The sequence below is a fragment of the Coptis chinensis genome, chromosome 6 (genome assembly GCF_015680905.1).
Source record: "Coptis chinensis isolate HL-2020 chromosome 6, ASM1568090v1, whole genome shotgun sequence".
NCBI lineage: Eukaryota > Viridiplantae > Streptophyta > Magnoliopsida > Ranunculales > Ranunculaceae > Coptis > Coptis chinensis.
The window spans coordinates 43,494,474-43,566,562 of NC_141461.1; the positions used below are offsets into that span (position 1 = coordinate 43,494,474).

The window sequence follows — 72,089 nt, forward strand, 5'->3', positions numbered from 1 at the left end:
TAATCAGTATTAACTCTTAATTATTACTCACATAATTGGTCTAAAAGTATGACTATTACAGGGTTAAAACTACAGTTTTGGGCTCTTATCAAACCACCCCCAAACAGCATTTTGCTTGTCCTCAAGCAAATATGAGAAATTAGAATAAGTAACCAAAAATGGAGTTCTAACTACTCTCGTTTCGCTGAGTGCGATTGTATTGACCATATGCAACAAGGCCTTAAACCACTAGGAATTCCCTAGTGGGCCGAAGTTATAGCCTCGTGAGAGTTTTCCAGTGAAGGTACTCACAAACTTCATCTATACTACAACGACTAAGAAATAAAACTATTGTTTCCTCATTCATGTCTCAACTATCTATACATCTCACTAGCAAATGAATAAGAATAACCAAGTCAAAAACCTAAACTAATATATGCATAATAATCAATCATCTATGATACAAATATATATACTATGAGTAATACTATGAAATGCCTAGCAAGTTCGTTTCTGAAAACTCGGAATAGCGTCCTTAAGTAGGTCCTCACATAAATGTCAAGACAAAAACCACTCTGATTTTTCCGCTCAAGTTTATTTACTCCGATTAATGCGGTGGGCACACTTTTACCTTACAATCTCAATGACAAACAAGGAAGCTGGAGTCGATCAAACACATCTGCCACTTACTATCATACTAACCTATTCCTAATTGAGCTAAAGGTCTTTATTAGGTGTTACGGGGATTAGGAGATGGTTTAAAAAGGAAGGAAATGGATATTCAAAAGGACAAGTCTGAGATAATAGAGTCTTCATATTATGTAACTTAGAGAAAACCTTGTTATTTTCTTTTTGCTTCTATACTTTGTTTCCATCTTTAGCCATATTTTTTTTTTCTTTTCTTTGGCTTTTTGACTCCCTTTTATTCTATTTTTGGAGTTTTTATTTATTTCTTTTTTTTTTTCTTTTCCTTGGATGGAAACTTCTTTTCTTTTTGAAGCAACTAACTATTTTTTTTGTTTACCACGTGTTTTTCTCTTCTTCTTTCTTCACTCATTCTATTCTCAGACTTATTCTAGATTGGGTAAGTTGAATTTTTTATTTTGTTTTGTGTTTGTAATAGGGTAAAGGAATTGTGGTTTATGGAAGGCTAAAAAAAGGCTCAAAGGGGCGACTAGCGGAAAATAATTCATAGGTTTGAATTCTGGCTATATCGATCCAAAGAGGGCCTAAATTCTCGCTTAGGATATGGCATAGTGATCAAGCAAGTGGACGTGTGATTTCTCTATCCGGATTTTACTTCTCCCTTGTGTCATTTCTCAAATGTTTCGCTCATATAAGGTTTTAGGCTATATTCTCACAGGATTTGTAGAATAAGTACTCTAGCCTAGATTTCAGAAACTTACTGCTAACAATCATAGATACTCATGTAATATATTTATAGATAGATGCAAAGATTATTACCTACATATTAACCTAAGTTTCTAACAATTATTCTAATGCAAAAGCTACGTGAGACTTCTAGATTGTTAAGAGCATAGAGAAATAAAACAATACCAATATTCCTAAGTGTATAGCATAAACTTATTTATTTATATTTTTGAAATTTTTAACTTGAAAACAAATGCATATTATACATATCTATATCCTAACAGATGCCTTAATTACACGTGTTTCTATGCCCCCCCCCCCAAACAAGAAGCATGTTTTGTCCTCAAAGCATTTAAATAAAGAGGGTAGAAAAATACCATGGAAACGCGTGAAATTCTGGAACATCTGCAAAACAAGGTTAGAACATACTAATATAGGAGATAAAATAAAATAAAACTAACGCAACTCTATAAGAGTTCCACCTATTATGGGGTTAACATAATTAAATTGCTTAGGACATAAACAGACAATAACAAAACTAAAAACTTACTTTATCTCCCGCTTAAGCATCCTCCTCTTCATCAAAGAGATGAGGTTCTTTCGCATCCTGCCAGGCCATTATAACTTGCCAAGCTTGCCACCATTTATCATCTACTAATGCTAACCTGTTAAGTGTTATTATGTCTGATGGGATGTACGGGGCGACCAAATGAGGCTGCACCTGCCATCCCGGCCAAGTCATAATTCGTAATGAGCGAACCACCCAATTGGTGGGTCTCATGACTTCAACCTTTTTCCAATCTGTGAATTATGCACGTAATACGAGGTAAACAACTACGCGTGATCGCGGCTTACCAAAACAGGCATAAGAAGATACTTACGCCTCATGCTTTGGGCTCTCTTAAGACTAGCGACTAAAAACTCGGGGAATGTCATATCGGCGACGCCCCACCATTAAAGCGAGGAAAATGTCACCAGCATAGTATTATTTGCAGAAGTGAACCGCCATTCCCCAAAATATTCATCGGGATGAATAACATAGTGGTGCCTACGTTTAGGGGATGGGCTACCAAAGGGCAATGCTATATAAGCCCTTGGTCCATTACTCGAAATACCCCTCCCCCATAATACTCATGGAAATATGTATAATCATAAAAGTATGCATTATCGGTCATATATCCCCATGTGTGAACAGGATCAGGTATTGGTAATCCCGAAACTAAAGCTACCACATATTTATTGAATTCTAATGTCGTGTCATCGACTACGACGGAGAATTCTTGGTCTCCATCCTGATTACAATAGAAACTAACGTGGTCATAGAAATAAGCAGTAAGCTATGCTGAATATGAATCGTCATCACTTACCAGTAGAAGGCACCATCCTAACTGCACAATCCGCTCACGGAACGATGCTCCATAGGTATCGGTTCCCATCAAGTCTTCGAACGACTGTTCAGGAATGACTATAGGAGATGTTATCTCAAAACTACTCTCTGGAACAGCTCCGAAAATCCTGGAAAAACCCTCAGAAAATTGGAAATTTTCGTGTTTATGGAGGCGGGGCAGAGCGCGCTCCACTTGAAGTAGCGAGATGCTTTCGGGTGTTTTTGGATTAACGGTGTTTTTGAAGTCGCATTTCAACTTGGGCGCAGGTGCGCTCGGTTGTTTTTGGATTTACAGTGTTTGGGCGCGAGTCGCACTCAACTTGGGCGTAGGTGCGCTCTGAGTAAACTTTCTGACAGTGTATAGGGCGCAGGTGCGCTCGTAAGTGCTGAAGTAGAAGTTTAAGAGGAAAAATAAGGAAAAGCTTGGAGTGAAAGGTGAGGGATGATGGTGGGGTGTAGTGTGGTTTGTGAGTGTAGAATGAAGGTAGTTTAAATAGGTTCTGAGCTTCCAAAACGAATCGGCAAGTTGCCAAATTGTTTTAAGGCAATTTCCGGAAATAGAAAAATTCCAAACCCGAAAACGAAAACAAACCATATTCTTGATTTTCTAACAACCCTGTTATCTTTTACACTAGATTTAGATAATAACTTCTAAACTCTCCTAGGTTTCATGCTACCACCACACATAATCATAGATATGCCGATATCGGCCAAATTCTCAACCGTTACTCCAAGACAACTTTACAGAAGATGATCATATAACGAATTATGCTCGGTATAAATATTACCACCCCCAAACAATTTAGGAAGGTGGGATTAATGATAAAAACACGCACAATTCGAAAATAACCAATTATATTAAAAATAAAATTTAAATCCAAACAACATAAAACAAACACATTAATATTTAAATTTAACAACGGAATTAAAATCCAACTAATAAAACAATAAAAACAATAAAATAACAGCGAACACAAACTGATGGTGAACACCTAGCCATATGATGAAGATGGACCCTGAGATGGAGATTGGTCCTGGGATGAAGAATAGCTTGAGCCATCTGTCCTTCGGCGACGACGCTCATGCCTCTCAGACTTGTCTGAGCCAGAATCCTCCAAGGTTGGCATGCGATGTAGCATCTCTATTTGAAGCAAGCGCTGTGCTTCCATCTCAGCCTTTAGTACTATATAGTGGTGTTGTTGCATAGTCTCCATGTTAGACAAGATATCTTCCTGACCCCTTTCGAGCATTTCAACTCTCGTCTGAAGGTTCGTTTGTTTATTTCGAACTACAATCTGTCTATCTCGGATATCTTCACAAATACCATAAACGCAACGCAAGCCAGTTTGCAACACTTGCATGCGTTCTAAATTAGAATTACAACTATCTAATGCATTTTCGTCCAGACATGTCATATCTTCCATTTCATCCGCCAACTCAACTACATTTCCTTCAAACAACAGCCAAGTCTCTTGGATGCAATCCGTATAAATACTTGCATTAGAATGCAATTTGATCTTAATAGGGGCAGATTTTGCGATAGCTCTAAATGAGAGCATGATCTTAGTGATCAATACGGGAAGAGGCGCAATGCTCTTTTCCACTCCTCTAATCACATTAAAAATTAAATCGATGATGCAGAAATTATACTTATTCGTTTGCAAAATCCAGAGAACGTGCAGACATTGCAGACCGATATCGCTGACTTTTTCTTTCCCGATGATGTTCCTACCAATCCACTGAGCTACAGCCAGTTGATTGGTTCTCAGGGTTGACTGGCAGATGCAATGAGAACTCGTATTGTATTCACCCTCCACGACAGTATCTTTCATCAAAGCAGGAACTCCAGTATACTGCGATTCCTGGATGGTGGCTTCTAGGTTGCTTCTAGACGTAACGCTAACAGCTCAGCCAACAACTGTCTCGTTACTTCCCTCCTCGTTCCTGCTACCTTAATAAAAATCCTATCACCTTCCAATTCTCGCTTCTTATAAAAATGTTCTACCAAATCGAAGTGGTAGAACTCCTCAGTCGAGTACCAGAGTCCATTCCAATTTCTCCTAATCATCTCCGCGTCGTAAAATGGCGCGAAGCGGTCGGGCCTAAATGCTTGTTCCGACAAAATCCGACGTCTTAAAATAACCATGGGAAATATTGAAACAATCTACGGGTTTGTATAATGGAGTGTGGGGATGCGATTTTAGACAACTTTACTAAAAAGAAGCCCGATGGTGGTGGTGGCGTCGATAAAAAGAGCCCCCCAAATTTTTAGATTTTTGGTGGTTTTCGGAGTTTTAAAATTGTTGGGGTTGGTGGTGGTAATGGTTTGGAGAAGATTTCAGATTGATTTAAATGCTTGGCGTGGGTGTAGTTAGGTTTTCTTTTCTCTTTTTTTTTTTTTATTTGGTTAGGTTGAAAACTTTGTTAATGGCGGTTCTGGGATTAGAAATCGCGATACTGTTTGTTTGGGAAGGAAGGGGCGCAGGTGCGCTGCCAGTGCGCGTGAGTTTGGGCCCAACCCCAATTTGAATTCCGAACTTTTTCGATATTTCGCACAATTTCAAATTCAATTTGCCGCTTCGTTACTGGTCCGATTTTGGCGAATGAGTTATGGAAATGATTAGTAGAGAATTTCCAATCCAATGATCCATAAAACACTCAATTCCAACCATGGGTGACGTATAAAAAGGTGAAAAAATGCCTCAAAGTGCGTGTGTGACGTAAGTTATGCGAACGAAGGAAATCTAAGTTTTAGATAACGTCAACCCAAATGAACTACAACTAATGGGCCTAAGCAACACAAATGGAAAGTTCAAGCAATCCGGATGGAAAGACCGACTGCCCACCCCAAACAAATTTTTAAACACAAAATTTGTTTTAAACGTGGGTCGTTTAAAGTCAGATTCCCAAGACTTATTGGATTGCTATTTCTATGATTTTAGAATTTTTATTCTTATTTTTATTTTTTTTATTTTTTTATTAGTGTATCATAAGAAACACGAAAAACAATAAATACATAATTCACCCCATAGAGGAACATGACTCAAAAACTGAGAAAACATGCAAAAGTGGAAAACGTGAATTATGCGAAACGTGGACTTAGGATCCGGTACTTACAGCCACACACTCCATAGGGAGGGCCCGGTTACCTGAATGGTGCACTTACCACTATATGGAAGTGAAAGGAAGTGCACCAAATGACAAAGGTCAATCCTCATAGACAGGGTCCTGTAAAAGGACTTCCTCTACATCCGGGGACAGAAGTTCATGAAAATGTTTTAACCGTTGACCATTAACTTGAAAGGTACTGTTGTCCTTGGGATTTACCAAGGTGATTGCCCGTAAGGGGTGACTTGAGAACGAGAAAAGGACCGGACCAACGGGTTTTAGTTTCCCGGGAAAATATGTAGGCGGGAGTTGTAAAGCAAGACCTTTTGACCGACCACAAACTCTTTGCGCAAGATTTGCTTATCATGAACACGTTTCATGTTAGCTTTATAATCCTTCGCGAGATCGTAAGAATCGCTACGGATTTCCTCAAGCTCATTCAATTGCAACTTGCGTTTGACACCTGCCTCATCAATATTGAAGTTAAGGCTTTTTATAGCCCACAGAGCACGGTGCTCTAATTCAACGGGCAAATAACAAGGTTTCCCAAATACAAGTCTAAAGGGAGACATACATATAGGAGTTTTGAAAGCCGTCCTATACGCCCATAAGGCATCCGATAGACGCTTCAACCAGTCTTTCCTATCAGGATTTACAGTTGTTTCTAAAATCTTTTTGATTTCCCTATTAGAAACTTCTACTTGTCCGCTAGTTTGTGGATGATAAGGAGTTGCTACTTTGTGTGTAAGTCCATACTTTTTCACTAGGGATGCAATAACTCTGTTGCAAAAATGTGTTCCACCATCACTAATGATGGCTTTAGGAATGCCAAAACGACAGAAAATATACTCCTTAATAAAAAATACCATTTGTCTTATGGTCATTGCTCACGGCAAGCCATGGCCTCTATCCATTTTTAGACCGTAGTCCACGGCAACTAGAATATAAATGAAACCGTGGGAAACAGGGAAGGGACCCATGAAATCAATGCCCCAAACGTAAAAAATTTCTACTATCAAGATTGGATTTAATGGCATCATATTACGCTTCGTGATTCGCCCAAGTTGTTGGCAACGAATACACGTCTTGCAATGCACTTGGGCATCCTTAAAAAGGGTAGGCCAATAAAATCCACATTGAAGAACTTTAGCGGCTGTTTTCATTCCACTAAAATGGCCACCACACTCTTTGTCATGGCAAAATGAAAGAACTTCATTATATTCCCACTGGGGAATGCAATGACGAATAATCTGATCCGCACAATACTTAAAAAGGTAGGGCTCATCCGGTGAGTATAACCTTTCGACCAAGAACTTCTTACGTTCATTTCTTGACCAATTATAAGGCATAACATCAGCCGCTAAATAATTTACAATGTCGAAGATACCATGGTCTTTGAAAAAATAGCATCTGGTCGGGAAAAGAGTCAGGTATGGACTCGGAATCACTATTATCGCCGTTTGTAAGTCTAGATAAGTGGTCGGCAACTACGTTTTCGACCCTCTTTTTGTCCTTGATTTCTAATGTGAACTCTTGCGGAGAAGAATCCATCGGATTAATCTCTGCTTAGCATCCTTCTTTGCAAGAAGGTACCTAAATGGTTGCATGGTCGTGTAAACTAAAGTTTTAGAACCAACCAAATAAGGGACGAAACTTATCTAAAGCATAAATGACGACTAAAATTTTTTCAGTAGTTGTACAATTCCGTTGAGCATCGTTTAAGGTTTTACTAGCATAATAAATAACAGTGGACTTATTATCTAGTTTACGTCCCCCAAGACACCAAGCTGCATAATCACTAGCATCACACAAGAGTTTGAAAGGTTTAGACCAATCGGGGAGGTCAGTATAATTGGTGCGAGAGGTTAGGGGACTTTTAAAGTTTCAAAAGCCTGCTTACAGTTAAAATTAAAATCAAAGATTGCATCCTTCAAAAGCATATTAGTTAAAGGCCTAGCTATTTTCGAGATTTTTTTAATAAAACTTATATAAACCACGCATGGCCTAGAAAGGCTCTAATATCACGGACAGTCCATGGTTTAGGTAGAGTCGCTATCTTATCTAGTTTTGCCTTATCTACTTCGATGCCATCACTAGATACAATGTGACCTAGTACTATGCCCTTTTTCACTATGAAATGACACTTTTCCTAGTTTAAAACGAGGCTCTTTTCTTCACACCGTGTCAAAACCTTAGACAGGTTAGACAAGCAGTCTATGAAAGAGTCTCCATAGATAGAAAAATCATCCATGAAAACTTCCATAAAGCGCTCTACCATGCCACTAAATATATGAAGCATACACCGCTGGAAAGTACCAGGAGCATTACAAAGGCCAAAAGGCATTCGTTTATAGGCATACGTTCCAAAGGGACATGTGAAGGTAGTCTTTTCTTGGTCATCAATATCAATAATAATCTGAAAATAGCCCGAGTAGCCATCCAGAAAACAATAAAAGCATGACCGACTAGGGCGTTCGAGCATCGATCTATAAAAGGTAAAAGAAAGTGATCCTTTCATGTCATAGCATTTAAACGTCTGTAATCAATACAGATTCTCTATTTCATAGGACCTTGTGTGACAACATAGTCACCCTTTCCGTTACGTACCATGGTAACTCCCGATTTCTTAGGAACTACATGAATGGGGATTACCCATTCGCTATCAGAGATTGGGTATATGATACCCGCATCGAGTAATCGTAAGACTTCTTCCCTAACTACCTCTTTCATGGAAGGGTTCAAGCGACGCTGAGGTTCGCGAGAAGTCGTCGCGTTATCCTCCAAATGGATACGATGAGTGCAAACATTAGGGTCAATTCCCTTAATGTCGGCTAGGGACCAACCAATCGCAGACCGATGTTTCCTAATCACCCTGATTAAATGTGTCTCTTCATCCTTAGTTAACTAAGAAGATATAATTACCGGATGACTACCATCCGGATCAAGTTGAATATATTTTAACTCCGGGGGAAGAGGTTTAAGCACTGGGGTGGAAGGAATGTCAATAGATGTTTCATTAGGGTCCCCATTTTGCATAATGAATACTTGCTTAGGTAGCAAGTCTTCATACTCAGTATATGGAGCAACCGGCGGGTTTACAATTGGTGTGGACTCAAGGATGGTGGTGACTTCCTCTAAGTACGAGTCATTTACAAAATCTGAAGTTCCAAAAGAAAGGAATTTGTACATATTGTTTTCGAGAAAAGTGTTGTTAAAATAATCTTGAGCTAAGCTCTCAATCATGCTAACCTCCCCATCTATAGACGATTCTGGTAACTGTTTCATCATTTTAAAAACATTTACCTCAACAGAAAGATGGCCAAAAGATAAGGACATCTTACCATCGCGGCAATTTATAAGTTCTTAGTAGACCTATTTGTTTATACAAATAATACCGGAGTAAGTTAACACTCGCCCCCAGGTCTAATAAAGTGGTCGTCGTGTGGGAATCTCCTAAAGTGCATTTTACAGTAGGACGACCAGGGTCCTTGTACTTAACAATTCCATTATTTTCGGATAAGGTTGGGAACTGTTCAGTTAGAAAGGCGTCTTTAGGTATGTTGGTCTTACACCTAGTAGTGCACAACTCCTTAAGAAACTTAACGTGGTTAGGTAGCTTTTTAATAGCTTCGAGAAAAGGAAGGTTTATCGTTAGATTTTTAAAAACGTTTCTAATCTCCTCAAAGTTTGTATCCCTGGTTAGCATGGCTAATTTCTGAGGGAACGGTGGTTTCGCTCTATATTTAGCGTATGGCTCGACTTGATGTGTAACCTTGGCTTTCTATTTCTTAGGTTGTGGTTTAACTGGTACCTCTACAGTGGTAGGCTCTTTAGTTTCTATTTCGGTATCTAGTTTGATATCCGGTGTAGGGAGTACTGATGGGGTAACTATAGGCATAGTTACTTTGTTATCAACCACTCTTCCAGAACCGGAGAGTGGTGATGGCATTTAGGTCACCTACAATTGTAGTTTCGTACTAGTATTACCGTTTACCTCAAAGGCTGTGTTTGCTATTTTAGGGTTTGGTATCGCTTGTCCTGGAAACACGCCTTTTGGTTGGGCTTTCTCTTGGGCTAACTGTTGTATGCCCTGATTTATGGATTGTAAGATCTGTTGGTTTGATTGAGTCACTGTTTGGAAAAGTTGTTGGGTAACCTGTATAAAGGTGTCGAAACGATCCGGTTGTGTAGGTGTAGTAGTCATAGGTGGTGCGGCTGGAACTATCTCACGTTGATTATTTATGGGTAGGTTGTGATAGTTACTATTGTTAACCGGAACGATACCTCTATTGGTATTATAACTATTATAATTACCCTGACCTTGTGCTATACCTTGTCGTGGTTGCGCTTGGTTGTTATAATTATTATAATTCCCCTGACCTTGTCCTTGTCTAGGTGGAGCTTGGTTATAATTGTTTGCTTGCCTAACATTTTGGTTATTAAACCCTGGAGGTGTAACTTGTTGATTGTTTCGCCAACTAAAGTTGGGATGTTGTCTCCATGGGGCATTAGGAATAGGATAGCTATTAATGGAGCAAACATTATCTTGATCTAATTGTTGTTGTTCATAGGCGAAAGGACAATAGGAGTCAGGGTGCTCAGGACTCAAACAGAAATTACATGGGTTGGAGTTGACTTTCATAATGGGGATAGGCTTTTGTTGAACAGAAATAGCCTCAACCTTTTTAGTTAGAGATTCGATTAAATTTTTAAGTTCTGGATCGGATTTCATCTCAAACATACCGGCGGCCTTAACTGTTGAAGAAGAACTAGCGAGGCGGGGATATCATCACTACCCCCAATTATTATTGCGTTTAGTTTGATCTTCTAAAAATTTGTAAGCCTCCGAGGCTCCTTTACTTAGGAAACTACCCCCATTCATTATGTCAAGGACTTCTTTATGGTGATGTAGAAGTCCTTTGAAAAAGGCACGAACTAACGTGTCTTTTGCTAGGTTATGGTGTGGACACTCTATAAGCAGATCGGTGAAACGATTCCAAGCCTCAGAAAATGATTCATGAGGATTCTGTTGAAAAAAATGAATCTTGGAAAGCATCTCATCCGTCTTTAGGGGTGGGTAAAAATGTTCCATAAACATTTGAACAAGTTTAGCCCACGAGTCCTTGAGAGTTAGCGCTTGGGCAAGTTAACCAAGATTTGCCTTATCGGCTAAGGTGAAGGAAAATACCCTCAGTTTAATTTGTTCCGCACCGACCGTAGGATGATGGAATGTTGTAAGGACTTGTTCAATCCTACGCATGTGTTGTAAGGATTTGTTACCATGAAAAACGGGTAACAAATTAAATATGTTTGGGGGGATTCGAAAATCCCCCACTGGGTCTGCTAGAACGATGCAAGATTTAGGGCTATCGCTCAAGGCTTTGTAAAATTCAGAGAGAGGAGTCTCTCTTTCTTCAACCATTATGTCAGGTGTGGTGGGTGGGATAGTAACTAGAGGTGTAGTGATTGGTATACTCAATAGACTTGTTTGTTGATGTTGACGGTTAATTACGTTCGGTATTTTTCTCCGACCAGACCTTAATCTCATGCAAGTCTAAGTCTAAACACGACAACACTCCAAACAATCTTGATATATTAGTATAAACCTCTAACTGGAGATGCGAGGTATGGAAGAAAGGAATACCTGATTGCGTCCTTGCTTCACTTATGAATAGCGTCTTGTTTACGCGTGTTCAGTGTATATAACAAGTTAGAACACTGAAAAACTTAAAAAAATCGAAGTTTGAAACAAACCTGTGGAAATCCGGCAAAATTCAACTTAGGGCGCGGGTGCGCTCACTTTCGGCGCAGGTGCGCTCCGTGTAACTTCAAGTTACAGTGTTTGAGCACGGGTCGCACTCGGTTTGAGCGCAGGTCGCGCTCAGGGTTCCAGGAGTTTGGGCGCAGGTCGCATTTCGGGGTTCCAGCGTTTGAAGCAGCAGTGCGCTCTGTTTGAAGCGCAGTCGCTTCGGGGGTTTTCAGCGTTTTGAAGCGAGCGCTCCGTGTAATTTTTCGAGGAACTTTTCAATGCTAAAACAGACAACCACAGTATGAATCAAACAAGGGTGGGTAGATTTAATGGGACTTAAAAATGACTAATTATACTATGAAAACAATACTAAAGGTAACTAAGATATAAATACGCCATTTGATAAACATAAAAAGATAAAAGTTTACCTACGAAATGAACGATAAAACTCAAAACGTAAGTAAACTAAAACTTTTACGAAGCCTAATTTATCAAGTTTTCTACTCTCAATTCTATCGAAATAGAGTGGAGTAACAAATTCGTTCCACTCCTAGTTCTTTAGCATGGAATGATTTCTTAGTTAACTAATCAGTCTTATGTCTAGTGAGAGATTTACGAGGGAATTCTATACTACGGGGTGGATTCAATTGACAAGTTACTTAATAACGAATGCTACGGAATATCTTGAAATGTGAATCTAGATAAGGAATTAGAGGGGAAGTGAATCCACCTCGAATCCAACCTAATCACCTAGCATAGACTGTTGTAATCCAATTCTTACGTTCTTACAGTAAGAATTGCTCGTTCTAATCCCTAATTAGCATGGCATTTCTGCCAATTATAACTAGCATGTGAGGTCGTCCACCCATTCTCATGGTGAAACACGACCTTCTAGAATGGAATAGACTCTACAACGACTTTACACCATACAACTAAGTTTTCATCAAGGCTCCATCAACCCCTCTAATGGAGGGTTTAGCCTTGATTCATCAAACCATTATTTCTCATGGAATTATAACTAAACATCATACCAAAATTCTAACTTGGCTAATTTAACTAACAATACTTCCATCTAATTTAACAACTCAGAAATGATACTCAACAAGAATTAAAATTAGATCTATAAATTGAAATGACAAAATCGAAATTGACAACCTAGCTATTTTATTTATCAAACTAATGAAGAACAATGATTCTAAAGATTAATCTAAAACAAGAATTGAAATGAACTAAACTTAATTTTATTTAATGAAAACTAGATCTAGAATTATCTATAGTTTTAGGTCTAAACTAGCTACCATTAACAAAGAGCTAAGCTTTTGTTTTTATATGTTCAGATCCAAAAATCGTGCATGGGCTTGGAGCCATGTTTTGGGCCAGAGAATCAGGCCCAAAACCCAATACTTTCAGTCCAAAAAGGCCTCTTCAGCTGCATTTGACTTCGACAGACTTTTCGTCCACTTCTGCTCCTCTGATTGGGCCAAGGCTTGGACCATTAGAAAGTTCTTTCCGAGACGGTCGTTTTAACATAAGGTAGACCCAATTCCGAGGTCTAAGTCCAAAGATCTGACGCCGGAAGTTTCTCACGACTTTGTGTCTTTGTTTTACGCCGCGTTAACCGGGCTTTAGAAAGGCTTTGTCTTCTTGAATCTTGGCCTTTAATCACAGAACTCCTTAGCAACCAACCATTGCTCCTTTATCTCATCAAAGTCGCACATTTCTGCACATAATTGACTTTGAAGCCTGAAACGCATAAAAACACGTAATCAGTATTAACTCTTAATTATTACTCACATAATTGGTCTAAAAGTATGACTGTTACAGGGTTAAAACTACAGTTTTGGGCTCTTATCACCCACCAACACATCCATTAGCAATATCAGAAAACCCTCCAGCTCTATTTCTCGCTCATTCTCAAGGTAAAACTTTTTATTTATTGTGAATTAGGGTTTTATCTTGTTAATTGAATTGCAATTTTCTAGGGTTTTATGTGGCAAGAACTAAGGATGTTATCGAAGGGGCGAAAGAGAAAAAGGGTTGTTGTATTGAGGAGATGAGTGATGTTGATGTACAAATTGGTAGAGTTCATATTGTAGTTGTGTCCAGAGATTGTTCGACATTGGTGGCTTGTGTTGGTGCGAAGATTTACTTTTTCGAGATTGAGTCGCTTTTGAATAAGGTATAATGTTGTTGAAATTTTGAATTTGATGTTGTTGTTTTGGATTTTGTGGTAATTATTTTCCTGTATTTGTGACAGATATTAGATTGAAAAATTGGGCAAATGCATACTTTTGTGGTGCTAGATACAGTGAGATGTGCTCGACACTAGTTGAATGTTTCAATGTATGGATCACTAAGGAGCGTTTTCTGCCTATTACTCCTATGTTTTTTGGAATTATGGAAAAATGATGGAAATGAGTTGGAACAGATTGGAGGAGTCTATGAAATGGAATTCCATTTTATGTCCAAAAATAGAGATAGTATTGGTTACCAAGGTTAAAGCTGCAAGGACTTTGAAGGTGGTTAGATCCAATGAAAATCAGTTTCTAGTTCATAGCGATGTTATTCATTCAGACTTGGGATATATTTTCTCTGCAATGACTTACGTGGTAGTGGAGCTTTTCAAAGTTCAGGGGGTGTGACCGCCCCCACACGCACCCCCCCTAGTTCCATCTATGCATTCAGTTGATTTGATGAATAGAACATGTACTTGTAACTATTAGCGTATCGATAATTTTCCTTGCATACATGTTATCGCCTGTATTGGTAGTAAAGGTGATGAAGGATATATGATGATCGCGTTTAGGCAATGTTATGGCTAAATTGATGAAAGATATACGGTGATCGTGTTTAGGCAATGTTACTCACATTCTATCAAGCCAGTTCCGAATGGTTCTATGTCAAGACGTATGTTTGATTTTCCTACGGTTTATTCGTGCAATCCGAAGATTGATCCTGGTAGACCCAAGAAGAAAAGAATTGAAAGCACCGGTGTGATTCGTTAGTCTGTGATCAGTTTTGATGTTCTCGTCAAACAATTTTTTTTTTTGGTTATCTTAATTCACATTTTTAAGTTTGGTCTTCTGACATTTGTTAATGAGAAATTGATACTCATTGTATACTTTTATTAAATGTTAATATACTCATTTGAGATTATTCGCTAGTCGGTTTGTTTTATTTTTAATTTGTTATAATGGAATTTCATAGTCTGTGAAATGATTCATGTTGCAGTCGTCATTGACAGTGCAACATTCATGTTGCGGTTGCAATTGAGAGTGCAAGATCCATGTTGCAGTCGTCATTGACAGTGCAACATTCATGTTGCAGTTGTAATTGAGAGTGCAAGATTCATGTTGCAGTCGTAATTGACAATGCAACATTCATCTTGCTGTAGGAGTTGAGAGTGCAACATCCATGTTGCAGTTGTCATTGACAGTGCAACATTATTCATAATGCAGTCTCAATTGACAGTGCAACATTCACGTTGCTATAGGAGTTAAGAGTGCAACATCCATATTGCAATCGTCATTGACAATGCAGTTGTAATTGACAGTGTAACATTCATGTTGCTATAAGAGTTGAGAGTGCAACATCTATCCATGTTGCAGTGGGATATTGCACAATAACCATGCGTGAGACTTACTTTTTTTGAACCCATCTCTTTTAAAGGAGACTTCTCCTTATAAACTAAGTGTTTTTATCTTTGGAATCATGTACTCATAATGTAGACAAAACTAAACCCATTTGTTGGAAACTTGGAATTTATGAAGCAATTGGCTGATGTATTTAACATGAACAAACATAGGATACTAACATTTAAGAACAAGTCACCACCAGCTGCTTGTGACCGTCGATAATTGTAAACGTCGACAATTGGAAGATTCTTTTAAAAACATGGATGTTACACAATTGTAAGCACACAGTACACCTGATAAACGATATTACAGAAAAAAAAATATTATATACATATGTAAAAGAATCTTGGTGCATTTGAACTACCATCCTCCTAGGATTCTTCTCCCAAGCGCTTTACCTTTTTGAACTAAAGATCCATTCTTTTTATGTTAACTTCATCACGACAATACTTATAGTACATTTGAATCAAAAGTAATAAGTGCACTTTCTATTGTGTATAGCCATTAAATTCTTTAACATTCGTATATGAGTGCACGTAATCTCAATTATTTGATGTTAATATAACAATGCAACATCTATATTGCAGTAGAGGTGACAGTGAAATATCTATATTTCAATGGTAATTAACAGTGCAACATTTATGTTGCAGTGGGAGTTGACAATGGTTGTTGCAGTAGCAATTGACTGTGCAACATCCATGTTGCAGAAGTAATTGACAGTGCAACATCCATATTGCAGTAGGAGTTGACAGTGGTTATTAGAATAGTAGTTGACTGTGCTACATCGATGTTGCAGTGATAATTGACAGTGCAACACCCATGTTGTAGTGGGAGTTGACAGTTGAAAACAACATATAAAATCAAACAATAAACATCAACAGTTAAGTTTCATATTCAGCTAAGCAAGAAACAAGTTCATTCAACTAAATCACAAAATAAAACTGAAATTAAACATATATATAGAGAGAGAGAAAGAGAGATTTTAAATTTAGTTTCTCACCTTTATAGTAGTTGGTTGTCTTTTGTTTTGAGTAGATATTGGTTTTTATTGCACAAAATCAACAGAATTGTCATTAATTTTTTCATTTCGGATTTCCATGTTACACATTTCAAACTTTCAATTCAATTTAGGGAAAGAGTTTGTTTTTTTTTTTTTTTTTTTTTTTGTTTTGTTTTTTTTTTTTTTTTTTTCAAACTATTTAGATTTATGTTTGGAGAAGATGGGGTGAGAGACAAATTTGTAGTATTGCCAATAAATTGACCGGATTGGTTTTTTATATAATTAGAAAAGACAGTGTCTTTTATCCGAAATTAAATTGGAACATTGGACTTCAAGCCCATTAAAAAAAAAAAAAAAAATGTGACTCTTGATCCCTTTTTGCTGGACAGTTTTACCCTTGTTTCTATTTTAAATTTCAATATTTACGTTGAAAAACAATTGAAATATTTTTGAGGTAGTTGGGGGCATAATTGTAACTACAAACATTTTTTTTTTTTGTTGTTTTGTGAGTGGAGAGTGGGTCCATGAGTTAGGTGTGTGTTACAGCACGTGCACCAAACTAGTTTCGCATGTAAAATTTCAAAAAATTTAGGCCCTGCAAAAGTCAGTGGAAGATATCAGAAATATCATATTTTTTTTTTCGATAATAAGAAATATCATATATGTACATTGGTGAACGGTGAACGTTTGTGGGTATGATTAGATCAGCAGATATCTCGGACCAAGAAAACCAATCTTCATGATTTATCTTAGTCTGAACGCTGAACTGCGGAAATTTGGCTACTACAAGTCTACAAGCTTCTCCCTATTCGAAACAGAGGACTAACAAGTAACTACCAGCAAAATATTATGATTGCGATGTGTGTCAGTGAAAGTCTATACGTAGTTTGACACTGTGGTCGTGTGGTTAACCAGTTGAAGCTAAAAGGTTGGACATTGCACTGCGTGCAACACATGGAATAAGCTATATAAGAGATGGTGGACCCTTTCCAAAGGCTGAGGGTTGCTCCACGTAAGTAGAAACATCAATTAGTGATGGACATGTTCCACAGAGAAAAATACGTGTCCCTGACAAAAAAACTTCTTGTCTAATAAATGTTGGAAAACATTCGCCGTCATAGACAGAGAAAATTCACATATAAAGATACCTTTAAATCTATAGCATTAAATGGCTGTTACATACTCATCATTAGAATTTTCCTTTATGTCTCGTCAATCTTTCTTTCTCTTTTTTCTTACAATTTTCCTAGAAAATAAGAAATAATTATTGATCCAATGTTTTAAAACTTCACGCCAGCTTTAACATACTCCCCAATCAATAGGTGTCCCCGGACGTTCACCGCAAGTTGATCATAACCATCTAATCAATAGACACGTGATGATTGAGGCTCTTCCTGTTCATCTACAACATTTTTGGTAAAATTCAACTAGCTTAAGCAAGGCTCCTAATTTTGATATGTTAGTTTCATATAGATTGAGATAAGAATATAACTAAGAATGGCAAGCAAAATTGTGGATGTAAAATACTTTATGCAACTTAATTAGTGGGTGCAATTGACAAAATGGTTATCCTCGTGTAATCCTGTTGCATCCAAATTAAGAAACAATTAGCTAGGTGCGCGCCTACTTATATGTATAAAGTAATCAAGGGAGATCAAAGAAAATAGGGGTCATCAGCCCAATTTCAGGGATTTAAAGAGCTCCGAAGTACAAAGAACTGGTGGAGTCTTAGACTACAGTATCATTGCGTATCTTGCTTACTATTTCAGAAAAAGAAAGATGTCAGCCCTCAGAACAGCGGTCACTTAGACTTTTATTATCCCTATAGGGGTACCCTATATATAGGTTCATTTGTTTTCTCTAGTCATCCCTCACTTAAGCTTGGTCTTTAAAACAGGAAAGAAGCAAGTTACATACTTCACTGGGAGGTTCACTGAGAGGAAACTGAGTTTTCATCATGGCTATTTTAAGTGCTGATGCTCCTGAATTTGTTGCTTATGGAGTACCAATCTCTCCTCATAACTATCAACCTTTATCTGTCTACAATCACTACTCCCCTTATTCCCATCCAATAACTTATAGTTACTGCCCTCCTTGTTGCCTCTCATCTAGTATTGTTACACTTACATATTCACCTTGCCCTCCATCTCTAACTTTGGACTATGATCCTTTTTATATGGAACCACAGTGGCCCTTTAACTTACTACCACTACAACCAGTATCACCTATGCTTGTATACAACTATGCCGATCAAAATACTGAAGTGCTAACTGGAGTGGTGGTGCCTGAGAATATTGTGACAGAGGAGGTCAGAAATTTCAGAGACAGTTATTTTTGTGGAAAAGAAAGACTTTGTAGACAAGGATATGAAGTCCAAGATCATCGTAGCATGAAGAAAAACAAGAAGAACTGGAAGTTAAAGGTGGTGGTGAAGAATAATGGGGAAACTCCATCATCTGGTAAGATTATTGTGAAAAATGAGCTGGCAAAGTCTGTTGAGAGTGGAGCAATTGAACGTTATGGTACCAAGACTACTGTGATGATAAAGAACATACCAAATAAGTTTAAGTATCATCTCTTTCCTTGCTCATATTTCCTTGTATGCGTATATTAGCCGAGTCATTTATTGTCATTCATTCTTTCAAAATGTTGTCTGATGATCTGATCCCCTATAATCCGTGAGCGTTAGAGAACTCTTGAGGTTTGTCTCCAAAAGCCTCGCTAATATTCACTTCGTTTCTGTCTGTCTGTATACTCCCCCCTCATCCTTTCTCTACTTCTTCACCATATCCAGCCTCTTCTCTTATCTCTCTGTCTCAGTCCTCTCTCTTCGCCACCTCCACTACGCTCACACCCACTGGATAGCAGTAAATCTAGTAAGTCTTTATAGTGCCTTGGTTGATGGTGTAATGGTAGTACTGTTTATTATTGCTCAAATTTGCATGAAAAGTCTGGCTTTTTATCACTTTTCTGGGGAGATGTTTGAACTAATTTAAGATGGATGGAAAGGGACATGATCCTGAATTTCCTTTTCCTTTTAGTTCAAGTCCATCAAGTACTCTAGCCATTTTTTTCTCGAAGTTCTTGTTATTACTCTACTGTTTTCAGTTGGTTGGTATAATTTTGGTAGTTAAAGATTTATTTTGGTGAGCTAATTGTGTGCTGTAAGTGTTGCAAAACATTGACGACCTTGTTTATTGTTTTATCAGTAGGGGGATGTTACTGGAATTCCTTGACAGACATTGCTGGGAAGAGAATCAGAAATGTTCTTCAGAAGTGAATAACTCACCGTCTGCTTATGACTTTGTTTACCTCCCCATTGATTTTGGGTATATATCATCAACATTTGCATTTTTTTATTGTTGACAATTTCTTAAAGAGATTAATTTTCTTCTTGTTTTGGATTAAATGAGTGCAGGAGCAAGGGCAACAAAGGTTATGCGTTTGTTAACTTCACTACACCAAGTGCAGTATGGAGACTGTACATCTCAATACACAATTTCAAGTGGGGTGTCCTTAACTCCAAGAAGATTTGTGAGATTAGTTATGCAAGAATTCAGGTAATCATATATAAGATAATCATATCGAGCTCCCAGTAACTATAACTTACAATGATCACGATGTGGGAGCGACATTTTTTTACATGGACTTGAGTGTACGTTTAAAGTCCACTTTGTAAAATTTTCTGAGTATGAGTGTGATTAATTATAAGTCGTGTTTTTATTTTCGTTTTATATTAAAATGAAGAAGCTGAAAATTACGTTTTCCATTTGTCTCCTGAATACCAGGGAAAAGAAGCACTTATAAAGCACTTTCAAGGATCAGCTTTTACCTGTGTGACTGATGACTATCTCCCGGTGTGCTTTGAGAAGTTTCGTGATGGTTCAAGTGAGTGGGTAAAACAGATCACAGTTGGTAAACGCATGGAACCGTTGGGTGCGACCTCATCTGAATCCAATCATGATGCCAACAGTAGTGATCACCTCCCGGGCAGTCCTTGGTAAATGCAGGCCGATTTGTGTCTTCGAAATGACATGAAACTGTTTAGTTTGCTTGCCTGCTTAGCTACTAGCTACATAGATGATATTCATCATTGCCCTTCATCATTAACTATCCTGCAAGGGTTAGGTTACCTTTGTGTGTGCTCGTGGCATTGTGTAGATCAATTAGTAAGTTTGAAGTTTGAACAATCTATTATGTGGAAAGCTTGCATGCATAATATCGTCATAATGTCCTTTAGGTGGAGAGTGGTGGACCATACCACCTGAACCTGACCAAAAAGGTTAGCAGGTTGTAGAGTCAACCTCAATTGGCTTACCCCTCTAGAAGCACTCCTAGCGATGTTATTGTGTTGTTATTTCCATGTTGTAATGAACTCCGGTTCTTCTTCATTAAGTATGTTCACTGAAGTTGCTAGACTTGATATTTAGATTGTTTTGTGTTGTGCTTTGCACGTTTTCATATGGTCTTACCAATGTGTTGCGCTGTTGAATTAATTGTTGGAATCTCTTGTGTATTTCTAAATACTAGTGTGTGTGTGCAAAGTGGAGGAGATGAACAAATGGTGTTCTCTCCACTTTAGTGCATAGTAGATAGTCCCACATTGGTTATCCACCACATCGGGTAGGGTTCGGGCCTGGGCTTGGGCTTACTGTTGTGGGTAGTGGTTTGACCAATAACCTAAACTTGTTTTGCCTTTTTCGAAAGCACAAGTTTGGTGTTCTATTATAGTCGAGTCCAATGGCTCTCTATCCCTTTAAAAGTAGTGTTAAAGTCGATAAAGTGAAGCTAAAGTCAATAAAGTAGAAGCTAAAATAGAATTTAAAGTAGAGCTAAAGTCAATAAACATATTAAAAGTTAACATATTTCATCTATATCTATTTTACTCTATTATAGAGAGTGAAATATGTTGACTTTAATTTCTACTTTATTGACTTTAGCTCTACTTTTTTAAATTTTTATTTTAGCTACTTTTTATCGACTTTAGCTCTACTTTATTGACTTTAACACTACTTTTAAAAGGGATAGAGAGCCATTGGACTCAAATTTTGGGAGTTGGTCTCTCTCTTTCTCTTAACCTCTATAAATGGGATTGTGAGTCCATAGAGAAAAGAGACTTGATCGGAAACTCAACTCGAGAAACGTAAAACTAAAACCGGTCCTTTTCTTCTTCTCTTCTTCTTGTCGGCCCTTGAGAGAGTTATATTGCCGTTCTAGAGGGTAGTCCGTTCTAGTGCAAAGTCAGTCTTTGTTAACCATTGAAATCTGTGAGGAAGGACGCTTTGTTGCCTTTCTCGCACCATTGGAAGGGCGAAATCTTTCCTTAAGGGATGACTAATCAGCGCCTTGGTTATTCCCGATTCTGCTGTCCTTGTTTCTTTATTGCTCTTTGTTCCTTACGTTTCTACTTTAGTTCTTTGTGTTCATACAACTATTCTAACAATCTTAAGGAAAGAGTTTTGTAGTAGAACAAAAGGAGAGTGCTTTAAATCGACAATCAAAAGATAAGTCTTTTACTTTGAGTTATTGTTTGTGTTATTGGGTTATGACTTTAAAAATTTTCTAATAATTTCGTTTTTGGTAGGGAAACCAATTAAAGATTGAATATTTATTGATCTTTTGTGGTTTATCAAACCCTATATGGTTGTAGACCTTTTTCCTACGTTTGTGGTAGTCAAATATGAGATTTCTATCAAGAAAAACGTCAAAGTTCGTCTTTTTGACAGCTGCGTCACTCATTACGGAAACTACTATAACTTTCAGCTCAGAACTCGGTTTTGCAATCCGCTTTTTGGGTTGAAAAGCTGATTCAAAGAGCTTTCCAGTGGTATAAGGCTTGATACCCAATTCTTCATGAGCTGGTTCAGAATTACAGTTCTTTTGAACTGTTTTTTCTAGGAGGAAAATATGGTAATCCGATTTTTCAATCGGTTAGGTATCGTATTCTTTCACTCTTTGCAATTCTTTTGGTTTGATTATATGGTGATATTCTTGCCTTGAGTTGCATGCTAGTTTTTCTTAGGAGGGAAATCTCTAAGCTTAAACTTCTTTAATAACCTAGTCAACAAATTATACGTGTTTATCACTGAGGAATTAATTAGTTTGACTAGAAGTAGTTTGATATTAATTTTCTTTGTACATATGTAGATGTATGTAGATGGTCTAAGAGAGACCTTAAGATAGTTAATATCAACCACACTCAAATCTTGGATAGTAATTATAATGTATTCAATGCATAATTGCTTATCTTTATTGAGTGAACGTGTTGTTAGACGATGGTTATAATTGTACTGTTGTGAAAATACATGTTAGATGAAGTAACTTGTAGCTTATATCCAATATAGCATATGTTAAAGTTGTGTAGCATGCTAGTTTTGGATATTAATCATCGTGGATTTACTTTAAACTTGATAATAGTTTATTGGTAAATTTTTCTAGTTGAAGACATTAATGGATTAAGCCATTAGATGTTGTGGTAGTACTTGAGGTCTTATTGATAGGGTATTCTATCTTACTTGAGCTCATATAAAAAGGGGAGGTGGAGTCCTCAGTTGTTTTGCATATTCAGTGGCTAGATTTGCTTAAATATTGTATACTTTTTTTGTTGTGGAGGGTAGTTAAAGTTTACTTTTCCGAACCTATGATATGATATTTACCATGTTTGGCATGAATGCATTATTTAACATTGACATGAAGTTTAACCATGTCATATATTATTAAGTAATGAGCATCGTTGTTCACGAGAGGAAACAATATGGGAAACAATCAATATCCTCTTAAACCTAAGTTAGTCAAGGAGATGTAAGGTAATGGTTTGTCTTCTTAGACAATATCCTCCAGTGACTATTTTAGACAAGGAGATGTAACGCTTGTAGATTGTCTTATTAGGCATTATCCTCCTATGACTATGGATAAATAGCCAAGGTGATGTACAAGTCGTGGATTGTCTCCCTATGACAGTTGGAATGTTGAATGATAAAAAGAAGGATGATAATGATATTATCTCGGGTAAAACCTTTTTCATCTAATTCTTCTATTCTTTAAAATTCATTTGAATCACTTGTGGATTTCCTTTCATATAGATATATGAACATGAACATAATATGACTATGTTTAATATGATCTAGAATCATAGACTTGAGTAAAAGTATATTCTTGTCATAAGAGTGCATTTTATTGTTGTTGTTTCTTTTAGTGTTTGTAAGCGGTATAATGTGTTTTGCATGTAAGTTTGATTAGGTTGAGTAACCATTGAACTGTGGGGGTAGTGACCCATATGCATGACAACTGTTTTACCATAGTTCATCTCACAAGATAATTGGAAAGACATTTGAACTACAAAGTATGGAAAGGTCCGGGGCCTATCCAAAAATGTTTCAAAATGTGGGGGTGTCTTGCCAAGGCTATTGTGAATGAATCTAAAAAGAAATATATATATATTTTTTTTGAGACCTAGAATTATCAAGTAGATGTTCATTGGTGAAACTCATAATAGTGATGTTTGTTTTAGGTTGTCATGAGTGATAACAATTTTGTAGATACCACACTATTATTGAATGTCTTATATGCTAATTTTATTTGAGGTTGTGCTTTTCGAGAAATTGGCATAGAGTGGTTGAATGTTCATAATGAACTACATAAGATAATCCCATTATTTCTACACAAGAAATTTGGAAGACTATCAATGAGTATTTCCACCATTAACTTGGTGATGATGTTTATATGTTTCTTAAGGAAGATTCATTAACCTATAAGGAAGTTGTCCGTCTATGAGAAGTGTCTTTTTGAAGGATACAACTCCTCTAAACTGGACTCTTGATTTATTGGGGGATCTATAGGTTGAATTGGATCTTCAAGAGAAAACTAAAAGCGTGATAGTTGTATTGCAAAATACAATGTTAATAATAATAGCCAAGGGGTTTCAATCGAGACAAAATTTATACTATTTTGAAACCTTGCTCATATAACTAGAATTTCTTCTACGAATTCTAAAGACTCTAGTTGAGTAGTTGTGCTTGGAACTACAATACCAAGTAGTACCGGTGATGAGTGAAGGTATACAATTTAGTTAAATCTTTGTATGAGTTGATTCAAGCCTATAAATGGCATGAGCAATTCAACAACATATTAGTGTCATATGGATGTCAAAGTACCGTTGTTGATAAAAAAAAAAAAAAAAAAAACTTTCTTTAGAGCAAAGCAAGACATATGTGTTAATCTCTCTTTGTTTAGATGATTTAATATCATGAGTGCTAGCATTGAGAATGTGTATGAGACAGAGAAATTCCTATTTGAAACACGTCATAAATCGTCATTGAAAATGATAGTTTATTATGTTGTTAAACTCATTTTCAGAATCGCTATATTAGGTTGTCAAGATGTTGACGTTTGAATATGGTTGAAGGCCTGGCAGCACTTTTAAACCGAGACCGGCCGGATGGTATAGGGGAATTTCGGGCACTACAGAATTGAATGACTGGTGAATATAGGAATTAAAACTCATGTTGGTCTCATTATATTGTTATAGCACTTAGTAGAAATATTTTTCATTGAAAAGTATGGGTATTATGATAGTAAGCATGTGTTAACACATTTTGTGGCAAATATCCATCTTATGAAAAATAATCTCCTTGTGTTTTCTCATACTAAATATGTCAATATCATTGGTAGCCAATTGTACTTGATGGATAATGTATGTGAGACATGACATTGCCTACATTAATGGCATACCGGTGATAACCCATTGTGTCCTTATAAGGAACTTTGATGTATATTGTCGATTATCCAAGTACTATAGCAGAGCCATTGATTATGGATGATATTTAGTAGATTTCCATCATTGTTAGAAGGGTAATATGTTATAAACTGGATCCAGTAATGTTTATGTGTTTACCTTTGGTGGAAATTGAGTGTCTTGGATATCATCCAAGCTAATCGCCTTAGAAAAGGCATGTGATGATGCTGAGTGGGTTAGCAACCTCTTGGCAAATCTTCCCATTGGCTCTACTTGACCTCCCGATATGTATATGCTTTGCAACTGTCTCATTTCAATAGCTAAGACATATTATCTTATGTGCAATGGGAAAAGAATACATGTAAGTTGAGATATAACTTAATCAAGCAGCTGCTAGAGATTATGTTAGGTTGGACTTAGTTTGGCCACATGTCTAACTGCACCACTTCTTTGGAGGCAAGTGGTTATCGTCGAGGGGATGGGACTTTTTTGCCTTAGATAGAGGCGACACCGACGGCGGCAACCCCACCTATGTGATTGGAGATCCCATGAATTAGGTTCAAAGGAAAAACAAGTCACCTCGTCGCTCTGGTATGCTATTGTCTTTCTTTGAGACGTCCCACCCTATGACTAGATAGCATTATTGTATACTTTGTATAACTTGAATAGCAATGAGAAAAGGCTGAGTTATTTTACTCTTAATGGAATCCATAGTCCATTATTTTTTATGAGATAGTGTATTCTAACTGCTATGTACACTTGATGGATATCCACCTACGTGAATGTAGAACTGGGTCGGTTCTTATGAGTATTCAGGCAAGTACGCTAGAGCATTCACATAACACAGTGTCAAAGGTAAGGGCCAAAAGCGCTAAACACCTTGCTAACGGCATATAATGAAAGAGCAATGTGGGTGCATGTCCTCTATTTTACTACAAGGGAATGTTGGTTCAAAGATTTTTTAATCCACCACTTTCACGTATTATAAGACATGTTACCCTATGACTGGTTCAAGCCCGAAAAGCACCAGTATCTTATGCATTGTTTTTTCGATTCTCTCTGGCATTTCGTTAACCCATTTTCTTTTGTAATATCCTATTCCAAAATAGTGGGGGACTATTAGTATTTTGAAATAGTGGGGGATTGTTGGAATCTCTTGTGTATTTCTAAATACTAGTGTGTGTGTGCAAAGTGGAGGAGATGAACAAATGGTGTTCTCTCCACTTTAGTGCATAGTAGATAGTCCCACATTGGTTATCCACCACATCGGGTAGGGTTCGGCTTTGGGCTTGGGCTTCTTGTTGTGGGTAGTGGTTTGACCAATAACCTAAACTTGTTTTGCCTTTTTCTTGAGCAGCAAGTTTCAGTGTTCTATTAGGAGTTGGTCTCTCTTTCTCTTAACCTCTATAAATAGGAATTTGTGAGTCCATAGAGAAAAGAGACTTGATCGAAACTCAACTCGAGAAACGAAAACTAAAAACCCTTTCCTTCTTCTTCTTTCTTCTTCCGTCCCGAGAGAGAGTTATATTGTTGTTCTAGAGGGTAGTCCGTTTCTAGTGCAAAGTCGACTGCTGTTAACCATTGAATCTGTGGGAGGAAGACGGCATGCTTTGTTGCCTTTACGCACCATTGGAAGGGCTTAAATCTTTCCTTAAGGACTACCCTAATCAGCGCCTTGGTTATTCCCGATTCGCCGTCCTTGTTTCTTTATTGCTCTTTTGTTCCTTACGTTTCTACTTTAGTTGCTGTGTTCATACAACTATTCTAACATTAATCACCCATTACAGCAGGGCTATCTCTTAATTTAATAAAGTCTGCATCACCTTGGCCGGGAGAATTCGATATGGTTTTTATTTTTATTTTTTATTTTTCTGGTTTTTGTATAAACGCCTATATACAAGTGGAAATTTAGTCGTGGAGGTTTTTTGAACGTGCGACTTTCTCTATTGTTAAGTGTTAGTTGTGCGTGTTAGAAACGTTATAAAACTTTTATACTACGAAATTCCCAACGGAAACAATACACGGATGAAGAAGAAAGGTAAGAACTAGAAATGATGAATTTGATTGAAAATGGTTGAGACTTGTGTTTAACAGTGTCCTTGGATTTCGCACCTGTTTGAGTACCACATTTTCTCCAGGATATAACAACCCAAAAAGTATCGATTGGGTACTACAACTGATAACTTCCTTCCACTGAATGCTTTCTCAAAACGTTTCTCAGAACGCTAAGATTCTTTGTTGAATACTATTGAAATATATAGTCTAGGATATATAGGTATAATTATCTGATTATCTTTCTATATTTATGTACTCGGTCATTCCTATTTAAACATTAGTTTTTCTCAATATAACAACTAAATATCACTAAATATATATTCAATATTTTCATCTATTCTTAATTTTAGTTGGTATTAGAAGCAAGGTTTTCTACAAAACCCTAAGAGCCTATTGCTCTACTCTCTAAACTAATATTACGAATTCTATTGTTTCATATCTCATACGATAGTGAACTCAGCAACATCTGATGTTCGTGTTGTCCCGCCAACGATGAACGTGTTGGTGGCATCAGAACTGATGTCAATTCCTGGTGGGATCAAGTTGAAAGGCCCTAATTTTGATGTCTGGTCGCAATTTGTGACTATGTTTGTTGTTGGCAGATGTAAGAAGGGATATCTTAATGGTACCACTCCGAAACCTGATATAGGTGCTGCCACTTACAATAAATGGGTTATGGATGATGCACTTGTGAAAGGATGGCTTATTAATTCTATGGAAGCGGAGGTAATATTATTATTCATTTGTCTATCTACTGCAAAATATATTTGGGATGTTGTTTCTCACACTTTCTATGAAGGTGCTGATAAATCAATACTTTATGATTTATCTTGTAAAGCTATGACAACAAAATAGGTGGGAAGGTCGGTATCAACATCTTTTTCAGATCTGAAGTTTATTTGGCAGGAACTTGATCATCGTAAACCTATCCCTTTTACGCAGGCAGATGTTATCAAGGTCGGACAGAAGAGATCGAAGAAGAACGAGTTTATTTGTTTCTTGCTCATCTAGATGATATATGCGATTCCATTCGAGAGGGGCTCATCTAGATGATATATGCGATTCCATTCGAGAGGAAGTTCTCCGCATTGATCCACTTCCTGGTACTGAAATCATTTTCTCAATCGTGCGACGTGAAGAGCAATGTCGAAATACTATATTGAATTAAGAAGATATATCCCAAATTGCTATGGCGGCTAAGAAATTTTTCCATCTTTTTTTCAACATAGTCCTGCAAAGACAGTTGGTGGACGGTGTTCTCATTACGGAAGTGACAAACACCTTGAGGAATTATGTTTCAAGAAAAATGGGTATCCGGAATGGTGGAATGATCATAAAGAACAATTAAAGGCAAGAAGCAAAGGCAAAGTTGTTGTGTGTACTTTGGTACCATCTTCTGTTTCGGTGCGAGACCCAATAGCACCCTCTCACTCTGTGGTAGACTCTATTCTTCTGCAATAGTCAGGTAATATCGGTAAAGCATTAATTGCTACTAATTCAACAAGGGATCATGGCTGGATTTTTTATTCCGGTGCCACAAATCATATATATGACTTTTGATGCATCAATTTTATGTGATCACTGCTTGCCTAAATGTTCTTCTATTGCCAATGCTAATGGTGTTTCATATCCCGTAACTAGAGCCAATCGAGTTGATATGACTCCATCTTTATCATTGGAACACACTTTGTTGATTCCTACCCTCTCGAATAATTTATTATTTGCACCGCAAATAACTTCACAATTAAATTGTTTAGTATTAATCTACTCCAATTTCTGTCTTCTTCAGAATATCAGCAATGGAGAGATAATTGGGCGTGGTACTAAGAGAGAGGGTTTGTACTATGTTGATGATGTTGGTGCAAGTCGTTCTCTATCTGCAAGAGGTGCGTCTAGTGTTGGACAAGATTAAGTTTGGTTGTGGCATCGACGATTGGGTCATGTCTCTTTTGGCTACTTAGCACATTTGTTTTTTGCTTTATTTTCCAAATGTAAACCCTCAGATTTTCAATGTGAAATTTGCATTTTAGCAAAAAGTCATCGTGTCCGCCTAGTTCTAGTAAAAAATTTGTCCCTTTCTCATTAATTCATTCATATGTTTGGGACCAGCCCTAATTGCAACTACTTCGGGTTTTTGATAGTTTGTTATATTTGTTGATAATTGCACCCGCATGACTTGACTTTATTTAATGAAACATAAGAGTGACGTAGCTGACTGTTTTCTCAATTTTCACAATATGATTAAGACACAATTTTCGGCTTCCTTATAAGTCTTTCGGTCTGATAATGGCGAAGAATTTGTTAACAAATATTTGTAGGGGTATTTTAAGGAGCATGACATTCTCCATGAGACTACTTGTGTTGATACTCTACAACAAAACGGTGTTGTCGAAAGGAAAAATAGACAGCTGCTTGAGATTATGCGTGCCAGTCTGATATATAGGTGCAAGTATGACGCCACATTGGTGGGAAGAAGTCATTACTACTGCTATTTATCTACTCAACCATGTGCCTACAAGTGTTCTGAAATTCCAAACACCTTTAGATAAACTTGTAGCGTATGTGGCTATTCCCTCTCATCTTACTATTCTTCCTCATGTTTTTGGATGTGTAGTATTTGTGAGCTTACAAAAACATTTGCATACTAAGCTTGATCCCTGTGCCTTGAAGTGTGTCTTTGTGGGCTATCATGCATTCTTTTCAGAAAGGATACCGTTGTTATCATCCTACTACCCGTAAATTTTATGTTTCCATGGATGTTACGTTTTCTGAACATGAGCTGTTTTATGCTCCCTCCATATCAAATTCACATCTTCCAGGGGAGAGTAATAGTGTTAAAGAAGTGAATTAGATTAAATTGTTTCCAGATAACGTAGTGGAGGAAATACTTCCAGTAGCATCTGAATCAATTACAAATTGTGGAGCCGAACCGGAATAGTGATGTTGATGTTACTGATGTTGTTGACAAACCCTTCCTCTCATCACCAATAGTTCCCATATCTAATTCTCCTCAAACTAATATTTCTGAAGTAGAGAATCTATGATTAATATGTACTAACAATATTTTTGAGTCTATTGATGATGACAGATATCAGCTACCACCACGGAGTAATCGTGGAGTACCAACGGAGAAATTTTCACTGGAACCTATAAAGAAACCTGTAAAGAAATCCACCTATCCAATTGCTCATTATGTGTCTACTCACAGACTATCAAAGTCTTCTAAAGTCTTTGTCAACAATATGTCTACAATGCATATTCCCAGTAAAGTAAGTGAGACATTGTTGGATGCGAAATGGGCTGCAGCTATGGAAGAAGAAATGGCAGCGCTTCAGAAGAATAAGACATGGGAACTAGTATCACTACTAGAAGGGAAGAAAATTGTAGGTTGTAGGTGGGTGTACACCATTAAACAAAAGCCAGATGGTTCGATCGATAGGTACAAAGCAAGACTTGTAGCTCGAGGGTTTACTCAGACGTATGGTGTTGATTATGCAGAGAACTTTGCTCCTGTGGCGAAAATCAATACTATACAAGTTCTATTATCATTGGCTGCCAATCTTGAGTGGCATTTACAGCAGTATGATGTGAAGAATGCTTTTCTTCATGGAGATCTAAAAGAAGAGGTATATATGTCATTACCACCAGGATATGATGCTTCTCATAATTCTGGTAGTATGGTGTGTAGATTGAAGAAGACCTTATATGGTTTGAAACAGTCTCCGCGAGCTTGGTTTGGTAGATTTCGATTTGCTATGAAAAAGTACGGGTACTCACAAAGCGATGCATATCACACTTTGTTTTTGAAGAAAGTGGGTGATAAAATTACAACTCTTATTATATATGTGGATGGTATGATAGTAACAGGGAATGATCTCACAGAGATGAGTAAATTGAAGGCTTATCTGTCTTCTGAGTTCGACATGAAGGATTTGGGTGGATTAAAGTACTTCTTAGGTATTGAGGTTAACCGTTCCAACCAAGGTATCTTTCTATCACAACGTAAATATGTGCTCGACTTACTAGAAGAGACGGGAATGCTTGGATGTGATCCAATCAAGTCCCCTATGGAGCAGAATCACGGCTTGGAGGAATGTCCTGACCAAACTCTAGCTAACAAAGGGCGATACTAGAGGTTAGTTGGACGCTTGATTTATTTGTCCCATACCAGACCTGATATTGCATATGCCGTAAGTATGGTAAACAGATTCATGCACAATTTGGGTAAGCAACATATGGATGCAGTTGTTCTAATCTTGAGGTATTTGAAGTTAGTACCAGGACAAGGTCTTTTGTTTTCAAAACATGGCAATACAGATATTCTTGGGTACTCAGACTCAGATTGGGCTGGCAAAGGAGATAGAAGATCAGCATCGGGTTATTTTACCTTTGTTGGAGGTAATCTTGTTACTTGGAAGAGCAAAAAGGTTGTTTCTTTGTCCAGTGCAGAGGCTGAGTATCGAGCAATAGTGAAAGACATTTGTGAATTACTCTGGTTAAAAAGGCTTATAGGGGAGTTGGGTTTCTCTTCTAGAGAGCCTATGAAGTTATTTTGTGATAACCAGTCTACAATTAAGATTGCAGAAAACCCAGTACAACATGATCGAACAAAGCATGTGAAAATAGACCGGAACTTTATCTATGAGAAGTTGGAGAACAAGGAAATTACAATGTCATTTGTTAATACTAAAGGTCAGCTTGCTGATATGTTAACAAAAGCTCTCTCGAACAGAATATTTGCCGATTCCCTTGTCAAGTTGGGCATATATGATATGTACGCTCCACCTTGAGGGGGAGTGTCCAATACTATTGGAATATATCGGCATAGTCTAGATATAGGTTAATATGATAAGATCTTATCTCTACTCTAGGATTTAGGTATAATTATCTGACTTATCTTTCTATATTTATGTACTCAGCCATTCCTATTTAAGCATTAGTTTTTCTCTCAATGTAACAACTAACTATCACCGAATATATATTCAATCTTTTCATCTACTCTTAATTCTATTCAATTTTTTCATCTACTCTTAATTCTAGTGAGATGTTTTGAGAGGGAAAGTACAAGAGTTAGTTTATAGAGATAAATGTGGGGAGGATAAATGGTGGCAGGATCCTGATACACATGAATATGCATAAAGATGGTCTCAATGGAGTTTCAAGTTTCAACGTCATCTGGTGCTTTAGAGTTTATGTAAGTTGTTGCAAACATGCAATGCATCCTTTAGTTACAGAAAAAAAAAAAAAAAAAAAAAAAAAGGCGTTCTGTCCTGTAACCTTGCTACAGGACAGTTGTTGCGTTGGTTATGATCTCGCACATCTGCTAAGGATGATGTTGATTGGAAAGTCCATTCATTCTACCAACTGGGCAAGACCGAGATCTACTCAAACAAATAGCACTTACCGTGAACACGGAACTTATACGAAATGGTAAAAGCCTACAGTGTCCCAATGAAAGAACTACTGTTTGATTAATTTACCATCTTCTTAATAATTTGCGGGAGTGTTATTAACTGTTAACAAATTGGAATATAGATGATTCCATTTAATTTCATAACGACTATAATTATTAGCCTGATCAAACCATCACATAAGATAATTAGTATCTTAGTTCCCTGAAAACATTATGACAGAATTGGTTTATGAGCATGCTGTACAAGTACAATGCTGGTGTTTGCCCAACAGGGTCTAACTTTTATGATCCACATACTTGCAACATGTACTACTGGATTCAATATTTGCACAATGTTAAAAACTAATGTTATCGGGTGAGTTTTGAATGCTCGAATGCAATTAAGGTACAAATAGAACTACAGTACTACACGCAGTATCCATAGCTAAGAATATACAAATCCCCTCTAACTGTACATAGTTATCATATCCGAGAATGTACATCTATTAGAGCTCAAGTGTATTCCAACCTTCTTCAGTTCTTCATACTTTCATATCTTCAAGCTGGTGCACCCTTCAATGCAAGTAATGCAGCTCCATATGCAGCCTCAGTCTGAAGTGCCTGACGTACAGGTAAATTGAGCACCCTCTCCCTTATCTTTGTCCATTTCTCATTTTTAGCTCCCCCTCCAGCAGTGAATACTTCTTCCACTGGAGTTGCACCTAGATCCTTTAACAATCCATAAGCCTTTGCCTGAATCACATGTAAATAGGCAATTTGAAATGATCTTGCAGATATGAGCATTGGCTGGTAAGACCTTGAAACCCAACATATATAAAAAAGTTGTTAGTAGCTATCAGAAACAAACTATTTAGAACAGTGTGTTTTCACCTCAATGCGAGCAATGGATTCTAGAATGCCGTGTAGGTACTCTGCATCATTTACTGGTCTTGGATGTAACCTAATAAAAAAAGCAACTGTTTACTTCCTGATGATAAAAGATCATAGAAACTAAGAGAATTTAGATCTTCATTCGTTTCGAGGACTGCCCTTGGCATGGACCACTTTGGGGTCTCGGTCCTTGTTTGCAACTGTGCTAGCACTTGGGGCTAAAACAATACTCAGAGCTTTATTACTGACCGCCAAAAGATTGCTAACTAGAACCTTAGCTGAAAAACTTCTCAACAAATCAGGAGGAGGGTAATACTTGGGTGCCATTTCAGGATCTGCCACAGGAAACCGTTCGCCAACTGCTGGGAGAGGGTAGTAGTCATGAGGAGAAGATCTCTTGGGATCTATTTGCTGACTCAATTTTCCCAACTGGTCATCTGTGAAAATCTGCCTAAGAACAGCTCCTCCAGTATTTGAGGCACCTCCAACAAGCCACCTATCATCGAGACGATGACTATACACCCCGTATCGTGAATCATCAACTCGTCTGGTGCTAAGGAGTTTAACCACAAGCGTTGAGCCTAACGATGTTACCTAGCAAAGTATACAGTAGTTCATTAGTAGCTACATACGTAAGGAAAAACCAAGCAGATGCAAGAGACTTAAGGGAAAGATACCCCACACTATTAAACGTTTATAGTATACAGAATGAATGTTCCTGAAAACTGCTCTATAAACAAAATTTGAATAGTTGGTCAAATATTTCAAAACATCCAAAATAATGAGATGGAATGGGCATTTGGTGTAATCTGTTGGTGCTATATCCGTGATGTTCTGCTGAAGAATACATTATAGTTTCTAGGAGGAATACAAAGAAAGATGAGTTTTGAAAATGTCTTACGGCTTTCCCAGGTTGTGTAGCACATGCTGCAAGAAAAGCAGCTATGCTATCTGTTGTCCCTGTACAGATAACACATTCTTTTGGAAAACCTGCCATGTTGGGTATGGAAAATCAGCTTAGGCAATAGTGAAAAGAACAGGACTCAGCGTGCAATGTTGATCACAGTTGCTAAACTTCTAAAGATGACTGGCTTCACAAAATTCACTTAAGAGAACCTAATAGCATCAAGAAAATTGGTTCAAATATGTTCACTATCTAATTTCGTGACTTTCAAAATGACAAGTAGCTTTCTCTATTAGAATATTGCAATATCATCGGCCTTCAAAACATATAACATACCAAACTGCACTCTAACATCCTCTTTCATCGAGCCAACTGAAGTTCCAGGAGCTATGACAGAAGGCAGCATGTGTGAATAAGGCTGAGAAACCAGCCACTTTGGGTAGGAGTTGATTTCAGGGTCATATCCAACCTGTGATACGTATATGACGTTACACAATCTCCCCTTGAATATAATCATAAAGTGATGGAGATGAACACGCCAGAGGTAAATAACACCAAATAATTTAAATAATACCTTCAAGGCATTGTTGTAATCTGATATTCCAAGCTTTCCATGAAGAAGCCACAACAACCAATCTGCTTGATGCAGCAATATAGCAGAATCTTTATCTGAGTGATGTAAATTCCACCATGAAACAAGTTTGCACAGGGTAGAGGAACCAGAGCAGACTGTATGGTTAGCCGGAGCAATGGAGTTAACCCTGGTTAAAGCATCAGGGAAGGTCTCATTGTAAATAAAAGGTCTGCACAAGGGATCTCCAGTGTTGCTGCAGTTTCATATTCGATTGCCAACTTCAGATAAAATCAGAATGTTGACATAAAAGCAACCGAACTACAAAGTATCCACCTGTCAATTATGATGGTAGTTGCAGAAGTCCCATCTATGGATATGGAAGAAACAAATCCACGAAGATTAACAGGGACATCTTCAAGTAGTGTGAAAAGTGTAATTTTCCAAGAACCCGCCCAATCCATGGTGTTTCCACTCTGTCTAGACAACCAAGAACAAGTTTTTGAATTTCAGAAAGTAACGTAGGAGAAAAACAAAAAATGTGAAGATCAAAAATAGAAAAAATTAAAAACTCCTTAAGAGCTGAGATACATGCTACTAAAAAATCACTGAGCAGCAGTTTTATTGTTGAAGTAACATAATAAATAGGTCATGATAAGTTTGGAGCATCCAACTCAAAACTAATTGGCTATGAGTGGAACGGCCTCAGGAAGTTGTATCTTACGAGTATACCACTATATGGTTAAAAGGAGCGAAGATGAATCTGAACCAGAGGGGGGAATAGTGAGAGAGAACAAGAAGATAGGCAAATATGGAAGGTGTTGGACGTTGTGGAGAAGGCAAGGCTTCAATTCTTCCATTCAGGACTATATATCTCAACAGTTCATAAAGGAGGAAACCGTACGAGAAAGAAAATTGGACTACTCAGCTGTTTGTGACACTCCTTGAGCTTCAAGTATGATAATTTACCAAAACCACGGAGACTGTTTAATCATTTTACAGAAGAAAATTGATAGATACTTTTCCTGCATTCACATCCTGTCAGTAATCCCAAATTTTGTTTCCCTACTGGGTCATTCAAATTCAAAGAAACAGAATGGTTCTCACTAGGAGAAAGCACATTGCAAACATAGGTTGGGCCTCACTTTGGGGTCTGAGACTGATAAAAATGTGGTTTTGACGAAGAAATTCACCAGAAGGCTTTCATATTTTTTACTCTATAGATTTATCTAATTTAACTAATCTCGCATGATCATGTATAGAAATCTTGATGAAGATGTTATCAAATGATCGACAAAATATTAAGTGCTAAACACTAATACAAAGAGTATCCACATAGTTCACTAAAACATAAATCCGTCATATTGATTAATTGGAGTAATCAATACACCTTAAAATATCTCACTGAATCTCTAACACCTTAATTGATCTTGGGTTAGACAACAATCTGGTTCAACCTGCCCAGTTTGTGTCTGTATCTGTGATGCAATGTCTTAAGGTGTAATCTTATAACCTAAAAGGTGCATTCCCTTTAGACATCAGCAGGCATATATTTCAGAAACAAATGCACACTTGTTTATGGTAAACTGAAGACCTTTTTCAGAACCAAACTTATAAGTGTTAAGACTGTAATACACAAAATGCAAATTTTCATTTCTTCCAAGAACTTAAAGAGCTTACACGTCCAGCTCATGTCCCTGCCCAATGTTTATCGCTTCTACGACATTGCTCCATCTACAATACTTGAACTATTATAAATTACAACTGTAAACTGTGTTTCCATAATTTCTTCCAAGAACTAATTAACTGCAAATTTCACGTGTTTTAAATTTTAATGTTGTGGAAGTCATTGCAATTAAGGAACATCCCGGCCATTTGTGTTCAACCAGTCCAAGCATTAAGCATATAGTCTCAAGTCAGTGCACAAATTACTCCCTTTAATTCTATACAGCTAAATTCTCTCTCAGATTAAAATCTTGCTATCCTATTACTTTTGTCCAACAAAAAATGATCAAATTGAGCAGCTGTTAGCTTAAATCTTCTCTTATAACAGTTCCAACATCTCTCTTCTTGGTCTAGTTAGAGAACGGTCGATCATTCTGCACAATCCTATATAACTAAAAACAGGATATACATACATTTGAATACAGAAGAAAAAGGGGCAAGTACCATTACCATATGTGGAGAGGGATATTCCCTTTTGCCTTGGGAGTGAATGTTTCCATGCTTGTCAATAAGAGCATAACGAGCTCCAGATGTCCCAAAGTCCATTCCCAAGTACAACTTCTCCTTCAATTGAGAGACACCATCTTCAGTTTTACCCAAGCTCATTATCACCTTCTTGTTCTTCCTTTTGTTTGTAAGTTTACAGACTTCAGTTCTTGCATTCAACTGAGGGAAGTGAAGTAAGGCGAGCATTTCTAACTGACTAACTGGCACTGTACTCTTTCTGACACTACGGATATAAAGTTCTCTAAAAACTTTGTTCTGGACCTTTGGAATTTGGATAGTCTAGGATGCGTTTCATTCGGTACTTTAACTCCGCATGAAAAGATTAAAAATTGCTCAACTGGAATGGCTATTGTTTTAAATTGGCCATGGGCCTTTTTCGACTCAATTGGTCTCTGAAACCAAGGCCCAAAATATCGATATCGGTTAATATATCGGTGTACCCAAAAACCGAGATATATCGGATATATCGGTTTTTTTGGTGACCAGTCCAAACTATTTAAAATATCAGAAATATCGGATATATCGAAAATATAATATCGGAAATATCGGAAATATATTGGAAATATTGGATTTATATTTAAAAATGGTCAAAAAGTCAACCGATATATATCGATTATATCAGCGATATAAAGTTTCATATCGGAAATTCCGATATATCTCGAAGAAAAAGGGGTTCAATATTCGGTGGATATATGTCGGAAATATCGATATCGGTGTACCAATTTACCGAGATATATCGGCGAGATATCGGATATCTCGGCGATATTTTGGGCCATGTCTGAAACAACTGCCCGTTATGACAAAAAACAATGAGGCTATGTCACGGTGGACGCTGTTGACTTTGGCCATTGGGACTAATTTAGTGAAAGACATAATGAACTAAAAATACAACATACTTTGCAGTTTTTTACATTAAATATAATATACTAGTACACTGTATAGCAGTGGGGGCGTAAGCGGAGAGGGAGAGGAAGAGGGAGGAGTGGAGAGAGGAAAGGGAGAGATTGAGAGGACGTGGAGAGGGAGAGAGACGAAGAGAAGAGATGAAGAATGAGGACAGATATAAGCCACCCAATTGACATTTTGTCCACATACCCCCCTTGGCCTAAAACATTCGCTCCGCTCACTTCATTATTTTTCTTGCCTACAAATATATAATACAAGATATTTTCATTTTTTTACAATTGGTACCATCCGTTAAGTTTGAATCGACGGAATACGATTTGGCCGTTTAAAATAGTCATGTGAGTTGCACGCACCACTTTTTTCAATTGTTTACAATGAGCACCTGTTGAGAAATAGGTTAAAATGGCATAATGGAAGTATGTCAAGATGATACACACAAAGTATCATCCTGTTGGGCACCGTTATGTCTTGGTTCGCACCATTGTTAATGGAATTTTTTATTATGATGATACATACATAATAATATCGTGTATGTCAAGATGATACATATAATATATCATTGACCTGTAAGTCAGTTTTGTAACCCACTATATAAGGGATCAAGAGACAGAATGAAATAACTTTTTATTTGTGAGAGAGTGAGATAACTTTTTTCTAGGGTTTCTAAAGAGTGACAAAAAACTAAAGACACCAAGACTAAATAAAGAGTAGTTCAACTACTTAAATTTCCCATTCAAAACAATGTACTTCAACACATGCATTCATAACAATCTTCATATCAAAAAGAAAATTAAAGCCAAAATAGTACTGACATGGTTAAAAGCAAAACCAAAAAAACATAATACTGACATATCCAAAAGCAAAAGCAAAAGAAAAAAAAAAAATACAAGACATAATGACCCTAGCAACAGTGAATGTCTCGGTGTATTGCAATTGACATATCCAAACCAAAAGACAAAACCAACAAGAAATCCCATTAAACAACCAAAATTGACCACATTGTTTAGAGTGCTCTTTTCAACCCTGTTTTGGTCCTTTTTGTTTTTGGTCTTGCTGCTTGCTCACTTGTCCATGTAGGTTGCTTACTTGTCTTTGTCACTTCTTCGATTCTCACTAGTGGTGCCTTTTCTGGTGAGAAGTCATCCATTAAAAGAGTTGGCAACCATCTAGCATTAGCTATACTCATTCTACAGGGTGTAGATGGACGTCATACTTGACTTGCAGCTGTAACTTGACTACCAACCTGATTTGATGCTTGAGATGGATTTTCCACTTCAGGTTCACCTGAAGGTTGAGCTTCACTTACAACTGTAGCTCGAGCTTTAGTTCTTCTAGCTGTAGGTTGAGTTTTTGTCCTTCTAGCTATAGGTTGAGCTTCACTTACAACTGGTATATGAGCTTCACTTACAACTGTAGGATGAGCTTGAGATGTCAGATTTGATTTTATGAAGGATTCTTCAGCAGCTTCATTAAAGTTGATTGGTCTATCTTGTCCTGGAGGCTAATGATATAAAAAAAGTCTTAATAAAAAAATTATAAGACATGTCAAAACATAAATAATTGTCTATTTGTCTAAATAATTCAAGAATTCTCACATTGATATAGTGCTCCATCCCCACTGTTAAGGTCTTGGTACACTCCAATTCCAACTGGTATATGAGGTGCTTTACCCCTACCCCTTTCCCTGCCTCTTGGTACTGCATTGGAATTCCTTGGAGGTAGTAGTGGGTTTTTCCTAGGCCTGGCCTTAGGTTTTCCAGACCTTGTCACCTACATGACAATAAACAAAAACATAGACAAAAAAAAAAAAAAAAAAAAAAAAAAAAAAACAATCAAAATTCTTAAAATTGGAAATGACTGTAATAAATAGATAAAAAAATGTGTATATGTTAAATTACAGGTTTATCAACTGCTGGTTGATTTATATTTGGACATGCTCTTATGTTGTGTCTAGAAATGTGACAATGTGTGCAGGTGATGACTATATTGTCTATGGTGACTTGAATTAATTTCTCACTAAATGTTCTCTTGGTCCTTCGTGCATTTCCTTTCTTCTACATTTCTTAGGCCTTCCTGGCATTTTTCTCTCCCTAGGTGGTAGACACTTTTTAGCTGTAGAGTGTGGGCAAAAGATCTCTCCGTTCAAAGGTTGCATGTAATGGTCATAAATCCTGATGTTGGTATGCTTCTTGTACCAGTGTGCCACATAGTGATCTAGGTTTTTGATAACCATGAATTTTCTAGACACAATATCAATGCGTGAACATTAATACCTAATCTAACAAACATGTGTTTATTGCTGGAGTAGAAAGTGGGGTTTTGGGGTTTTGAAGTTGTTCATCTTAGATCTAATGTGAGAAGAATCATATCGAGTCCATTCGCCAATAACAATGCCTATCAATCGCCATACCAACCAGAACCACTGACACACAATACACCTACTCAGTGGCACACACCATACAACCAACCCTCCACTCCACCACTTTCATTTGACCAACTTTCCCAACAAATGGCCGACTCAGCATAAACATTTAGGGAATAAATGGCTGACTCAGCAAAAACATTTTGGGAACAAAATGCCAACAACCAAACTATGCTTCAGAACATAGCACAGATAATTTCGTTGATCCCTTCACCTAACACAGAGCTTTCTATCTTGCCACAGAATGACCAACACCCCCCCCCCCTGAATTAACCATTGTGTTGACCCCACACCCCACCTGGATGAACAAATTCTTGGAGATGACTTTTTGAAGCTTTAGTATGAGTGGTAAGTTCAAAGTATTTGATTGAGGTTCACCATAAATTGTTTAGAATTTGAATAGAATGGGCTGTGGCTAGTTGTTGGGATATGGCTTGTGAGTGGCTTTAGATGATCTCGTATTGAAATGGACTAGGTTGAAGCTGAATGGCTGGGTGATTGTTTGTGGTGGAAATCCATGAATAGTTTGGATGACTAGAAAACTCTCGATTATATGTGTTACTATGGAAGTTTGAAAATTTAGGCTCATAATTATAATCATTTCATATAGCAGGCTCAAACTCTTGATATGATCAGCAGTGAGAAGCCCAATGGTAAGGACTATTACAACATGAATATGGTAAAGGGTTTGCATAATAATCACGAGATTATTGGTGTACATATTGATAGGCCATATTGGTTTTAAGGATAGAATCTATCTTAATTAAGTAATATAGAAAAACTTTAACTATAAAATGTAGGAGAAAACAACAACCAAATACTCCTTTGGTAGGGGTTTCTCGGAGTGTTTAGATATATGGAACCTGTATTACCTCCACGCTACGCTTACTAGCGCCTTGAAGCAAGAATTATAGCATCCTGTAGAAGCCTGGAGCACCATACCAGCACGTTTCTAGGACCAAGAAGTGACTTGGAAGGGACCTACAAAAAGTAAGAAATGTAGAACTGAGCATAGGGCGTGTGCCCTTTGATGTAGTGTAAATAGGGGGCATGCGCCCTGTGTACTATTGAAAGAAGAGGGGGCGTGCACCCTTTGTGGAGGAGTAAATAGGGGGCGTGCGCCCATTAAGTATGGACTGGAGAAACAAGTTCTCTCCAGTGGGCTTCGGTTGAGTCGAATGGGCTGGACCTTTAGTCGTGTGTTAGATATGAGCTTTTGTGCGAGATTGGGCTTACTCAAATTTTAATGGGCTTGGTATACTGGGTTTCCTAGACATGATTGGGTTCATACGAGTACTGGGTTGTACTCTCGAGTTTAAACTATGGCTGACTTAAGAAATTGACAGGCTGAAAACTGGTCTAGGGGGCATGCGCCTTCCAAAAATTTTGAAATTTTTATAGTAGTTAGATAAGATGTCTAGCAAGTAGCCTGTGCATTTTCAAAACAATCGGAGTTAGGAAATTCCTTCTACTACACTGCAAAGTTTGTGAAATAGTTTTCGGTACACAATACAAACAAACGAATAGTTAACCAATCAAACCATAACCAAAAATCTCCAAATTTTTACTGTAGCCTCCTCTTAGATCATAGGTGTTCCTGTAAAAAATTTAGAGCAATTGAAAATCTACAAACCCTCCTTACCGACTGTTATTCCAGAAATTAAGTGTTGAAACATTGGAAACAATCAATTAGTTAGGTGGTCAAAATAGGTCAAACAACCTTAAAATTTTCACAGTAACCTACTGACTCAGCAAAGATACGTTTGTAAAAGTTTTAGAATTTTTGGAATTGTCTAAGTTGATAGGGTTCTATACTAAAATCATTACTTTTGTATTAACTCTAATTCTTTACATTTTGAATGAGAGTCATATGAGCAAATGTTATGCATATTATATATGTTATTAGTTATATGCATGTGTCTAATACTTTATGTTGTAGATGATATGGTGTGTGGTGACACACAGAAGATCATATCATCAGTACCTTATAAAGTATAAGTAAACGTTCACAACCTAAATGGATTTGGACAAACCGCCATTGGTACGGTTGTATTATAATCTGGTATTAGTCTATCTTGACTACATGATTACACTAGTACACTTTGTGTGTATTGAACAGGACCAAGTGAGGTTGTTCCTCTTTATACTGACTATATAAGAGAACAAACACCTCTGTTATTATGGATGTTTGTCCTCTTCATTTGGATATAATAACGGGCACTTACGTGCATTGTACATTTCTTTAAATCATCAATGAGTGAGATTCATTTGTGAATCAACAAACTCGATGGATTAGGTAATGACATTGTATGTAAGGTGTGCTGTTAATTATAGAAGGAATTCGTGACCCGCAGAAAGTCGGGCTGATAATGTCCCCTTGAGGAGCTCATAAGGATTGTCATGTAAACTCTGCAGGTGGATTTAATCCGACATGACAATGAGGTTGAGTGGTACTACTCAAGGACATAAGAAGTTGATTAATGTAGTTGTCAGTAACTTGACTTAATCAACGGGTATTCGATATCTTAAACACAGGGAGATCAACAAGCATATAATATGGAGCCCATAAACGTAACACGTAATTTGGGATTAGGGCGGTAGTGCAATAATAGCCTTTAGTGGAATAAGCCATTTGTTGAGGGACTTGGGCCGTGTGTTTTGGGCAAACATGGGAAGCGCATGCCCGTCAAGAGGCCCAACCCTAATTTCTCCTCATGGTCCCTATTGTAGCCTATAAATAGAAACCCTTCTCTCCTGGCCGAATTCACTATTTCATTGATTGGAAAAGAGAGGCAAGGAAAGAGAGAAAGAAAGGGTTGGTAGATCATTGCCCACACAACGTCCATTCTAAGGATAGGAATACAACAAAAGATCAAGAGGTTGCTGATTTCATAGAGCTTGGATTCTCAGAGTTATCTTAGCCGATCTAAAAAGTATGATTTCTATCCAAAACCATGAGAACCCCTTATTCCACTGCGCGTGGGTTTTCGCAGTTCATAGATCATCCGTTGCAACCATAACGGTTCCTACATAAGTAACCCTACTCGTCTGTTTTTCCAGAAACTTACGGTTTGAAAGCTAAAATGCAACATTGTAAAGATGATATTATTTCACTAGGTAAAACAACTAGGAAAAATATGAAAACATTCCAATAAATCAATAACATCTTAAGGATTGGGCCTGCAAAATTTCAGAATTTTCTGAAATTTATAAATACCTTTACTGCAGTGTTCTTCACTGTGACTCCGCAGTCTCAAAGGAGGGTGCGCGCCCCTTGTTCAAAGAAAAATGGAGGGCGTGCGCCCCTTAAGTTTAACCAATCAAATTGAAACTTTGACGAATGACTTTCACATATGTCTGGACAACTTTTCTTTGGTCGTATCCCCCAACCGGTCGTCTGCAAAAAATCAACAGTAAGAATATCAGGTTAAAAGATAACGAAAACGCGAAAAAAACAAGAATGAAAAATTAAAAGGGTGGGTGGGTTGAGAATGAGGGATTGTTGCTTTGATTCAAATAATAAAATCATTGTCTTGATATATTTAAGATAGCAGCGACGCTATTTGATAAACACAAATTTGCTAGACACAATATCAATGCATGAACACTAATGTCTAGTCTAACAAACACGTGTTTATATCAATACTCTCTCTCTACTATCAAGTAATATAGATCTTGTAAATGTTTGAATGCATTCTTAAACTATGAAGACTAAATAGAATTCATTAATTAAATCAAGTAGAACAATGGTGAGAATAATAATATATTGAGAGATTTCTATTCTACAATTATACTAATGATTGTATTCTTAATCTAATTTAACTAATTAATTAAAATATGATATGAGGAATAAAGAGATATATAGAAAGTTAGAGAGAGCTTAAAATCCACTTTTCGATTCATTAATATGCTAACATAGATTTGTTGAGAAAACATTAGTCTTTATATTTTCACAAAAAGTGCAAATATAAAGACTAGACCTTTAATGGTTCCTAATCACTTATGGTATCTCTAGTCACTACAACAAAAATGGTGTATTACATCATTGAAAAAGATATGTTAAAACTATATTACGTCACTTTAGAAAGTGATGTTAGTAGTGGTGACGTTAAAAGTTGGTGTTATTAACATCACTTTTAAATTGATGTATGAAAGTGATGTCGTAAGATTTTAGATCACTTTTAAAAAGATGTTATAAGGGTAAATATACGACGTCACTTTTCAAAGTGATGCACAAAAGTGATGTGATAAGAGCCCAAAACTGTAGTTTTAACCCTGTAACAGACATACTTTTAGATCAATTATGTGAGTAATAATTAAGAGTTAACACTGATTACGTGTTTTTATGCATTTCAGGCTTCAAAGTCCATTATGTGCAGAAATGTGCCACTTTAGCGAGATAAAGGAGCAACGATCGGTTACTAAGGAGTTCCGTGATTAAAGGCCAAGATTCAAGAAGACAAAGCCTTTCTAAAGCCCGGTCAAAAGCTGAAAAGTCAACGCGGGTAGAAACAGCACACAAAGTCAGCAGAACTTCCGAAGGCCATATCTTTGGACTCAGACCTCGGAATGGGGCCTACCTTATGTCAAAACGACCGGTTCGGAAAGAGCTTTCCAATGGTCTAAGCCGTGATCCAATCAAAGGAGCAAAATGGACGAAAAGTCTGTTGAAGCCAACTGCAGCTGAAGAGGCCTTTTTGGACTGAAAGAATTGGGTTTTGGGCCTGATTCTCTGGCCCAAAACATGGCTCCAAGCCCATGCACGATTTTTGGATCTGAAAGTATAAAAACAAAAGCTTAGCTCTTTGTTAAGGGTAGATTTTTTAGTAGAGAATAGTAGATAGTTAGGTTAGAAAATAAAGGGAGCTTAGAATAGAAAGTAGCCATTAGAATAGCTTCTAGATCTAGATTTAATTGTTTTAATTAAGTTTAATTTCAAATCCAATTCTTGTTTTAGATTAAACTATTAGAATCATTACTCTTAATTAGTTTGATTAATAAAATAGCTAGTTGTTAAATTTCGATTCTTGTCATTTACATTTGTGTTAGATCTGATTCATTTACTACTTGTTATTCAATTCTTAGTTATTAATTAGATTTTAATTATTGTTTAATTTAGATTAGTAAATTTCAATTCTTTATATCATGTTTAGTTTAACTTTAATCGGAAATGATTGCGTAATGATTCTCGGCTAAACCTCAATTAGAGGGGTTGAGAAGCCTTGATGAAAGCTTGACTCCGACTATCGTAGAATCGTCGTAATTTCCTTTCCACTCTAGAAACGATTAGTTCACCATGAGAATGGGTTTAATTGTTCACATTCTAGTTATGAATTGGTAGGAATGCCATGTGTAATTAGGGATTAGGAAGAACCAATTGTTACGCGGAAGCGAGTTCAATTCGGATTACTGACGATTCGCCGTTAATAGGATTAAGTCGAAGTTAAGGTGGAATCAATCCCTCTAACTCCTTATCATCGAATCAACGTAGCATTCCCTTAGTTATTTTGATAACCGACTAGTTGCATCTTGTGGGTAGTTGCATCGTAGTCTAGTTGCCTTTTCGTAAATCTCTCATTAGACCTTAAGTAAAGTAATTACACATGATAACACAGCATGCGGAAGGACTAGGAGTGGAACGAATCACTCTACTCCACTATATCTCATAGGATTGAGAGTAGAAATCTTTGATAAACATATAGGATCATAAGCTAGTTTTAGTTTTACTTGCGTTTGTAAGTTTCATCGCTTTATTTCATAGGTAAAACTATTCATTTTTATGGTTTATCAAATGGCACCGCTGCCATCTTAGTTGCACTTTCGCATTGTTTTCGTAGTGTAAGTACTTTTCTTAAAAGTCCCATTTCACCCACCCACCCGTGTTTGATTCATACTATGGCTTTCCGTTTCATCGTTGAAAAATTTTGTTGAGAAAAATTACTGGCCAGCCAGCGCTAGAAGGAGCTTTTGTGCACTATAACGAACACCGAGCGACCACTTCGCCTTAAAAAACTGTAATTTGAAAATTACCGGGAGCCGGCGACCGTTCTACATGCGAGCCAGCGCCCTTTGTTAATTTTTCCGAATTCTACGTTTTGACTCGAACTTTGATTTTTCAAATTTTTCAGTGTTCTAACCTATTATATACACCGAACACGCCAGTAAACAAGACGCTATTCATTCATAAGCAAGGACCTTAATCAGGTATTCCTTTCTTCCACACCTCGCGATCTCCGTTAGAGTTTTATACTAGTATATCGAATTGTTTGGAGTGTTGATGTGTTTAGCTAAGTTTGGTTTTAGCCTTGTATGAGATTAAGGTCCGCCGAACAAAACACGTAACGTAATTACACAACAACGCCAACAAACAAGTCTATATCTAGTATACCACCCACTACACCTCTAGCTACTATTTCACACACATCACCGACACAATGCCCGACGAAGAAGAGACTCCTCTATCGACTTCTACAAAGCCTTGAGCGATAGCCCCAAATCTTGCATCGTTCTAGCAGACCAATTATTGGGGATTTCGAATCCCCAAATATTTTAATTTGTTACCCGCTTTTCATGGATTAGACCATGAAAAACCTTATCGGCTACGTCGTAGGGATTGAACAAGTCCTAACAACATTCCACCATCCTACGGTTGGTGCGGAACAAATTAAACTCGTGGTATTCCCTTTCACCTTAGCCCGATAAGGCTGCGTCTTGGTTAAGCGCCCAAACGCCTAATTACGTGGACTCATGGGCTAAACTTGTTCAATTTGTTTATGGAACATTTTACCCACCCCTAAAAACGGACGAGATGCTTTCCAAGATTCATTTCTTTCGACAAAATCCTCATGAATCATTTTCGAGGCTTGGAATCGTTTCACCGATCTCCTTATAGAGTGTCCACATCATAACTTAGCTTAAAGACACGTTAGTTCGCGGCCTTTTTCAAAGGACTTCTACACCACCATAAAGAAGTCCTAGACATAATGAATGGGGTAGTTTCTTAAGCAAAGGAGCCCGGAGGCTTATAAATTTTAGAGGATCAAACTAAGCTTAAATAACAACTGGGGGTAGTAATGATATCCACCGCCCGGCTAGTTCATCAAATACAGATTAAGGCCGCCGGTATGTTTGAAATTAAACACGATTCGAGCTTAAAACTCTAATCGAATCACTCACTAAAAAGGTAGAGGCCATTTCGTTTCAACAAAAGCCTATCCCCGTCATGAATGTAAATTCAAATCCATGTAGTCTCTGTTGGAGCCCCGAAAGCATCCCGACTCATCGTCCTATAGCCTATGAATAGGCTTGTTCTATTAATAGTGAACCTAACGCCCTTTGGAGACAAAATCCCAACTTCGGTTGGAGAAATAACCAACACGCCACACCTCGCGGTACAATAATCAATATATGTTAGGCCTACACGATAGCTTTAACCAAGCCCCACTGACGACAAGGCGTGGTCAGGGAATTTCAATAATTATAACAACCAAGTGCAACCTCGACAAGGTCAAGCACAAAGTCAAGGTAGTTATAATAATTATAATGCTAATAGAGGTATCGTTAGGTAAATAGTAACTATCAAAATCCACCCATAAATAATTCACGTGAAATAGTTCCATCCACACCACTGTGACTACTACACCCACACAACCGGATCGTCTTGACACCTTCATACAAGTGAGCCAAAACTTTTCCAAACCATGGCTCAATCTAACCAACAGCTTCTACAATCCGTTAATAATTTAACCCAACAGTTGGCTCAAGATAAAGCCCAACCCAAATATGTATTTCCAGGTCACGCAATACCTAATACTAAAACAACAAATACAGCCTTTGAGGTAATCGATAATACTAGTAATGAATATGAAAATGTAGGTGAGCTAAAGGCCATCACCACTCTCCGTTCTGGCAGAGTGGTTGATAACAAAGTAACTATGCCTATAGTTACCCTACCCGATCGCCCTACACCCGCTATTTTACTAGATACCGAAATAGAAATTGAAGAGCCTACCTTTGTAGAGAGGTACCGATTTACAACACAACCTAAGAAACGTAAAGCCACGGTTAAACATCCAGGGTGATACCATTGCTAAATATAAACAAAACCGCCGTTTTCCACAAAAAATTAGCCATGTTAACTAGGGATACAAATTATGAGGAGATTAGGGATGTTTTCAAGAATCTAACTATAAACCTTCCCTTCCACCGAAGCTATAAAAAGCTACCACACCATGCTAAGTTTCTTAAGGAATTGTGTACTACTAGGCGTAAGACCAATATACCAAAAAGACGCTTTTTAACGAACAATTCCCAACTTTATCTGAACATAATGGAATTGTTAAGTACAAGGACCCTGGTCGTCCTACTGTACAATGCACCTTAGGAGATTCTTATACGACGACCGCGTTATTATACAAAAATGCACCTTAGGAGATTCTTACTCCCGTTTTATTTGTATAGACAAATAGGTCTAGACAAGATGCAACCCACTAAAATGACGTTGCAATTAGCTGATCGGTCTATTAAGTATCCTAAGGGTGTCGTCGAAAATGTTCTGGTAAAAATTCAGGATTTTTACTATCCGGCTGATTTTGTCATCCTCGACACAAAAGTCGTTAACGACTCTGTCCCGATCATCTTAGGGCGTCCTTTCCTGGCAACTGCCAATGCGCTCATTAATTGCCGCGATGGTTCAATGTCCATGTCTTTTAGCCATCTTGCTGTTGAAGTCAAAGTTTTTAAAACAAAGACACAGTTACCCGATTCGTCTATGGATGGAGAGGTTAGCATGATCGAGAGCTTTGCTCGAGATTATTTCAACAACACGTTCCCGGATAATCATATGTCCAAATTTCTTTTCTTTGGAAGTTCAGACTCCAACATTTCCATCCCTACACTAGTCGATACACATATTACGGATGAGGATGAGATAGATGACTTTCTCAAAGATGTAGAGGACTATCATAGTAACGAGGATATGACCAATCTAGATGAGCAATTCGATGAGTTTCTTAGAGCAGGTGATAATTCACCCTATCAAGAACTACTTTCCACAACATCCACCTCATCTCCCCTCCTTCCACCGTTTCAAAGGAATCTCGAGTTTGCACTTGATCCTGTTGTTTCTTCTGTGCTTCATAATTTTTTAAATTCACCTAGTAAACAAATACTTTAGAAGACAAAAGCGTGTGACACCTTCATTTTCAGACTTGAGACAGTCCCTACCTACATTATGAATGAGTTTTGTGCTAAACCCACATCCTCATTTTTTCCATGCTTGCCTTCTACAACTTACCCATATCCACCATATTCTCCACAACCATTCACTCTTCCACACTTATTCACTAGGACACCCTCTCGTTCAAAAATGAAAAAAAAGGTGCATGCTAGGTTAAGTAATAGGGTTATCCGACTTCGCTTTCATTTTACTAGGTTGCGTCATAGGAAATCTTGGTGCTTGATTGTGTTTGGATATGTTTTCTGTGATATTTATTTATGGAATGATCCACAACTATTTCGGTTGTTGATATATGATAAACTGCATGTTCATACATATGTTTAGATAAGTCTCGAAAGTATCGACTATAAACGACTCAACTTTTGTGTTTGGTGCATTTCCTTTCATTTCCATATATATTGGTGAGTGCACCATTAAGGTAACCGGGCCCTCCCTACGGAGTGTGTGGCTGTAAGTACCGAATCCTAAGTCCACGCGTTTAAACATAATTCACGTTTTCCACTCTTGCATGTTTTCTCGGATTTTTGAGTCATGTTTTCTATGGGGTGAATTATGTCCTTCTTGTTTATTGTTTTTTTTAAAATTAAAAAATTATAAATATATATATATATATATATATATATATATATATATATATATATATATATATTAAAGAATAAACATAGTAATATAGGAAGTCTCGAATCGACTTTAAAAGACCCCATCGCTAAAACAAATTTTCTAAGCTCCGTTGTAAAAAATTTGTTTGGGGGTGTTAAATGTTCGATCCTAGAATGTTTATGTCCCATTACAGTTACTTAGGCCGTTTAATTGTATTATGATTCGACTCAAAACCTAAATTAACCCATGCCCACAATCAATACCCAACCCAAATCGACTCCAAACGCGCCCTACCACCACCTCCACCAAATTAAATAAGCAAAAACCACCGGAAATTCCAAATTTTGTTGCTGCCGCACCACCACTCCACCACCACCACTGTTTGTTTCATTTGGTCGATTAACAACCCACCACCACATCCTATTTAAACCCCCACTACATTCCAAACACCAATGGCTCAACAACGCCGAATTTTGTCGGAGAAAGCTTTTACAGGCGACCACTTCGCGCCGTTTTACGGTGACGAAATGATCAGTCGAGACTGGAATAGCTTGTGGTACTCGACTGAAGCCTATTACCACAAGGACTTAGTCCGACGGTTCTACAATACGAGGGAGTTGGAAGGGACGAGGATTTTTGTTGTGGTGGCGAAGAGGAGGAAGGAAGTGACGACTGGGTTGTTGGCTGAGATTCTAGGCATCTCGCCTAGAATCCATTTGGATGTCACGTTGCAGGAGTCCCAACATAATGGGGTAGAGCCATTGATGGAACGAGACAGTTACTGAAGGGAACAACAATGCGAGGTCGCATTGTGTTCGTCAGGCTTCCCTTAGGACCAACCAGCTGGCTGCAGCTCAGTGGATTGGTCGGAACGTCATGGGGAAGGAGAAGGTCAGCGACATCGGCCTGAACTGCCTCCACATCTTATGGATACTCCAGGAGCAGAGTATGAGTTCTGCATCTTGGAGTTTTTACTTAGCATGATTAGGAGAGTAGGGAAGTCTGTTGCCCCTCTCCCTGTGGTTGATAACCAAGATCATGTTGAAGTTGAAGTTGAGCAGCTCAGCGATCGATAGGACTTACATCACCCTACACCGTAACCCTCGTGATCTATAAGGAGTGTGTCCAACGAGTTTGGAGGTTGGCTGAGGATAGAGAAGAAGAAGAAGAGGATGGTGGAGATCAGAATGCCGAGGAGGCTGGGGGAAATCAGATTGCCTCGGAGGATGAGGAGGATTTGACTTGTTTTGATGCGGATGCCTTGGAGAGGTGTTGTGATTCATCGTGGCATGGGTTCGCTCAACACCATCTGCGAAGACCTCCGGACTCGACAGGCAACGATGCATCATAACTTCGAGATCCGTACACAGAGAGAGGATGAGAGGTGGGAACGGATGAGGGCTGAGCTAGAAGCTCAGCGCCAGTTCCGGGAAGAGATGCTTACACGATTCCCACCTCACGGGGACTCTCCTTCTGAGGACACACCATCGAGGCACGAGCGTCGTCGCCGAAGGACGAATGGTGCTAGCCCATCAGGATCCCAAGAGCAGTCTCCGGACCGTGTGCCCTCCGCTACCAGTACCGGAGTAGTTAGGGATAGCATCGTTTGATGTTTTTATGTTTATTTGTAGTTTCATTATTGTTATTTATTTTAATGTAAGTTTTATTTCCGTAATTTGAATTTTGTAGTGAAATGTACTCCGAATGAAAATTTTAATATAATGCGGTTATTTTTATTATGCGTGGTTGTCTCATATTGATCCCACCTTCCCAAATTGTTTGGGGGTGGTTTTATCTATTCCAGCATGATTTTTATATAACCCTCGTGTTAGAATTTATTGCGGAGTCAAGGTGAAAATATGGCCGTTTAGGCATATCCAGGAATAAGTATAAGGGTAGGATGAAATCTAGATTAAATAGGTAGATTCTATCATAAATTCAACCTAAAAGATACTAGGTTTGAATTAGAATCAAGATAATGAGTTGTTTCCGTTTTTGGGTTTGGAAATTTTAGGATTTCCGGAAACTGCCGTAATTAGTTTTGGCAACTTCCGATCCGTTTTAGCAACTTAAAACCTATATAAACTTCATACATTCTACACTCACAACTCACACTACACCTAAACTCCATCACTCACCTTTCACTCCCACGATTCCCACGTTTTTTCGCTCATTTTCCGAAGTTTCAAGAAACTCCGAAGCGCATTTGCGCTTCAACAGAGGCGCTTTTTCGTGATGCATTTTTTCTGAATTTTTGTCGAGCGCGACTCACAAGCTGCCGAGCGACCAGCCAAACACTGGAAATTCCAACTATTCGAGAGCCTTTTCGCTACGACTTCCGTGGACGAAAAATTTCCAGTTTTCATGGAAGTATCCGGATCATTCGCAGCTATTCCAGAGCGTAAGTTTGAGATGACATCTCCAACATTGATACCGAACAGTCTTTCGAAGATTTGTTCCAAAGCACTACTTATGGTGCTTGGTTTCGTGAGGCTTATCACATACGTTGGTGGGGAGCCGCTTTTATGGTAAGACGATGCACTTTATTCTCCAACACTAGCATCTTATTTTTACGATAACTGCATTTTCTTTGAAAGACCGGATGGAGAACAAGTGTTCTCCATCAACATTGATAAGGAACCAATGGAAATTACCGTGTTCTTGCTAGCATTTGTTCTTGGACTTGCTATGCCCGGCTGAAATATAAGACCCATAGTGCTATTGGGTAGATAATATGTATGTCTACACTTACGAAGTTCTTGCATGAGTCGCATGCGGTGCGGGCATTTTTCGTGATCGAGGACCAAGTGGACTATAACGCGCTTTTGGTAGCCCCGGTCCATGAACATAGGGAGCTGTTATGTTTTGGATCATGCTAAACATTTTAGGGAATGGCGCTTTTTTTCTTCGTGGAATGATGCCGCTAAAAGATTTTCCTTGCTTTAGCCACGGGACGTATGTGTCATGACCTTCCCGAACCTTGATGTCTAGTTTAGCTCAATCCCATAGCATGAGGCATAAGTTCCTTCTTATGCCCATTCTAGTTTCCAAGATTATGCTATGTTTCTTTCCTCGTTTTTTGTACACGTTTCACGGATTGGATTACGGCGACATGGTACGTACGACCCACCAATAGTATTATTCGATCCTTTCCGTAATGACTTGGCAGTGGTGGAGGATACAACCTCATCGGGTTGCACCCTACACCCCATCGGACCAAGTGGCTCTTAATAGGTTAGCAATAATAGATGATAAATGGCAGGAAGCCTGACAAATTATCATGGCATGGCAGGACGTAAAGGAACCTCACTTCTTTATAGAAGAAGAGGATGATTAAGATGATGAGTAATGCGGGAGATAAGGTAAGTTTTCATTCTAGTTAGTGTCTGCTTATGTCCCAAGCAATTTCATTCTTGTTAACCCCATAATGGGTAGAACTCGTATAGAGTTGCGTCAGTTTTTATTTTCTATATTAGTACGTTCTAACTTTGTTTTGCAGATATCCCTGAATTTCACGCGTTTCAATGGTATTTTTCCTACCCTCTTTATTTAAATGCTTTGAGGACAACGCATGCTTCTTGTTGGGGGCATAGAAACACGTGTAATTAAGGCATCTGTTAGGATATAGATAGAGTTAATATGCATTTGTTTTCTAGTTAAAATTTTAAAAATTCAAAAATATAAATAAATAAGTTCATGCTATACACTTAGGAATAGTGGTATTGTTTTCCTTCTCTATGCTCTTAACAATCTAGAAATCTCAAGGTAGCTTTGCATCAGAATAATTTTTAGAAACATAGGTTAATATGTAGGTAATAATCTTTGCATCTATTTATAAATATATTACATGAGTATCGATGATTGTTAGCAATAAGTTTCAAATCTAGGCTAGAGTACTTATTCTACAAATCCGTGAGAATATAGCCTAAAGCCTTATATGATGATAAACATTTGAGAAATGACACAAGGGAGAAGTAAAATCCGGATAGAGATATCACACGTCCACTTGCTTGATCACTAAACCATATCCTAAGCGAGAATTTAGGCCCTCTTTGGATCGATATAGCCAGAAATTCAAACCTATGAATTATTTTCCGCTAGTCGCCCCTCTGAGCCTTTCTTTAGCCTTTCATAAACCACAAATCCTTTACCTTGTTACAAAATAAAACAAAAAAAAAAAAAAAAATAATATTCAACCTACCCAATTAAGATAAGTCTGAGAATAGAATGAGGAAGAAAGAAGAAAAGAAAAACCTGTGTAAACAAAAGTTAGTTAATTGCTTCAGAAAATAAAGAAAAGAAGTTTCCATCCAAAGAAAAGAAAAAAAAAATATAAATAAAATAAAAACTCCAAAAAAAAATAAAAATAAAAGGGAGTCAAAAGCCAAAGTAAAGAAAAAGGAAAAAGTATGGCTAAGGATGGAAACAAAGTATAGAAGCAAAAGAAAATAACAAGGTTTTCTCTAAGTTACATAATATGAAGACTCTATTATTATCTCGGACTTGTCCTTTAGAATATCCATTTCCTTCCTTCTTAAACCATCTCCTAATCCCCCAAGAACACCTAATAAAGACCTCTAGCTCAATTAGGAATAGGTTAGTGTGATAGTAAGTGGCAGATGTGTTTGATCGACTCGACTTCCTTGTTGTCATTGAGATTGTAAGGTAAAGTGTGCCCATCAAGCAAGACTAGAGTAGCAAAACTTGAGTGGAAAAATCGAGTTGTCAGATCTTGACTATTATTGTGAGAACCTACTTAAGGACGCTTATTCGAGTTTTTAAACGGACCTACTATTGCATTTCATAGTATTACTCATTGTATATATGTTTATTGTAGATGATTGATTATTATGCATATATTAGCTTAGGTTTCGACTTGATTACTCTATATGCATTGCTAATGAGAGGTATAGATAATTTGGAGCATGAATAAGGAAACAATAGTTTTATTTCTTAGTCGTTGTAGTATAGATGAAGTTTGTGAGTACCTTCACTGGAAAACTCTCACGAGGCTATAACTCGTCCACTATGGAATTCCTAGTGGTTTAAGGCCTTGTTGATATGGTCAATGCAATCGCGACTTCAAATGAAATGAGAGTAATTAGAACTCCATTTTTGGTCACTTATTCTAATTTCTCATCTTTGCTTGAGGACAAGCAAAATGGTGTTTGGGGGTGGTTTGATAAAAGCCCAAAACTCAGTAGTTTTAACCCCCAGTGAATGCACATACTTTTAGACCAATTATGTGAGTAATAATTAAGAGTTAACACCGACATTTGTTTTTATGCATTTCAGCTTCAAAGTCCATTATGTGCAGAAATGTGCCACTTTAGCCAGATAAAGGAGCAAAGGTCGGTTACTAAGGAGTTCTGTGATTAAAGGCCAAGATTCAAGAAGACAAAGCCTTTCTAAAGCCCGGGCCAAAAGCTGAAAAGTCGACGCGTAAACAAAGACACAAAGTCGAGAACTTTCGAAGGCCATATCTTTGGACTCAGACCTCGGAATGGGCCCTACCTTATGTCAAAACAACCGGCTCGGAAAGAGCTTTCCAATGGTCTAAGACGTGATCCAATCAGAGGAGCAGAAATGGACGAAAAGTCTGTTGAAGCCAACTGCAGCTGAAGAGGCCTTTTTGGACTGAAAGAATTGGGTTTTGGGCCTGATTCTCTGGCCCAAAACATGGCTCCAAGCCCATGCCCGATTTTTGGATCTGAAAGTATAAAAACAAAAGCTTAGCTCTTTGTGAAGGGTAGATTTTTTAGTAGAGAATAGTAGATAGTTAGGTTAGAAAATAAAGGGAGCTTAGAATAGAAAGTAGCCATTAGAATATCTTCTAGATCTAGATTTAATTGTTTTAATTAAGTTTAATTTCAAATCCAATTCTTGTTTTAGATTAAACTATTAGAATCATTACTCTTAATTAGTTGATTAATAAAATAGTTAGTTGTTAAATTTCGATTCTTGTCATTTACATTTGTGTTAGATCTGATTTATTTACTACTTGTTATTCAATTCTTAGTTATTAATTAGATTTTAATTATTGTTTAATTTAGATTAGTAAATTTCAATTCTTTATATCATGTTTAGTTTAACTTTAATCGGAAATGATTGCGTAATGATTCTCGGCTAAACCTCCATTAGAGGGGGTTGAGAAGCCTTGATGAAAACTTGATTCCGACTATCGTGGAATCGTCGTAATTTCCTTTCCACTCTAGAAACGATTAGTTCACCATGAGAATGGGTTTAATCGTTCACATGCTAGTTATGAATTGGTAGGAATGCCATGTGTAATTAGGGATTAGGAAGAACCAATTGTTCGCGGAAGCAGATTCAATTCGGATTACGACGATTCGTCGTTAATAGGATTAAATCGAGTTAAGGTGGAATCAATCCCCTCTAACTCCTTATCATCGAATCAACGTAGCATTCCCTTAGTTATTTTGATAACCGACTAGTTGCATCGTAGTCTAGTTGCCTTTTCGTAAATCTCTCATTAGACCTTAAGTAGAGTAATTACACGTGATAACACAGCATACGGAAGGACTAGGAGTGGAACGAATCACTCTACTCCACTATATCTCATAGGATTGAGAGTAGAAATCTTTGATAAGCATATAGGATCTTAAGCTAGTTTTAGTTTTACTTGCGTTTGTAAGTTTCATCGCTTTATTTCGTAGGTAAAACTATTCATTTTTATGGTTTATCATGATGTTATAAAAATAGAAATAACTTTTTAAGTGATGATGTCGTAAGATTTTAGATCACTTTTAAAAAGATGTTATAAGGGTAAATATACGACGTCACTTTTCAAAGTAATGCACAAAAGTGATGTTATAAAAATAGAAATCACTTTTTAAGTGATATAACATTTAGAAGTTTTTTTAAGACGAAAAAAAGGTTTGTTTTAATGGGGACCTTTTTTTGGGTTTTTGGTAGTAATATAACTTAAGTGGTTTCGTGATCGTGTACACACCGTTCCTTCCTCTTTTAGCAAAAAAATTCAAGTTTTCCCTCTCTTATCCAACCCTTTTCAAGGTTCCTTCTTTTTCTGGTAAAATCCTCCATTGAACACAGTGTGAGTTCAGAGGAAGAATTTGAACCTAATCTAGCAATTGATTGTTAAAACCAAGATGGGTACTCAGTTGGACAATTTATAACTTTTTCCACTGTTACAAACTCCAAATGTTGCAAGTCAATCCTTTAGAGAGCAAGGTAATAGTCCAGCTATGGTAAACAACTAAGAACAAAATACTCAACCAAACCCCCCAGTCAACCCATCTACGAGCTGGAGTTCACTGTTTCAGGGAGGTAAGGACAGTTCCCCTGACACATCTCTCCAAAGATTTGATCTTGATATGATAGAGGGTGTTACCCAAGTACCTTTTGATCTGTGATGGAAAGGTTTGAATGTGTGGAGAGATTATGTGGTGGGTTTTTTCTTGGAACAAAGGCTTCCATATCCGGTTGTAAAGGAAGCCTTGAAGAAAAACTGGAGAACAAAGGGTGACTACGAGATGGTTGTGGATACTGAATGGTTCTACTTTAAGTTCTCCAATGAGGAAGATAAGAGGAAAGTGCTAGAAAATTCTCCTATTTATATTGCAGGGAAATGTTTTATTGTTACCCAGTGGACACAGGATATTGAGAAGAGAAAGAGTACAATGAAAGCAATACCAATTTGGGTAAATCTGTACAATGTGCCAAAGGATTTATGAACTGGGGAAGGGCTTAGCCAGTCGAATAGGAGACCCCTAGAGAATGGATGAAGCTACAACAACTAGGAAAAGACTCTTGTATGCTAGGGTTTGTGTATTGGTAGAAATTGCCTCAGAGTTACCTGAGTCATTTGATATCAATATGGGTGGTGATGATATAAGGAAAATTTCAGTGGAATATGGGTGGATTCCAAAACTCTGTGACCATTGTAAGAGGTTTGGACACAAAACAGATGGATGCTTCAGGAGAGGCAATAATCAAAGGGCAGATTCTTAGGTGGAAGTTGGGGTGACTACTAATGTGGAGGTGGATGAAAATAGAAATAGTATAAATGAGATAAGGGAAGTTAACATAGGTAATATTGATGCATCAGTCATACCTAGGAGAGCTGAAGCAATCAATGCTAAGGGAGTGGATAGAACTGAAGGAAATCCTAATGAGGTTTCAATGGCAGTTTTATGTTTGAGTGCAATTGCAGTTGAAAGTGAAGGGGTACTAAGGAGAACTGATGAGACATCAATGGTGGCTGAGAATGAAGAGGGAATAGTTGCTACGGAAGAGTCAACCCCTCTTGTAGAGGGTTCTGAGGTGGGAGTAAATGAAACGAACATGGTACTGGATAGAATTGAGGGCTCAGAGTTGGCAGTAGTGATAGTAACAGCAGAAGTAACAGAAGTAGCCACAGGGAATGCACAGGATTATGATAGCGAAAGTGATACTGAAATGAGCCAGAGTAATATGTTTGTTGCATTAGTGCCGTATGTGGAGGGTAGGCAGAGTGATGATATGCAGACTAACTCGAACCCTCTGATGCACTATGATCTAGAGCATAATGAGTATAATAATATCCTAGAAACTACTAGAAATGGGGACTTAGAGGTCGAGGAGCCTTCAGAGGATGAAACCCTCTACTTTAAGGATATGAACAATATTCCACTGGCTGATTTACAATCTCCGGTTACTCCAAGGAATGGAATTGAGACAAAGACTCAAGGAAAGAAAACGAAAGGATCAAGTGGAAAGGAAAAAAAAAAGGAAAGAATAGTAGGGGGCGTCCCAAGGGTTCAAAAAACAAACATCCTAAGTTCTAAATGATAGGTCCTATTTGCATTTGGAATGTGAGGGGAGCTAATGACTTATTAAAAGCAAAGGAAATTAGTAAGGTGAGGGTAGATAAGAAGCTGTGTATCTTTGGTTTACTGGAAACGAAAGTTAAGTATCCGAAATATGACCTCATAAGAAATATTTGTTGCCCTTCCTGGGAGCATATTAATAACTATGGCAGGAGTCAGTCAGGCAGAATTTGGGTTTGTTGGGATCCGAATGTTGTTAAAGTGGTTCTTTTAATAGATTCAGAACAGTTTATACATTGTAGGATTACCTATCTTCCAGAAGCAGAAGACTTCTTACTCATAGTGGTATATGCGAGTAACTCATTACAAGAAAGGAGAGAGTTGTGGAAAGAGGTGATAGTCATACAAAGATCGATACAGGAGCCATGGTGTGTAACAGGAGATTTGAACAACATACTGACTGCAGACGAAAGGTTAGGTGGAGAACCAATGCATCCGAATGAAGCGGCTGATTTTAATATATGTCTTCAGAATGCGGGGCTGTCGGACATCAAGTCTATGGGATTCTTTTATACGTGGTGGAATAAATCCATTGGAACAACTAGAGTCATGTCGAGGATAGATAGATGCCTGGTTAATAATTTGTGGCTAACTCGCTACCCACAATCTATAACTGAATTTTTGCCTCACCAATGCTCCTAACTTGGAATGACTTTTCTAAAAAACCCACTCCTTTCAGATTTCGCAATTTTTGGGTTTATCAGACAGAGTTTAAGAGTATGCTAGAGGATGTATGGGGAATAGAAATCGATAATAATCCGATGTATAAGTTGATCCATAAACTCAAGTTACTAAAGGAAAGGATTCGACCATGGGCACGGAGAAACTTCTCCAATTTACATGAGAGAGTAAATGTAGCAAGGCAGAACCTTCAAGATGCTCAAGTTTTGCTCCAAAACAAGTCTGATGATGTCATGCTAAGAGAGGCAGAAAGGGAGGCCATGCAGAAATATATCAATCTCGCTAGAGCAGAAGCAATAGATGTGGACTAGAAATCTGAGGAAAAGTGGATGATAGATGGTGACAGATGCACAAGCTATTTTTTCAATTCATTGAAAGAAAAAATAGCTAAGAAAGGTATATGGACTATTGTCAATGAAAATAGGGAGACAGTCCATGGACAGGCAGAAGTGGCAGGGATCATTGTTGACTACTTCACTAGGATGTTAGGCACTGCAGCAGCACTAGTTAGGGAAAGAGAGTTCTTCATGGATTTGAAAGTTCGGAATACTATTGAAGCAACTCTGTGTGATGTTCTAGATTCCAAGGTAATGGGGGCGGAGATAAGAAAGGTAATTTTTGATATGGAGAATAACAAAGTGCCTGGACTTGATGGGTTTAATCCATTTTTCTTCAAACAGTGCTGGGAAATAGTGGGAGACGATGTCATAAATGCAGTCCAAAATGTTTTCAGAAACTTTAAGATGCCGCGGGGTATAAATGCAACTTTCCTGTGCCTCATTCCAAAAGTGAGCACCCTTCAAGAGTGGAAGATTTTCGGCCCATTGCACTGTGCAACACGATATACAAGTGTATTTCCAAAGTAATCACTTCTAGAATGCAATTAGTGATTTCTGACCTTGTTCATGAGAACCAGGCTGCTTTCATCCCAGGTAGATCTATACAAGACAACATTTTCATGGCGCATGAAGTGTTAAAATGGTACAATAGAAAACATGGTACGCCCAGATGTTCTATCAAACTAGATATCAGGAAGGCATATGATACGGTCAGTTAGCAATCAATTCTCTACCTATTGGAGAGATTTGGATTCCCCCCGAAGATGCGCCGATGGATTCATATGTGCATCAGCTCGCCATTATATTCTATCTTGGAGAATGGGTTGCCTGAAGGGTTTTTTGCTGGAGGGAGAGGGTTGAGACAGGGTGACCCCATGTCGCCATATCTATTTGTGATTGTCATGGAAATTCTGGGTATTGTAATCAGGGAGAGTATTGCTTCAAAACTCATGCGCTACCATTCAAAATGTAAGAGGACTTTGTTGACGCATTTGGCCTTCGCGGATGATGTCCTTATTTTCTACAAAGGGGAAGTAAGCTCTATTGAAGCTCTCAGGGAGTGTTTACAGATCTTTAGTGAAGTGACTGGCCTGAGAATTAACTCTCAAAAGACTACAATCATGACGGGTGCCATGGAGCAACAAAGAAGCGATATTGGCTTTCGATTCTTCGCCATTGGAACTTGTGAAACCGCCAGTGAGATATCTTGGACTCCCACTTTTTTTTGATCGGCTGGGTATCAAAGAACGTCAACCTTTGATCGAGAGGATAACTTGTAGAATCAAGGACTGGAAAGCTAAACTTCTATGCCATGCAGGTAGATTACAATTGATTCTATCGGTTTTGAGCTCTCTAAACATCTATTGGGCTCGTACGTTCATTCTGCCTTTAATGGTCCTTGAACAAGTGGAGAAGATATGTGCCACTTTTCTCTGGAGTGGGATAGAAGCTAAGAGATGCGTGCATCAAGCAAGTTTGAACACTATATGCAAAACAAAGGAGGAGGGTGGTTTAGGCATGATGAATTTGGAAATATGGAATAAGGGTGCTCAGTGTGGGTTGTTATTCAAGATAGCAAATAAAGATAGTAGTGTCTGGGTCAACTGGATTTGGAAGAATCAGATGAGAAGTAAATACTTGTGGACCATGCCGATTCCAGCTGATTGTTCATGGTCATGGAGAAACATCTTGAAGTGCCGGAAAGAAGCAAGAGAGCTTATTAGATACTCGATCTCAAATGGCGAAGATACGCTACTCTGGCATGACATTTGGTGTAATAGTAGCCCATTACTTAACAATGCTCAAGCAGTAGCAGAAATTCAGCTACCTCTTAATGCGACAGTGAAGGAACTCGTGACAAATGGAGAGTGGAATAACACAGTGAATGAGTTGCATTGTCACAACCTCAGAGAAGATATCCTGAGCACACCAATTAATCGTCACCTTGCTAGAGACCGAGTGGTGTGGCTTCCTCATCACAGTGGGTCCTTCACTTCAAACAGTGCATATCAAGCTTTGAGAAGACAAAGGGAAAAAGTAAAGTGGCAGAGACTGGTATGGGGCCGACTGGTAATCCCTCATCATTCCTTTACGTGTTGGCAAGTGTTTTCCAACAGTCTATCTACCCAAGACAGGTTAGTACAAAAGAAGATACTCTCTCACTCCTCTTGTTGCTTGTGTCAACAAAGTAGGGAGTTCTCTAATCACCTCTACTTTGATTGCACGTATTCTCGCGAGATCATCAATGGAATCAAACAGATTTTAGGTATAGCTACGGATTGCAGGAATTCTAACAGAGAATCGTCATCTATTCTGAGATTATGTAGGGGCTCGAGTTGGGTGATTGAAATATATAAGAGCTTCATTTGCAAGGCAGTTAATGGAATCTGGAAAGAGCGAAATGCACGCAGGTTTCAAAATCAGGGAAGGCCATCAGTGGTTTTGAGAAGAGTACTACGAAATATGAAAACCTACATTCAGGTACAAGTATCGGAAATGGAGGACACTACTGAAGCCAGAAGGTTGGCTCAGGCTATCGGCATCCAGGTCAAGTTCCAAAGAGTGACACAACAGCCAATGGATCCCACCAGAACAAGAGCGAGTTAAGCTGAATACGGATGGGTCATTAACAGGAGAGGGTACAGGTCATGGTGGAGCAATCAGGAATTGCAGGGGGGAAGTTCTGGCAGCATTTTCAGGTAGTGGTGGTGAGCGGTCAGTCCTATTCCAGGAACTGAAAGCTATCGAGGTTGGGCTGGGCAGATGTATAGAGATGGGCTTTGAGAATTTTGATGTGGTGTCAGATTCTCTTCTAGCAATCCAAATGATAACAAAATTGGCAAATCCACCTTGGAACTGTCTCGATGTGTTAACACATATCTTAGAAATGTCGTCCAATTTTATAAGCTGTAGTTTTGCTCATGTATATCAGGAGACCAATAGAGTCGCAGATCATCTTGCTGGAGTCTCTAGTTCCCATGTAAGGGATATTTTGCATGTTGGTCCTCCTCTAGATAGAGAATTATATAAGCTTGTCGAGGAGGATGCAGCGGGTACCATATATGTAAGATTTGGTTGATTAATGCAGGTAGGGGTCCGCCTAACCCTAGCTTAATATTTAAAAAAAAACATTTAGCAGTTTGACAGCATTTTTGGAAAGTGACGTTAGGAAAATCTATTGACATCGATGCTTGATTCACAAAAGCTCAAATTTAAAATTGACAAAACAAAAATAAAATTACAAATTTAAATTGAAAAACAAAAATATAATTGGATCAAGATGGATTTGAACCATCAACCTCTCAAATATTTGAGTGCTCTTCCCATTTTGAGCTTATGGATCCATTGTATCATAAACGAGCATTGACTAATTACTAGGAAAACGCAAGAGTACGTGGCTAATAAACTATATACAAATACGCATAACTTTTTTTTATGCAACTTAAAATTCTATGTTTAATAGTACCAACCATACTACTCTGATATTCTCGATATGTAAAAGGTTAATAACAACATACAAGGTTTGTTATGATCATAATCCTACTTTTCCGTACATATTAAGAACATTTATAAGTAAACACATTGGTTCAGTAGTAATTGTACATAACTACTAAGCCACAATCTCTTTCAAACGTAGTAATGAGCTGAGGTCAACAAGATATAAAAACCGTGCACGTGTATATCTGATTTTTTGTGGCCGGATCATCAACGCAAAATTCTGTAGAGACACCGACCACTTGAGCTTATACTTTCTCAGCAAGCTAAGCCTCTCCACAAAAGTGATATCTAACCATATATTATTTTAGATGATATTGTTTGGTAAAAAAAACAGCCATCTATCAACCTTGACTAGAGATTCGTACAACTAAAGAAAAGTGGAGTATGGTTAAAATTACTAACAGTAGAGCTTTGAAAGAAAGAAATGTTGTAGCCCCACCTTTATTACTTGACTTTACGTTTATAGTTTTCTACATGGGATGCCTTCTTGATAGTCATTTCAAACAACCCAAAAGTGGTTAGTTTAATCATAATTAACTGCAATAAATCAATGCTTAAATAGGTAATGGCCTCGCTTCCAATAACATGAAACCAAAAGCTAACTCTCGCATGAGGAGTTTAGATGGGCATCTTTCTTCAAATAACACGCCAGCTAGTTTCCTATAGCATAAACAAACACCGATAACAAATATTGGCATTCAAGTGGTAGTACATCAAAACACTAACTATTCTAGATAACATTCTAAAAATAAGAAACACATCAAGCCTTCATAGTGCAACACATGTAAAGAATATGATCATTTAAAGTTCATCCCCACTTAAAAGTATCCATTTGAATAAGTTAAACACTAAGAAGAATAAAACTTCAATTTCAAATAATCAGGACATGATACCTTGTACATATAACCAATGGACTTTGGCATGTGATAACTAATGAAAAGTAGAAGTGAAAACAGGTTGTTTAACATGCGAAATTCATTATATCAATCAATAATAATACTCTCTAAAACAGTTGTTATACTGGAGTAGTCGTTTTCGATCCACACTAGTTGTACGTTAGCTACTTGAATGCTTGTTAGATTGATAAACTACTTACTAATGAGAGTACTAAGTTATAAAAACAGTAGATTAAATGTATGAAAACAGTAAATAGATGATATGAGAAAAGATTAGAGAGGAGCTAATCCACCATGCGACTCGGTTGGCTATTAGTTTAGTCATCGATTCGCCTTTCTTGATCCCTAGTGAGCAACTTACATCTCTATAGTCATTGTTTGACTAGCAAGACATATTAGCACCCCCACAAATCTCTTTGATGAGGTTTCTAATCTTTAGCCCTTTGTTATGAGTTCTATCTCTAGAAATTCACAACAAAGGACTTAAAACTCTATTGCAAAAACAATAATAAACTAAGAACTAATCATCCTCACATGGCTTCATAAACTCCCTCTAATAGAGGTTTTAGCCTTGTGTCATTGGAATCATGCTAACTAAATAATAATAAGAAGACATTATGTAAAGAAGAATTGAGTAAACTAAGTTTTATTGATGGGGTTTCTAATGGTGGCTACAAAAATAAACTAATTAACTAAACCTAAACTAGAGAGAGAGAGAGAGAGAGCCCTAATTATAACTAAACTAATGGGGGAGCAACCTAGTTTTGTTTAGTCTTAACCCTCTTTATATAGGAGAGGGTTAGGATTACATTTTCGTGTATGGGCCAAAAAGGGGGACTTTGGGCCTTTAATGTGAGCCAAAAGTCCATTATGTTAAGTCTAAAGAGGCCACAACTGCTAAAAAATACTTCAATGCTCTTTTCATCTACTTTTAAAGCTTTGATTGGGATAAGAATGGATCCATTGGAAATATTATTCTGAGCCGGTCGTTTTGACATAAAGTAGGCCCAATTATGGGGCCCAAATCCAAAGATACGTCCATTTGAAGTTTTGTTGACTCTTTTAATCTTTTTCTACCCGAATTAACTTTAACTTCCCAGCTTTGACTGGGCTTGAAAAGGCTTTTTCTTCTTGATTCTTAAGCTTTAAACATAGAACTCTTTTAGCAATTATCTTGACTCGTTTTCCATGCAAAATAACATCTTTAAGTACATAAACAACTTCAAGACCTGAAATACACAAAAATACGTAAACAGTATTAACTCTTATTTATTATAAACATAATTGACCTAAATGTAATACTATTGATAAACATAAAAATGAGTAGTTTACCTACGAAATGAACGATGAACTCAAAACGTAAGTAAACTACAACTATCTTATGTGCCTATGATTATCAAAGTTTCTACTCTCAATCCTATCGAGATATAGTGGAGTAGGAAGTTCGTTCCACTCCTAGTCCTTCCGCATGTTAATGTTCTTTACATATAAGTACTTTTGACACTAAAGTCTAATGAGAGATTTACGAAGTGGCAACTAGACTATGATACAACTACCTACAAGATGCAACTAGTCGATTATCAAAATAACTATGGTTATGCTACGTTGATTCGATGATAAAGAGTTAGAGGAGGATTGATTCCACCTTAACTCAACTTAATCCTATTAATGACGAATCGTCGAAATCCGACTTGAACTGCTTCGCAGAACAATTGGTTCTTCCTAATCCCTAATTACACATGACATTTCTACCAATTCATAACTAGCATGTGAACGATTAAACCCATTCTCATGGTGAACTAATCGTTTCTAGAGTGGAAAGGAAATTACGACGACTTCTACGATAATCGAATCAAGCTTTCATCAAGGCTTCTCAACCCCTCTAATGGAGGTTTAGCCGAGAATCATTACGCAATCATTTCCGATTAAATTTAAACGAAACATAATATAAAGAATTGAATTTACTAATCTAAATTAAACAATAATTAAAATCTAATTAATAACTAAGAATTGAATAACAAGTAATAAATGAAATCATATCTAACACAAATGTAAATGACAAGAATCGAAATTAACAAACTAGCTATTTTATTAATCAAACTAATTAAGAGTAATGATTCTAAGAGTTTAATCTAAAACAAGAATTGGATTTGAAACTAAACTTAATTAAAACAATTAAATCTAGATCTAGAAGCTATTCTAATGGCTACTTTCTATTTTAAGCTACTTTCTATCTACCATTCTCTACCATTAACAAAGAGTTAAGCTTTGGTTTTTATACTTTCAGATCTAAAAATCGTGCATGGGCTTGGAGCCATGTTTTGGGCCAGAGAATCAGGCCCAAAACCCAATTCTTTCAGTCCAAAAAGGCCTCTTCAACTGCAGTTGGCTTCAACAGACTTTTCATCCACTTCTGCTCCTCTAATTGGATCAAGGCTTAGACCATTGGAAATCTGTTTCCGAGCCGGTCGTTTTGACATAAGATAGGCCCCATTCCGAGGTCTGAGTCCAAAGATACGGCGTTCGGAAGTTCTGCTGACTTGTGTGTTGTTTCTGCCCGCGTCGACTTTTCAGCTTTTGACCGGGCTTTAGAAAGGCTTTGTCTTCTTGAAAGTTGGCCTTTAATCATGGAACTCCATAGTAACCGACCTTTGCTCCTTTATCTCGCTAAAGTGGCATATTTCTGCACATAATGGACTTTGAAGCCTGAAATGCATAAAAACACGTAATCAGTGTTAACTCTTAATGATTACTCACATAATTGGTCTAATAGTATGACTGTTACAGGGTTAAAACTACAGTTTTTGGCTCTTATCAACTATTAAGGGGTTTAAACTATACTTTTTAGTGCTTATTAGCATGGATATAGATGTAGCATTACCAAAGTTGGTATTTCAGACTCTTTTATAACCCAATGTACATCTCTTCTACAAAAGATGATCAAAATTCACAACCAACCAAAACAAAATGGAAAAGAGAGTTCATGCATTAATAACTTCACTGAATAACTTACCATACATTCTAATCTAAGAAAGTGATTACTCCCCTTCCCATTCAAAACAGTAGATATTAAATTATTTTCCATGTTAAGACTTATTGATTCCCAGTTTCCACTATGCCTTATAATCTCCATTAGTCATCTTCAGTTAATCCAAAAGTCTAAACTACCAATAACTAATCTTTATTCAATTCAATACCCCTTTTGAGGAAATAAACACCAAATTATACTAATTCGAAAAAGGGTGTTACATTAAGAAACATTACTGCTAACCTGCCTAAATGCTTGTTGTTGTTGTTGCTACTGCTGATGTTATTGTTGTTGGATAAAATCAAACCCAAGATGAGGGCTAGAAACAGCTGAAGAAGAAAAAGAAGACGGGGATGCAGAAGACCAGCCATGACTGGCCTATTGTGACGCACAACCTGATTTCAACGAAAAGAACAAAGCAAAAATTAATGTTGGATAGCTCCTTCATGAGAATACAGGAGTAATTAAATGTGCAGAAACAAAGTTACCCACTAAAGATAATTAGATATAACCAGATGGACATATTAGTATCTGCTTCTAATTTCACATGTTACAAGGGAAAAAAAGGCTACAACAAGCAACAAAATTACCTGAGGAGTAGATCGCGATAGCTATCAATCTATTGAGTGAACATGTGCTTTAAAATTGTTTCACTAGTAGATCGCACCTACCAGTACCTCAAAAGTGCAAGTAACAGGAAACAAAACCAAAAAGTCAGGCCCAGAGAGGCATTCATATACTTGTGATTAGAGATTTTTTTTTTTTTTGTTTTATAATTATACTTGTGATTAGAGATGGGACAACAACAACAACAACAGCAACAACTTTATTTCTTGAATCTAATACTGATTGATTAGAGATGGGACAACAACAATAAGTATTAGATTCAAGAAAGAAAGTTACCACAAGTCTCTTCAAGTTCTTTCCCTCTGCCAGTGGTTACAAGAGCTAGTTTTGGACTGAAACGATTCCTCACAATTTAACTATCAGCACTTCGTCAGACAAAGAAGCAGATTTATAAGTAGCGTCTATGTTTATGGTGTTATTTCTAGCAAGGGGCAGGAGTGGCAAGTATGACAAATTCTATAGTGAAATTTTTTATTCCTAGCATATATACATACTAGTATCATGGTTTAGCACATGTACTGGCTATACCAACAAGAATAGACCAAAATGTTCACTACAAGGCACCGTAAACTCAATCCTCCCTGTGAAAATTAGACCAGATATTCTATTAGGTAAATTTTAGATCCATTCAATTGTACCTTCAAATTTCAAATGTTGTCTTACATAGCATAGAATATTTGCGAAAACATACAACTACGCAGAGTGCTACCGCAACTCTTAAGAACTCGCACATGGAATGGCTGACCAAGGAAAAAACAAAACAAAATAAGGACATGATGCAATTTTTATTTAAATTTGAGTGGTTTTTACCACCTGATCTACCCAATCCCTAATAAAGCCTTCTTAAAGTCTCACATTCAACTAAGATACAAGAAATCATGAAGTCAAATTAAGGGAGTGCAGGTATCTCTAGTCATAACTAATTAGCATGAGAGAAAGTTTGTTCACATTCTCATGGAAAACTCACTATTCTCTAGTCTAGGCTAACTCTCATTATTTCTATGTAGAGAAAAACCTAGACTTGAAGTTCTAAACAACTACTCTATACTAACAAATCAAATTCTCATCAAAGTTTTATTCAAACCCCCTCTAATGGAGGTTTAGCTTGGATTCATATGACTATCATGAATAAAAGAATAAGAAGAAGACATAATATAAAGAAAAAATTGAATTGAATAATAACTTGAAGGTATTTTAATGGAGGTTTAATGGAGGCTACAAACCCTAATTCTAACCCTAAAAACTAAACTAATTAATGGATACTACAATGTATACCTAGACTTGAAGTTAACCTCTACTTTTATAGAGAACAAGTAGGGTTTTACGTATTGTGGTCGAAATTCTGTTTCTTTATAGGCTCATGGGCTTCAAAATCACACTAGGGTCCAATATATAGAATTTAACTTAAGCCAAATCTGCATGGTTTTACTGTTGCACCCTTTTCGCCAACTTGTACTACTCTAAATGGGTCGAGGCTTGGACCATTTTTTTTTCGTTAATCAACATCTATTAATCAAATAGCATATAGTCTACAAACATCACCAGTAAACCAACTTGGCATCGAACCCATGGCCATGTGTTGCGATGCCCACATAGCTAGATCATGGGCCTTACCATTCAAGTTCCATGGAATCCAAATAAAGTTACATGGAAAGCAACTACTTAGAATGCTAATGGTATTCCTCACAACACTCTGCATCCTCCAGTTCCCAGAGTCAGGTTCTTGAATGGCTCTCATTACTGACTGGCAATCTCCTTGGAATCTGACAAATTTGATCCCTTCTCTATTGGCCAGCCTAGCTTCCACTTCAGCAGCTAAGAATTCTGCTTCCTCTGGGGATTCCGCCTTTAGAGCTTTGTAAGCTGCTGCTACAATCCTTCCTTCCCTATCCCAGAGCACAGCTCCAACAGCTCCTGCCTTCGTTTCCCTACAATATGCAGCATCAAACTGAACATTAGACCAAGGAATATCATTAGAAAACTTTATATCATAATCTTGATTATGAGAAACAGTAGAGTTACGCAAATTAAATAGGGGAATAAGATGAAGCAAGGTATTAGAAAGTGTATGAGTGTGTGTGACTCCCTGTTCAAAGGTATTGTAGCTTTTGATCCAAAGCTTGTGAGCCCTTCTCAGCAGCTTCTCCACATTTGGTACTCCCTTTTTAAACTTGCATTGGTTCCTTAGTCTCCATATCCTTTGCAGAAGGATGCAGGCATACCCAGCCAACTTGGCAAATTACTTGTCATTGTTCTTCCCCCACTGCATAATCTCATCCACCCACCAGTCATACACATCCACCATAATACTAATCTCTAACTTGAGCCAAACGCCTATACTCTATTGGCATTTAAAGAAGATGTGGTCCACAATTATTGCCTCTCTCTCACAGAAAGGACAATCAAAGTTTCCTTTCATATGTTTTGAGTATAAGATATCACTAGTAGGTAATAATCCCCTATACAATTTCCAAACGAAGAGCTGCCATGTGGTAGCCAGTTCAGCACCCCAAATTCTGCTAACAGTTATCTACTGATAATTAGAACTGTGAGTGATGTCTTCCTCTTTGATGCTTAAATTGTAAGCACTCTTGACAGAGAAAGTGCCATCTTTAGTACCCATCCACTTGACACTATCCTTACAAGTGGTGGGTCTAATATGTACCTTCTTAATGTCATTGACTATATTGGATGGAAACAAGTTCTCCAACCTAGTCAAATTTCACTCTTCTCCATTGTCAGAAAGAAGATCCTTGACTTTGAGATTAGGGTCCTCGGTCATCCTCCCTAAGGCAGTGATCCTTTAGAAGATTGGATTTGTTTGTAATGACAACCCAAGGGTCTGAAAGAGCCTTAGTGCTGGCCCCATCACCAATGCTACACACTAAGCCCTCTTTGAAAGAGTTGAAATTCTTATACACTCCTTTCCAGAAGTGAAAAGCAGTGTAAGGAGGTCCTTCCCACCTCCCCCTGGCCACCAAGTATGATATAGAGCTCTAAAGGTTTTATAGAAGAGAGAGGCCTAGAACATTAGAAAGCTATTTCTGAGATGGTTATTTTGTTATAAAATGGGCCTCAATCAGAGCTCTGAGTCCAAAGATGTGCTCGTTTGAAGTTTTGTTGACTTTTCAGCAGTTTTCTATTCCGGGTTGACTTTTACTTGAGTCATTTGACTTGGGCTTTTTGAAGGCTTTTTCTTCATAAATCTTAGCCTTTCTCCATGATTTTCACCTAGCAATCAATTTAGCTTCTTTTCATGCACAATTGACATCATTTCAACACTTATTCAACTCAAAAGCTTGAAATACATAAAAGCAAGTAAATAGTGATAAACTCACGTTACTAATAACATAATTAGCTTAAGTAGAATACTATTAAGGGGTTTAACCTACAGTTTTGGGTGCTTATCACTTTTCATTAAAAAAAATAAATGTCATTTATAGCGTGGGGGCAACGAATGCTTGACAATTACCATATTCTGCAAGTGCATGTCCTCCTTTCTACATCCACCACATAACCCTCTCCTGTACTACTATTTCTAACTTCAAACATTTTTTCCCAGTGTGCAAGCCACTCCAATGCCTTCTTGATAACTTATTCTCTTCAAGTTTCATCATAATCACAGGACATAAGGTGTCAATCCATTTTTCCATGATCTCTCTCCTTAGCTGCATCCTTGACACATGTTCAATTCTAATCAATTCAAGTATGTGAATAATTGGTTTCTGTCTTGCTTCCACTAATCTTGAATTAAAAGCTTTAAATAAGATATTCTCAACTGAGTCACATGAAGAAGAGAACCCATAAAAAGCTTTAGACCATAACACATGATTTTGTTTCATAATATGATTATGAGCATGGAAGTGAATTGCATCCATCTGACTCATAACTTTTTTAAATTCATGAGGATAACTAGCCTTGCTTGCCTGCCAGGAAAGAGATTTGAGTTTGTGCTCCTGGATAAGATTTTGTAAAGTTGGCATATATATGCCTAGCAC

General features: G+C 37.5%; 2 protein-coding genes and 1 pseudogene across 7 annotated transcripts; 2 read left to right on the forward strand and 1 right to left on the reverse strand.

The window, feature by feature from the left end:
• The first annotated feature begins 18,127 nt into the window (after positions 1-18,127).
• Positions 18,128-20,655, forward strand: LOC147493093 (uncharacterized). The gene is made up of 4 exons (XM_086566483.1): positions 18,128-18,797; positions 19,439-19,558; positions 19,648-19,789; positions 20,018-20,655. The coding sequence occupies exons 1-4, from the start codon at positions 18,187-18,189 to the stop codon at positions 20,231-20,233; spliced, it is 1,089 nt and encodes a 362-aa protein (XP_086422609.1). The 5' UTR covers positions 18,128-18,186; the 3' UTR covers positions 20,234-20,655.
• A 7,038-nt stretch (positions 20,656-27,693) lies between these two features.
• LOC147493094 (uncharacterized) lies at positions 27,694-31,151 on the forward strand (annotated as a pseudogene).
• Positions 31,152-32,725: 1,574 nt separating this feature from the next.
• On the reverse strand, positions 32,726-37,319 carry XK-1 (xylulose kinase-1). 6 transcript variants are annotated; one of them, XR_015199307.1, is made up of 8 exons: positions 36,952-37,318; positions 35,113-35,252; positions 34,780-35,032; positions 34,542-34,674; positions 34,203-34,291; positions 33,460-33,895; positions 33,302-33,371; positions 32,726-33,163 (listed from the first exon to the last, which is right to left on the reverse strand). XR_015199307.1 is itself a non-coding variant. In XM_086566927.1 (8 exons), exons 1-8 carry the CDS (start codon positions 37,192-37,194, stop codon positions 33,087-33,089), a joined length of 1,347 nt encoding a protein of 448 aa, XP_086423053.1. In that variant the 5' UTR covers positions 37,195-37,319; the 3' UTR covers positions 32,726-33,086. The 6 variants fall into 6 exon arrangements, 4 of the variants coding, with proteins under 4 accessions (XP_086423053.1, XP_086423054.1, XP_086423052.1 ...); XM_086566927.1 differs by having other exon boundaries at positions 32,726-33,227; positions 33,618-33,895; positions 36,952-37,319; XM_086566928.1 differs by having other exon boundaries at positions 33,618-33,895; positions 34,780-34,966; positions 36,952-37,316.
• Positions 37,320-72,089: the final 34,770 nt, after the last annotated feature.

Coding starts and splice junctions, on each gene's coding strand:
- XK-1 (XM_086566926.1), bottom strand. CDS start 37,194: ATGCTCGCCTTACTTCACTTCCCTCAGTTGAATGCAAGAACTGAAGTC. Junction 35,253..36,951: donor AATATCCCTCTCCACATATG/GTAATGGTACTT, acceptor TTGTCTAGACAG/AGTGGAAACACCATGGATTG. Junction 35,033..35,112: donor ACTACCATCATAATTGACAG/GTGGATACTTTG, acceptor ATGAAACTGCAG/CAACACTGGAGATCCCTTGT.
- LOC147493093 (XM_086566483.1), top strand. CDS start 18,187: ATGGCTATTTTAAGTGCTGATGCTCCTGAATTTGTTGCTTATGGAGTA. Junction 19,559..19,647: donor TACCTCCCCATTGATTTTGG/GTATATATCATC, acceptor AAATGAGTGCAG/GAGCAAGGGCAACAAAGGTT. Junction 19,790..20,017: donor TTAGTTATGCAAGAATTCAG/GTAATCATATAT, acceptor CCTGAATACCAG/GGAAAAGAAGCACTTATAAA.